Source organism: Solanum lycopersicum, chromosome 4 (assembly GCF_036512215.1).
Source record: "Solanum lycopersicum chromosome 4, SLM_r2.1".
NCBI lineage: Eukaryota > Viridiplantae > Streptophyta > Magnoliopsida > Solanales > Solanaceae > Solanum > Solanum lycopersicum.
The window spans coordinates 59,991,682-60,063,770 of record NC_090803.1 but is presented as its reverse complement, the minus strand read 5'-3'; the positions used below and the strand labels follow the sequence as shown (position 1 = coordinate 60,063,770).

Genomic DNA, 72,089 nt, shown 5'->3' with positions numbered 1-72,089 from the left:
AGCAAGAGAGGGCTGACAGTGGGAGAGGGGTGAATTAATATGTGTATTATACATATGCATTTGTATAAAAAAAAACAAGCGAGGTTGGGAGAGAGAGGAGAGAGGCGAGTGAGATTGAAAGAGCGAGAGAGAGGTGAATTGTGTGTGTCTATATATATATATATATATATATATATATATATATATATATATATATATATTAGACAATTGTATATTATACATATATATTTATATATTCCGTCGAATTATAATATAGATTGATGTGGCTGATTATACAAACTCAATGTCAGTCCACATAATTAATATATAATGTTAGTCGCGAGCGATAATTATAACAAACTATAATTATGATGAGTAATTAAGTAATATAAGTTTGCTTAACCGCATATTTTTTTGTCCTAAAAAATATATTTTTAAAAGGTGGGTTGGCTCGACAAGCCAGCCCTGGACCAATCATTTTTTAATCCACACCAAAAATAGATAATTATTTCAAATTACTTGTTCATTTTGATAAATCAAGAAAGAACAATTTTGTTTACTTATCATACTCTTAATTAATTGTTTTAAAAAAGATAAAACTTTTTTAAAATCTTAAAATTTTGATTTATTCACTTCATAATTAACTTATTATGTCAATAATTATTTTTTTAATAGGTGAGTCAATTAAAAAATGAATAAACATTAATTAAGAAAATATTATGCAAGAATTAATTTGTCTTTCAATAGTTAAATATTTATACAACTGTTATGGTTTTATTTTACATCTGTGATTTGGAAAATGTAAAACAAGTGAGCAGCAATAATAAAATTTGGATCTTTTGAACTAACTTGCAAAATTGTCCTCCCTAATGGTAATGTGATCCACATTGCTACTATTTATGCTAAGTGCGAAGACACTCTAAGAAAAGATCTCTGAAGTCAACTCTATCCTCAATAATCCAAGGTCCTTGGACAGCAGTTGGTGACTTTAATGTTATTGGTTCTGTTAATGAAAAAGAAGGCGGCATTCCTTATAGAAATTGGGAAAAGTTTTGACTTCCTCAACTGTATGATTGATTCGGGGATCCAGGATGCGGCTAAATTCACTTGGAGCAATAATAGAGGGGCTCCCAATACAGTTTGAAAAAGCTGGACAGGATGTTATACAATGCTTCTTGGTTTGGAAAAACATCAGTCACTCACTTGGCAAGGGTTTGCTCACATCATGTTCCACTTTTGATCAAACTTAATGACAAAGAAGACGAGCATAAGAAATATTTCAAATTTCTTAATGTCTGGACAAAACATGAGTTATTCCTGGACGTTGTCAAGGAAGCTTGCCTACTTGAGGTTCAAGGTAATCCAAAATGTGGAGCATACACCAAAAGCTCAAAACTACAGCCTCGAGGTTGAGCAACTGGTCTAGAGAAGTTTATGGTAATATCTATAACGAGACCAAAAAGCTTGAAAAGGACATTGTGGATCTTGAACAAGTCAATCTAGCGGGGACTAATGATACCAATAGAACCAATTTGAAAAAGGTTAAGTGTCACGGACTTAGAGTATTTGCTAAGACTCCGTGCGGCACTTGACAACTTACTCACGAATATTTCACGATCTTGTAAGCTCAAGTAAGACTTTAAGACTTAGATCATTAAGAGAATGTAAAGAATGACTTAGAAAGAACTTTGGAAGAAGACTTGTATTATACTTGGAAAACTTGCTTACAATTTTGTTTTGGTTGGATGCATTTACAAATGAGAGGCCCTTCTATTTATACTACCTCCTAAGGGTCTAAGTGTAAATAAAAATTACTCTACAAGTCCCTAAAATATTTACATTTTAGTCCATATTCTAGAGAATTCTACACTTTCTAGAATATGCTAATCTCTTTCAAAAGTATCTAAAGTATTCTAGAGAATTCTCTAGTCTTCTCCAGAAATCTAGAAGGTTCTAGAGTTCTCTGCAAACCTCTTCACAACTCTAGATCCTTCTGCTCATATTCGGACGCCAAATCAGGCTGGAATTGTGGCGGAACATCACATAAGGCTAATCACAGCAAGTATCTTAAAATTCAAGATTCTATCATGAGACAAAAGGCAAAAGTCAAGTAGTTTACTGAGGGTGACACCAACTCTTATTTTCATAATGTTTGAAAGACAAAAGAAGAAGACTTCAAATCAACAAGATCCAAGATGAACATTGGCAATGGGTAAAAGGAAACAAGGGGGTAGCTGAAGCAGCTGTGAAATACTTTCAAGGCATTTTTTGCCAGAATCCTGATAGGAATGATTTCTCATAACTGAATTTCATTGAAGCCTCTATTATAGATGACACCAATAGGTTGTCGACTGCGTTTCCTACTAACAAAGAGATCAAAGAAACCGTTTTCTCTTTGGATCCAGATAGCGCCCCAGGACCGGATGGATTCAGTGCTAAATTTTTTCCAAGTTGTTGGTCGATTATTGGCCCTGATATCACTCAAACCATGAATGCTTACTTTTGTGGATCTACCTTGCCTATAAGGTTCACTCACTCAAATATTGTTCTTATTCTCAAGGTGAGTTTTCCACAGCACCTCTCAGAGCTTAGACCTATCAGCCTCTGTAGAGCCGTCAATATGGGCTAGGACCGTTGGGCCGGCCTGACCCGAAATTTAGTAATGCTGGGCTAAGATTTTTGGAACCCATTTAAGAAAAAGGCTTTTTAGCCCGTCTTGAATAAGTCTGTTGATTTGAGAGGCTTGAGAAATATCGGTAGGGCCGGATCGTGGGCCAATAAAATTTAATTGAAAAATATAATAAAATTAAGGAAAAATTATATATAATAACAAACTAATAACCTAAAATAAATGGAGTAGCTAGGGTTTGATTTAATTGTGCTCCATAGCAAACGTTTGCAGAAAATTGTCATGGCCTCTCTCCCAAATATCTCTCGACATTCTCCTCCAATCTCCGCTCGCTTCCTCACTTTTTATACAAAACACAAGCGTATAAAAATTGTTTCTAATTGTATAAAGCAGAGAAAATTGTATAAATACATATATTTTTGTTCCCCTCTCTCCCCTCTTCTAGATCTCGGTCGCCACTCTCCCAAATCTCGCTCGCCACCCTCGCCTTTCTCACTTATACAAACAGAAGAGAAATGTATAAATTGCGTTTTCTGTTTGTATAAAGCGCGAGAAAATTGTATATACACATGCAAGTACATATATTTTCGTCCTATACACTTATAATTATACAATAAAATACTTCTCTGTCCAGTTTCTTTTGCTTGCTCTCTTTCTTGTTTTATACAATTTTCAAATTGTATCTAATTTCTCTCTTTCTTGTTTTATACAATTCGATTCAATTGTATATTCCTTGTCAAGTCTGTTTTGTCTTTCTCTCTTTCTCATTTTATACAAATTCAAATTGTATATAACTGTTCTATACACTTATGATAATACACTTTGTTTTTATACAGTTCTCTGCCAAAGTGTTCTTCTCTTTCTTGTTTTATACACTTCGTTTTATACAATTTGCTTCAACTGTATTTGTATAGCGAATTATACAATTTCTATGTTTGCTATGGAGCGCAATTATGCAAATTTTGCTATAACATACAAATATAAATTTTTTATTTGCTATATGTGAAAGTTGCCCTAAAATTAAAGAGAGTTTAAACTCAAAACAATTAGGTTAATATTTCTATATAACTATTCATACTTAAAAAAAACTTAATAAATTTTTTTAATGGGAAACTTTCACATATAGCCACTTAAAAAAATAATAATTTACTCTTCATAGTTATAATTTGATAATTACAATTTATAGATACATGTTATTTAGAGGAGAGAGGCGAGTGAGACTGGAAGAGAGAGGAGAGAGACGAGAGAGAGGGGGAAAAGAGTGGGAGAAAGGTTAATTATATATGTATATTTGTTAGATAATTGTATATTATACATATGTAATTGTATATATGGCAAGAGAGATTGCGAAAGGGAGGAGAGAGGCAAGCGTGACTAGGAGAGAGAGGAGAGAGGCAAGCGAGAGAGGGTAGAGTGTGGGAGAGCGGTGAATTATATATGTGTATAGACTAAAAACTTGTATATTATGCATATTTATTTGTATATTCTGAGAAATTATACATATACAAAAATGACTAATTATACAAATTCGAAGTTAGCCCACGTAATTAATGTATAATGTTAGTCGCGAGTGGTAATTATAGCAAACTATAGCTGTGATGAGTAATTAGATAATATAAGTTTGCTTATCCGTATAATTTTTCCCTTTTTAAAAGGGAAAAGGGTCTGATATACCCCTCAACTTTGTCATTTGGAGCTGATATACCCCTCATTATAAAAGTGGCTCATATATGCCCTTACCGTTATACAAACGGCTCACATATACCCCTGCCGTTACAAAATGGCTCACATATACCCTTCATTTAATGGAAGTTAAAAAATTAGTTTTAAATTTATATTTATTACTTCTAATTTTTTTAAAAAAATTATTTAGGGGTTTATATGATTCTTCTATCAAAGTTCAAGGTATATTTTAATTTTTTTCATATATAAATTATTTTTTGACTTCTTTTATTATAATTATTTGAATTTCTTATTCTTATTTTGTCTTTTTTCTTTCATTCCTTAGTTTAAAGAATAAAAAGTTAAACTATTTTTTTATGTGTGTATTGTAATTTAATTTTATATTCGAAGAAAAAATTTGGTCATCTACAATAAGTTTTAATTAGTGAAACATAAATAAATTTGATTATCAAAATAATAATTATAAATTAGTCACTGAAACAAAAAAAAGTCAAAAAAAAATATGTTTGACGAGGATTAAATTTACTCATATGGGATTATATTTTTTAGAAAAAAATAATAAAAATTTAGATTAAAATTATTATTTTTTTCATTTCCGTTAGAGGAAAAGGGTATATGAGAGCCATGTGTTTACAAGTAGGGGTATATATGAGTCACTTTCATAACAAGGGGTATATCAGCTCTAAATGACAAAGTTGAGGGGTATATCAGACCATTTTTCCCTTTTTAAAATGGTAACTTACCTTAACAAATATTTTTATAAAGACAATTTTATTCGTGAATTTGATTAAAAAGTAGTAACATTAACATCGTGTGATATTATTTTATTGATATTTATGATAATATTTTTAAATTATAATTTGTAATTTAGATTAAAATTAAAAAATATATAATTTTTTAAAAATAGTTTGGCCCATCCAGCCTAGCCCACATGTTTGTAGGTTGAACCGACTATTTTTAAGTCCACACCAAAAATGGACTAGCCCGACGTGACTCATAAAATATCAAGTATACATTACATAAATACCATAGTGTAAATTCTAAATTACTTTCTATCTCTGTTGCACTTATTAAGAGAAAAAAAGTATAAAATCAATTTATAATCTTATAGTATTGCACTTATTAAGAGAAAAAAAACATTAAAATCAATTTATAATCTTATAGTATCTATTTGTTCCACTAATTAAGGAGAAAAACTGAAAATTAAATTAAAATTTCACAAAATACGTTATTCCATTCAAAATTATTATCAAGAATTCAAAATCCTAGTGTAACAATCCAAAAAATTAAAATTCTTTCTTCTTGCTCATCGTTCTCTCTGTTTCATAAAAAATTTTGGGATGAGTTAAGATAGGCTCCCAACTGATGCTAGAGTAGCAAAAATGGGAATCACTATTAAAACTACTTGTTGCGGCAGCGTTACTCTTTGGAACGTCGTGATGCAAAACCAATGGCTACCAAAAGGTGCAGACAGAGAGTGATTCCAGTAATGCTTTTAGTTTTTTAAAATATCAATCATCGATTTTTTTTTTATTATTTCATATAAGGTTTGAGATAACCCGTAATTTAATAAATATTATTTACACCATTCAATATACAAAACATTTTTTTAATCATAATCAGTTTTTTCTCGTTGTCGTGTGCGCAAAATCTTCCTATGCTTTATGGAAGAGTAGTCAAATAACAAAATTATAATTTAAATATAATAATTATTGAATAAATTTTTTGTAATTTGCTCATTATATGTCAGATAAACTTGATTTCATTAGTTTATGAACTGTAAGACATTTAAAATCACTCGAACCCTATTTTAAAAATTCACATTAATTATACAAAACACAAGCAATTACAAATAATTAGTGGTTATGCAAATTTATACACCCACAAAGGGGATTGTATCTGTACTGAATATTTGAGAGAAATAAAACTGTAAAAGAGCCCTCAGATCTCATAGCTTCAAAATCACAGACAGCTAAATCGTGATGGAACTCATCAGAAGCCTTTCATACATCACCATAAACATCAGCGGCAAAAGTGCAAGTGTGCTTTAGTGTGTGATGTTGAAGGAGACAAGGAAAGGGAGAAAGAATGGCGGTTGCCGCTGATATTCAGGTGATGCATAAAGGCAACGGATGAATCTATAACCATCACAGCCGCTCAATATACATAGATTTTCCATCATTGGGCTTTCTCAAAACCAAAAATCGAAAAAAATAATAGAAATCAATAAAGTAGAAAACGAAAATCAAATCAAATCACAATTAGAGAAAAAAAAATCATAAAATTTACCAATCCGATAGAACTTAACAATCAATACTACACTCCGGCGTCGTTAGCTGCCCAGAATGAGGCGGAGAAAGTAAAATTAGGGTTTCATTTGAGGATATTAGTTGGGACTATCTTATATAGAGGCTATTAATGGGCTTTAAGCCCTGTTTCGTACTTATTGGGCTGCCATCGAACAAGTGATTTGAATTGAGGAATTTATATCCTAAAATATTTCAATGAACTTCAAAGTAGGATTATGCCAACCAAAATGTATTCTTTGAAATTCAAAAAAAAATCTCACATTCTCTCTCATCTAACTAACTTCCCAAGTTTATATGTTGTTTATTTATAGTATATTTGATATACCAATATTATGTATAAATAATTATATCATATATATTCAATTCTATATAATAATTAATATACTCAAATAAGTGCCCATGTAATTATATAAAATTGACATAAATAAATGTCCATCAAAATAATTGTCATCAAATACATATTTTTTCATATATATATATACCTTTAAAATTGATGTTAAATTTTATTTTAACAACGGATATTTGTTTGACCTATTTGTGTGCGTATTTGACTGATAAATGCAATTACTTTAGCCGATCGATTATGTGATTTGTCCTTACTATGCTAGTTTGTCAATATCTCAAGACTTTTGACCAAACTAATTCATTAAAATAATATGTTTTTAATTTTTTTTATAAAATTATTATAAATATATTTCTGAGTAACGTTTTAAGGTATTTTTATTTTAAAAATTTAACTGATAAAAACTAACGACGTTAAATAAAAAACATACTTTTGAATACATTTTATACCTAAAACATTACTCAGACGTTTTTAGGATAAATCGATACTCTTAATAAAAATCAATTATTTGTCATCTCTACTGAAATACAGAGTGTCATTTTTATCGATTGTGAGTTTCCAATTACCTTAAATTGTAATTTTTAATTTCAAAGCATTTGCCTAAAACCCTTCTGCAATTAGGGAAATTCCAAACCCTTCTTCCTGTGATTTAAGAGATCTAAAGTGAAATCTTCCGAAAGCACAAAGAGCAACCATAAGTCTTCTCATTATTGAACACAACACATCAACACCAGCTAGGACACATTTATAAGTAATAAGTCATGCCAGATGTAGGATACAACCAAATGCAGACAACAACTCCAATCAAAGGGTTCAAATGAGTTTGAAATTAAAATTCACAACTGATAAAAATTACAGTGGCGTGACAAAATAATTGATTTTTATTTAGAGCCCCAAAAATGTACTTTTGAGTAATGTTTTAGGTGTGAAATGTTACTCAAGAGTACGTTTATTCATTTAACGTCGTCGTCTCATCAGTTAAATTTTTAAAACAAAAGTACCCTAAAACGTTACTCAGAAATATTTTTATACTCGTTTTGTAAAAAAAATAAAAATGTATTATTTTGATGAACTAGTTTAAATAATAACTTAATTTGATTAAAAATTTCACTATCTCATTATACAATAGTACATAAATGTTAAAATTTTAAAACAACAGATTTTATGTAGGGCAACTTTCACATATAGCAAACAAAAAAATCATATTTGTATAATATAGCAAACTTTGCATAATTGCGCTCCATAGCAAACATAAAAACTGTATAATTCGCTATACATATAAAAGTGTATAATTCACTGGCCTAAATTGTATAATTCGCTGGCCTATTTCGCTGCAATTGTATAATTAGCTTTGCATACAGTTGAATCGAATTAAAATGTATGTATATTGCATAATTATAAGTGTATAGCAAGAAGATATATGTTTTTCTCGCTTTATACAAAAACAGAAACACAATATATACACTTCTGTTGTATAAAACTAAAAAAAATTGTATTTCACTGCAATTGTATAATTCTTTGGCCTTTTTCTCTGCAATATTTGAAGTAAAATGTTTGTAAATTATATAATTAAGTGTATAACACGAAGATATACATTTTTACATGTGTATATACAATTTTCTCTCGCTTTATACAAAACAGAAACAGAAATTATACACTTCTGTGTATAAAGCGAGAGAGGCGAGAATGGGAGAGTGGCGAGCGAGACTTCTGGGAGAGAGACGCCTGGCAAATTTTTGTCAACGTTTGCTATGGAGCACAATTAAATCAAACCCTAGCTATTCCATTTAATTTAGATTATTAGTTTGCTATTTTATACGATTTTCCCTTTTATGTATGCTTTATTTAGATAGTATATAAGATATAAATTATGTATGGTGTAACAGTTAACCTATTATAGTCGAAGGAGACTTTATAGGAAACGGTTAATTTTATTTGAAATGTAGTCAACTTGTTCAGGCTAATTTCGAGGCATTTAGAAATTTGTTAGGATATATGATTGATCGTGTTTAATTATAGATTTGTGGTCATTCCATTAAGCTTAAATTTAGGAATGATAAGAATTCCACTACTTAGTATTCTCATTTAATATAGGTTAAATAATTTTCCTATTAGATATTTTAAAGATGAATTTTTATTAATTATTTAGAACAGAATTAAGGCAAACAACACAAATTTCATTAGTTTATAATTTAATTACATATCTTCATGTGTGTTTTTGAAATTATTTTCGTATTAGATTAGATTTTGGTCTATTTTATCTATATGAGATCAAAATTAAGTGTAATTTGTAGCAAATACAATGTTTCTAAGTGAATTTACATGTACTTGACTCTTTGGTTTGCCTCCCTCCTATCTCGTTTGATCTCTATATATTATACACGATTATTCACACATATGTATCTAGAGTGATTCACATGTATATGAGATATATATACTCTTTCACCTCCCCTCTATCTTGCTCATCTCTCTCATTTTTCGTTTGTCTCTCTCTTTTTTACTCGTTCTCTCCCTATATATATATAGATATACGAATTTCAAAATGTATCTGATAGCAAATAACGTATTTTCTTCGTGAACTTAATCTCAAAATTTAAATTAACATAACCTACCTAATTCCTTTAACCAAAACTGCCTTAAAGTGATCTTCACGTGCGTAATAGTATTAGTTTGTGAATATTCCCATAATGTCAGCTTTTATCACCCTATTTCTTTTTAGTTTAGCCTATAGAAAAAAAAGAGTGTAGAAAATTAGAAAGTGGGGTTCTAGTGCATGCACAGAAAGTACCTAGAAAAAAAAAACTAGAAGTATTAGAAATTGAAAAAAATAAATAATAAGACACAATTTATCACATTAATTCCTTTTATCTTTAATTTATTACTATAATCATATTTCACAATATATAATATTTAAAATTGATATAATAAATTAATATTGAACAGGTAAAATTAAATATAAAAAAATATTTAAAATTATTCCACACTATAACCTTATCAGCCTCGAAAATTATTTAAGAAGGTGCAACTTTTTATATATATATATATATATATATATATATATATATATATAGTGCTTAGTAGCTTTTTACTCAAAAAACAAGAATGCTAATATCAAGAAGTAATTATTCCAAACTCTAATAACTAAAATGTAACTTTGCTACTAATAACTAATCTTTTGAGAAGATGTGTTGTCGATTTTTTACTTGTTAAGATATTAAATTAAACTTAGATTGAAGATGTACATAGTAGGCGTGGTTTAGAATTGGAATCCATTTTTACTAACAAAAAAATAAAAAAATTGGAATTCATTGAGCCTATAATTTGTTTCATGAAGTATTATTGTCCGTTTGCTTTTATTTATACATTTAATATTTTATATATTTTTTAAAAATAATGATTCATATGAATTCTTTATTATAATATTGATATTAATATTGTTTAATTTAAAAGACGCTACAAAAATCAGCCGACTTAAGCCGTAAGAAGGATGAAAAAATGACCTCGAAGAAAATGACATTTTCCAAATCTTGTGTGTTTATTTTTAGATTTTCTATTTATTTTAGAAACCACAAAACTTAAAATAAATTTGTGAAGTGTATATTGTATACCTAACTCTGAGGAAATAAGATTTGTTCCGCTCTTACAAATATTCAAGAAAATAATATTTTCAAATCCCTTGCATAAATATACAAATAAAAATTCGTGTATATAAAAAAGAAATTTTCTTGTAAAAAGAACATAAACTAAAATATTGTGTCCCATGCCTACTAATCAATTTTATAGAATAGAATGAGTACCCAATCAATCTCGTTGACAATGTCTTAAAGTAATGATTTATTAAGACTTTTATGGGCTAATTAATTATAATGAAAATACAATGAAGAACACAGACATTTAATATACTCATAATTCAATATTGAAATCTAAAAGCTAAATTTAAAATATGAGTTCATAATCTGAAACTTATTTATTACAAATAATTGGACCTGCATTTGTGCAACTAGTAGGGTCACATATGTCGATTGTTAACATTAATATCTCCAAATTAAAGCTAATTTGGCCTTAACGACACTGATATTTTGGGGAGGTTTACTACTTTTCATAAAATGAACGTGATCACATATTCACATATAATTTAATTCTAAATTAAACAATAACAAAAAGTAATCAAATTATATTACTTATGAAGTTCAATTACTATTTGACTTTTTTTTTTCTCGGGGGATGAAGTTGGGGGTAATTTCTTTTTGATACTCGAAATAATTTTTAGATCAGTTAATTTAATTTTTTATTAGAGAATATTGTTGGCCCTAATAATAAAAAAGTAAGGTATAAATGTATAATTTGTAGTATTCTTATGTATATAACCATGTCCCAATTTGTGATTTAGCAAATCGGATGGGAGTTAAATGTTTAGGTATTACTAATCAGGATTAAAAATGTTTTGATATATATTTTCTATTAGGAAATTAAAGTGATTGCCACTTTATTTAATTTATGTAGTTGGTTGTTGCTATTACGTATTTAATTTAATTTATCTTTACTTTTCTAGATTCCTTTCCGTCTCTAGCACTTGAGAGAAAAATTATCAAATATCCACTCAATTCTTGTTTTTTTCTATGCAGCTGGACCCTTAAAAAGTACGAGTGTGTTAGTTGACGGCGAAACTAAAATTTTCATTAAAAAATTTTAAAATATGAAGCTGAAGGAATTCAATAACATATATATTATGTGTATATAAATAATGTAATTTTTCTAACAAATAAAGTTGGATGAATTTTCTGAGCTCTTACTAGCTTCGCCCTGACATTAGTATATGGGCGGGATGAGATATCCTCATAGAATTCTGATTTTCTTTTTTTAATTAATTCTAGTTTTGCAACATTTATTAATATTAGAGTAATAACAACCTATTCAGTATAAGTTCACAAGATGGAGACCGAAGAAAACGAGCGTACACAAAATTTATTCTTACCTAAGGATGGATCTTACCTCTATTTTGTAAGAGTAAAGAGACTGACTGTTTGTAATAGAATCTCTGGCCACTTAATATTTGAGCAAAATATAATATATTTTAGGTAAGTGGTCAAGAGGATGATGATCTCAGCATATGATATTAAATTATTTAAGAGCTAGTCTAGGTATTTTTATCTCTATATAAACATGTTAGGCAAAACATTTAGCATATTCTTGGTTTGTCAAAGAAGGGAGAAAGCTATTTGGGAACTAAAGCAATGTTATTTGGATTACTACTCTGGGTGTTTGATACAGGTACAATATTGATACATATACATATATACAAGTACATAGTCTACACTTATTATTTGTATAATTTACCCGTAACGACATTCTTTTATAGTCATTAAAATGTGATTATCGATTATTTTTAAGATAATAAATTTGAAAAGCACGTAATTTTCCTCTTGGTTGTGTTCAAAATCTTTCCTTTTTTCTTTTAACTCTGTGCACAATCAATTTAAATGGTATCGTATAAATAAAACGAAAAGAATAGTATATTTATATATCAAACATCATGAAATTAAAAGTTGTAATATTTTGGTATTGCAGGTTAGAAATTCAGTCAAAGTGCTTAAAGGATAAAGTGCTCACTTCTCAGATATCTGTCAATATTCTTCATCAAAGGCTTTTTGGACTAAAAATTTAGAGGCCAGGAAGTATTAATTAATTTGTCAAAATTAAGTCTGTTTATACATGTTGTAAAACTTCATTATCAGTTACTAGTAGGTCCTTTTGTAGTGATTAATTAAGTGATCATTGAAAGCTATCTAGCTAGCTACTTTTTAAAAAAATATATTTCATATTTCAGCTCCATGTATTTATGATTGGTCTTTTTGCTAAAATGTAAAGATAATTTCGTATGATAAGTACTCTTTTATTTTTAATCAGAGGTCTTGAGTTTGAGACTTATTGAATACTATACAAAGTCGCATTCTGATATGAGACTTTACCTTGTAAAACTAAATTTAGTTAAATTCTAATAAAAATATTGAACACCGAATAGTTAAAATTAAAAATACTAACCAACCGAATCTCTATGCTTTTTCGGTTGACTTATTACCATCCAAATTACTTAATTGAATGTTTGTTTCACAAGAGTTCCAAGTTTAAAGTGCAAGATTATGAGTTTTGTGTTCTAAAGATGATAGTTAATTGCGCTCTAAATAAATTAATTATACATAATTAAGTAGATTTTCCAATACAAAATATAAAAATTTCACTTAATTAAGCTACTAAGTTTTGTTAAGCCAATAACTAGAAGTCTATGGCCGCCCCCAGAAAAATGCCAAAACCTAAACATAATGAACAAAAAATTGAAATAAAATTTAGGAAAAAGACGAAATTTTTTCATGTAGTTTAAGGAAATTAAATGACTATTCCTTGAACAACTTTCGAAAGGTCAAATAATAGATGATGAGTAGGGGTCACCCAAACAAAATCTTCAATTTTTAAAGCTAATTAAACTAGTGATAATGTTGAAATTATTCAAAAAATTGTATGTGAATAGGGGCAGCTCAATGCATTTAAAAATGAGACATCTTTCTTATTAAACTTTTATTAAAAAAAATATTATATCTTTTAATTTTAATTTTAACTTGCTTTAAAATATCAACTTTATTTTTAATTTTAAATCACTAATTAGTTTGAATCGCCACTATCCGTGAAAGAAATATTCTTGTGTGCACATATTAAACCAACTCAATTAGAGAGAAGATTTAAGAAATAATAAATCTCACCTTAAACAATAATTTTCCCCATGTCATAAAGGAAAATTTTTCTTTCATTTTCGTAGTAGTAGTTAGTGTACTACACGACTTGCTACGTCACACTTTGTATTTGATACTACATTGATGTGTTCCATTATAATTCATTTTATTAAAATAATACTATATAAGTAGAGAGTTGATTTGTTAAACTAACCTCTTGTTTGAGAAAAGTCAACTAAAAATTGTCATTATTATTTATTAGACCAAAACATATCTTCAAATGAGAATCATGTCATAGAGAATAATAATTCCGTTAGATTAACTAAATTAATTAATACTGTGTGGTACCGACATGTGAGTGATCAACTTCACCTTGATTAATCTACAGTTTATAATATGGATCAGTTTTCTAGTATTCAAAAATACTCGTAATATAGAGGTATTATTCTTTTCGCGTAAAGAAGATACAATTTTTTTAAAAAAAGACCTCATTTTATTTGAATAGTTGTTACAAATTGCTTCATAACGTATTATATCGTATTGTATTATTTTAATAAATATAGCATTTGAATATGCGATATTGTTTTGCATTATTACATAACGTCACATATCAACAATTAGAAGAATAAACTTTTAACATAATAGGATACGAGAAGAACTACTGACACTATCATAAAAAATTGATTTGCTACGCAAAATGAGACTTTTCGACTTTCATCATTGCATAACGATGAATTTAGCATGCGATATTGTAACGATCTGTTTAGTCGTTTTGAGCAGCAGATTTTATTTCTGGAAAAACAGGCTGAGATGACGGAACCCACGACGGAACGTCATGGGCATGACGGACCGTCGAGGGTGTCTCGTCCCAAAACACTTAGAAATTCTGAAATTTGGGTGCTGAAATCGACTCTCTGAACTCTGTGACGGACCTGCAGGACGGACCGTCACAGGCACGACGAACCGTCGTGATCCACCGTTTCAAAACACTTCAACTCTTGAGAATTTGGTACAGGGAACGATTCTCTGAACGTCGTGACGGAAGTGCAGGACGGACCGTCGTAGGTACGACGGGCCGTCACAGGCACGACGAACCGTCGTGATCCACCGTTTCAAAACACTTCAACTCTTGAGAATTTGGTACAAGGAACGATTCTCTGAACGTCGTGACGGAAGTGCAGGACGGACCGTCGTAGGTACGACGGGCCGTCACAAACTCCTTAAGGAAATCGAGTCTCTAACGAACCTGCATGACGGACCGTCGCAGGCGCGACGGGCCGTCACAGGTTGCGTAATTCCAGTTGAAGTCGGAATTCTGGTTATGTTTTAAAGGGGCGTTTTGGACTATTCCTGCTATAATTATATATTTCGTGGGTCTATATTAATAACTCAATTTCTTGGGGGATAAAAGAGGTAACCTTAAGTTAATTAGTGGGCTATTATTGTCATCTTTTATTCTTAATTATATACTAATTAGGGTAAAAGAAAGAGGGTTTGAATAAAGAAAATAGAAAGAACAAGAGAAAGAGAGAGAAGGGAATCGATAGAGAGAGAGATGATCGAGAAGGGGAAAAACACAAAGCTTTGGGAAAATTTACTTGCTTGATCACGAATCTTCGGTGGAGGTAGGTTATGGTTTCTCTTACGATATTCGTAGTAAACTCTTAATAGAGAATGATATGTATTGATAATATTATAAACCCTGCTATGTGCTTAATTGTATGCTTGCATGAATGTAATTATATAATTGTGATTATATAAGCATGATGAAGTTATTGAATCCCAAATCTTGCAAAATCCTAATCTCTTTGTTAATAATGAGGCCTTGGTATAAAAGAAGGCGTGATGAACTAAAATAATGGGATTGATGATGCCTTGGTAAGAAAGAAGGCTTGATGAATTGATGGAAGGAGATTAGGGGATCGGGTGTCACGAACCGACACGTAGAATTAGGGGATCGGGTGTCACGAACCGACACGTAGTATTAGGGGATCGGGTGTCACGAACCGACACGTAGAATTAGGGGATCGGGTGTCACGAACCGACACGTAGTATTAGAGGATCGGGTGTCACGAACCGACATGTAGTATTAGGGGATCGGGTGTCACGAACTGACACTTAGTATTAGGGGATCGGGTGTCACGAACCGACACGTAGATTTAGGGGATCGGGTGTCACGAACCGACACATAGATTTAGGGGATCGGGTGTCACGAACCGACACATAGATTTAGGGGATCGGAGTGTCACGTACCGACACAAGAGGATTAATGAATATTGAGGGAGCGGAGTGTCACGTACCGACACAAGAGAAATAAAGATAATGAATCTTGAAAGATGTTAATATACTCAATCTAATGAACATGATTCCCAAATGAGTATGGTATTGAGGCTTGAGTCCTTATGTGTGAACTTGACGGTAATTGTTAATGCTATAGTATTTGTTGTTGCTACATGTTGAGTATCATAGTTGATTTTATGATATTACTTGGTATATATTGATTTCTATTTTGAGTTGGCCGATGATATCTACTCAGTACCCGTGTTTTGTACTGACCCCTACTTTTATGTTTTCTTCTTGTTTATTTGTGGAGTGCAGCAAACGTGCCATCGTCTTCAACTCAACAGTAATTCAAGCCAGTCTTACTACATCGGAAATTCAGGGTGAGCTAATGCTTCTAGCTTGGACTGGATCTTCTTCTTCAAGTCTTGATGCCTTGAACTTCCGGCATGGACTAGCTTCTTATGTATTTTTAGCTTTTAGAATACTCTTAGATTTAGTAGTTTGAAGTAGATGTTCTTGTGGTGATGTCTTCCAGATTTTGGGAAATAATAGTTATTGAATTGGTTTTTATTAATGAGTTTAAGTCATCCGCATTACTTTCTGTTGATATTATATTGAAATGTTAAGGTTTAGATTGGTTGGTTCGCTCACATAGGAGGGTAAGTGTGGGTGCCAGTCGCGGCCCGGATTTGGGACGTGACAGTATATTAAAATTTAAATAACAATCAAGACATAATACAATACGTAACAACCATCCAAACAAGCTTAAGAATACTCAATGCCATATAAGCAGTACAATTTTTTTTCCAGCTGTCAATATGAAAATGTTCACATTATCAATATACTAATAAATTGTACCCTAAATAATAATCACCATTTTTGTCTCTCTAGAAACTGCAATTTTAGTCAGATAGTCACACTTTGTGGTGATTTTAGGGGTGTCAAAAATAAATTCAAACATAGATAGCTCGTCTAACTTGTCTAGAATTTAAAGGTAGCTTAAGATAATTTGGATTGGGTTATTTTAGCGTAACCTATTTTAGGAGAATTCTCAATTGAGTTCAATTCAATTTCCAATTTAAACCCGTTTTAAAACTCTTTACTAAGATATGTTCCTATATTAAAAGTATAAATTATATTATCTATTTAACATTTTTAAAGATGTATCTATCCATTTGTTACTTTTTTTAAAAAAAAATCTTGAGCTGAAATTCGAATTGAGATTATAAAAGTTAAATATCATTATTTTTGTTATAAACAATTTGTATTATATTGAATGTTTAATTATGTGGAGTCCTTTTAGGATATGGTTAAGGAATTATACTTGGGATCAAGTTAGGTTTCCCCTTTAAATAAAGGATTTTCCTTCATTGTAAATAAGATTTGTGAGAGATCCATCAATCCTGAATATACTTCAAGATGAATAAGAAGTCTTCTCTTCTCCCTACTTTATTCTTCTCATTATTTTATATAGTTTCATAACAATTTTAAAATTATTATATTAATCTGGTCAAATTGGACTGATCAAAGACCCAATCCGTTTTTAGCCCATTTGAACCCAACTCATTTGAGCCCAAAATAAATTTGAGCGGGTTAAGACAATCCAATTTTTATTTCAACTCATTTTAATATCTTCAGTTTGAATCCAACCCATCCATTTGACACTACTAGGTGACATCAATGAAAAACCACCCAATTGCCGGTAAACTTCGTATTTTATATATATATATATATATATATATATATATATATATATATATATATATATATATATATATATATATATATTTTAAACACAATATATTTATGATGTTAAAAATATTTTTCACTATATCATGTGTATAAAGTTATTTATAATCAATAAAACCAGGCGCTCTCCAATTAACTGAACAAATAAACTGTTTATTTTTGTCACGAGAGAAACTGTTTGAATCAATAAACTGAACCCTCCTAAAATTTGATTTTGAATTAATCAGCACGAATCGGCTAGACTTAAAGTATAGGTTATAATATAATTCATATAATTAACTCAAATCTATTCTTTTATAAGTTTATTTGGTCTTTTATAATTTTTTTAACTATCGAAAACCTAACAAGAGCTTTTTATTTTAGGAATATTTACCCTATATAACATTCTAACGAAGGTCACAAACTCACAATCACAATAATCAAAGCAGGGTAAATTATGCGCAATAACAAACATTTGGCCTATATTAGATAATATTTATATTTTTTTATAAAATATAATTTTACGGCTACAGCTTCATCAAGTCTTTCTCTTTGCCTGATTTGCATAATTGGTCTGGTTTGTATGATTCATTTGATTTGTATAAATTCAAAATTTATATAATTCGATTTTTGATCGTATAAATCCAGAATTTTGTATATGATTTATGAAAAATTCTTAATAAATTACCATATTTATATATTGGAAAGCGAAATATATATACAAACGAAGTTCTCAAGAGTTCTTAAATGTATAAATATAGAATTTGTATATATACTTACCCTATTTGTATATTCATAAGCAAAATATACAAACAGACAGAAATATACAAAAAACTGCAACCTCCATCGCAAATAGAAATATAGCTATGGAGGACAATTATCAAAACTATAGCTATAAAATCTTATTATGTCTTAATATGTAATATATTTGCTAATTTCAAAATTTTCTCATTAAAAACAAACAAACTCAAGTCTTCATCTTTTATTAGTATAAAAAACAAAATTTTAGCCCGTGTGCAATGTATAACCAAGGTGCATATAGTATAGTTATACAATCACAATACACTTGTTTATATACCTTTAAATTGAGTGATATAATTTGATTGAAGATAATTTTAGTGGAGATGGGGTTCATTTTTTTTTATAAATTATGATTTTCTAACCAAAAATATACCAAACTGAAAATGACAAATAATTGGACAGACAACACATATTCCTTCCAATCGTCTAATAATCATATGCATACCCTAATGTTGCCTAAAAAAAATTATTGAGACCAAAAAATCAATAGAAGTCAAATGAAAGTCTTTTAATAGTGACTTTACACTATAATAAGGCAAAATTAAAAGCATTTTTTCATTATAAAAAATAATTTGATAACCTTAGAACAGTAAAGTAAAAGCCAAGCGACATTGCCCAAATTTTTTGACTTAGTGTGTAACATGCATTATTTTTCATGTTCAATCTAATATATTAAGTAGACGTTTGGATATGTTTTTTCGTGATATGAAATTATAAAATGAAATTAGTGTTTCAGGACATACAATTTCATGTTGATTTAATCTCCAGAACAAATTCTTAAAAAAACATTGATTTGGATATTTCAAATCATGATTTGAATTTTTTTTAAGATACAAAAATTGACCTACAAGTTTATGTTTTATAAAAACAATCCTACATTTATATCTACTAATTATTTACTTCATATGTAAATATAAATTATAATTCATACCATTACTTTTGAAATTATTTATATCTCATATAAAGATTATACTCACCAACATAGAATTTATTATTATTTCAAATTAGTTCCCACTTTACAATTTATATTGACCAATTCATTATTGTTTATCAAATTTATTTACCAAACAAATTGATCAACAAATGATTCAAAGTAACAGTGTTGGTTTTTCTCCGTCATATGATCAAAAAATGCAAATTTAACGTGAGAAAATTGTTCGTACTATGTGAAAGAATTATATTATAGACTAGTACACTATAACTTTTTTTAAATATAAGTTGTTTTTTAATTGAATTAAAGTTTAAAATGTGTTATGCAATTCTATAAACTTTTTCTTATTTCGTAAGATTTATAATTGGGACAATTTTATTAGTTTACAACTTATATCAATAAAATCACTCAAGTTAGATATTAATATCAATAAAATCACTCAACTTAAATATATATTAATAAAATCACTCACCTAAATTTTTTATATGAGAAATAATTTCTTTTATGTTATATAAATATATAGAATCCACAAAAATACAAGAGATTCATACTTTTAAATTTCACTCGATTTTTACGTCTTGATCACAAATAAATACAATCGAATTTGTGTTTTTTTTGGCAGTATAGATTAATGTTTGGTTGGGCGGAGATTATATTCTGTTTAGTCAATTTTCTAATTTTTTGTTTATATTAATAACTTACGGTAGAGAAATATTGAATTATTTGGACAAAAACTTAAAAAGAAAATACTCTGTATTTTTAAACTTTTGTCAAACATATCATATTAACATCGACAACATTTTTTCAAAAAAAATAAAATAAAATTACTTGATCAAATATCATCCAATTTAAAAAAGAACTATCTAAAATAAGTAGATAAAGTTAATTTCATCAACAAATTAATATTAACTAATAGAGCATTAGTTGCAGTGAACAAAGTTGGCATAGTTTCAGTTAGAGTAAAATCGAGATTTAAAAAAAAAATTAATTATGAATTTGATTTTATTTATTTGTGGAGTGTACATTTATATGGGACAAAAAATTATTTGATATGTTGATATTTTTTAGAGAATAAATTTTATTGAGTGATTTTCTTGATATAAAAGTTTAAGTTGAGTGATTTTTGTGATACAAATTAAACTAATGCTTTTATTAGATAAATTTTTAAAGTTGAGTGACTTTTTAAGGTATTAACTCATTCATATAACATACTGCATACTCAAACAAACTTTAAAGGTCAAAGTCATCCGTGGCCCCTTAAAATTGTCCTCATTATTCATTTAGACACCTCAATTTAAATTTTACCTATTGACCACTTTTACTTATATAAATTTTTTCCTATTAGAAACATTTTGATAATCAACAAAAAAAAGTCAAGTGTGTGTGATGCACTTGCCATGACATGACAAACTAATTAATTAAAAGAAGTCATGCATCTCTAAAAAAAAAACAATCTGTCTTTTGTGCTCGAAAATAATTATAATTAAAAAAATAAAATCCTAAAGTATGTATGTTCCTGCTCCCCTCCCCCCCCCCCTCCCAACCCCAACTTCATCTTCTTCCTCCTTTTTTTTTTAAAAAAAAGCATTTAAATCGCCTAAGTTTTTCTACTTCTTTTTATCTAATTAATGTTCTATTTTTAAGCTTAGATTCAATTCATGTTTGAGTTGATTTGGCATAACGAAAAAGATGATTGGTGGCATTATTTTCTAATGAACAAATTAAAATTTGTGATTGATTGTTTGAAAAGCTAAAAAGAAAAAAAGATATTGACGATTATAAATTTGGAGAAAAATGAGGTGATATTCAATGGCTGATAAAAAAGGAGAAAGAAGATCATGGTCTGAAAAAAAAGGGAAAGAAGATTGACCAAAAAAATAAGGAAAAAAGCACTGTGGATATGGTGACGCATATTTAATTAAAAAACAAGGTGGCATAGAGAAGAATGATTGCAAACTCGAGAAAAAATGGAATGAACTTTAATGGTGGGACACCGGTGATTACGTCAAAGAAGAAGATGAAGAGATGTTAATTATATTTTTTTTTAAAAAAAAAGAAAATTATTATTTTTTGGTTATATGATGCCCTTTCATGCTTTTTCATGTGTGTACTACACACATGCTGTCATGTCAGCACAAAATATTTAATAGGTATAAAATCTCTTACAATATAAGTGTTTAAAAAATATACAGTTGAATTAAGGTGTCTAAATGAAATATGTGGACAAATTTAGAGGGTTGTGTATGACTTAGGCCAACTTTAAAAGTGCGTGCAACGTTTGCATAGAATATCATTTCAAGATATTTATTAGAAACTGTACAGAAATTCGACGGGGGAAAAATATCTGTCATGGCCTCCACACCAACATAAAGATCACTAGCCAGCATAATCCAAAGTTATAAAACAACACAACAATGTGGACTGGGATGATTACACAAATGGATGTCACAACTGGAAATCACACATGGTACAATGTTTATAACATTGTTCCTTTCACCAAGTTTAGTGAAAATTACAACAGAAGCAGCATCTTAAACTATGAATGAACGATGAAACGACCAAGGACGAAGAGGAGGTAAAAAAGAAAGAAGAGAATGGTAACTTTCAAATGAGCAAGAGTTTCCTGCATCTTCTTGATTATGATGAAGAGTAACACAATGACTGTGCAAAAGACTCAATCTTTTCAGCAACTCTAGGGAAGAGAAAACTAGTATCAACTAAATCTTCTATTTGTCCTTTCTATTCACATGCCAACTTAGTGTCAAAGCTGCTCAAACAGATGGCGAAAGCCTGAAATGCAGATAAAGGATATCGATAATCCATTGTAAACATATCTTTGCCAACCTTACCAAACTGCAAGATAATCTTGTCTTGATCTGATGATGACTGAGCCGGTTGTGCTGGTGTTGGAGCACTGGCTGCACGCTGTGTAGCAGCAATCAGCTGGAAATTCTTTACAGAAGCGACAGTTACCCTCCCTCTGAAATTCAGACACCAACACTGCAGCTGTTCATGCCACCTGGGTGCCTTGTTTCGAAGGACCAAAAGACTACTCTTACCTTCTTCATCTACTTCACTTGGACCCCCAATATCTGAAAACCGAGCACTATTGAATTCTGTTGAAGCATCAATTGATTTTGAAAAAGACATGCTCCTAAATGAGTCTTCAAGATTGGGAGGGAGAAGTTCAGGTTGGCCTGGGACAGTGCCCCCGGGTTCAAGGGACGAGACAGGGATTGAGTGCATGACACAATTCATCCTGCGAGGCCCCCTGGTTCCGAGTACATTCAGTTCGTAGCTAACCTGTGCAATGTTGTAGGTTCCTGTAGGGACTTTGGGAGAAACTTTCTTGGAGTAGAATCTCCGGCTTCCACCAGGTGGGGGAATACTAGAACTGTTGTATGGTGGCTGGGTATCATAAATTATGAACTTTGTGCCCAGAAAATTTGACCTGAAAAGAAGAAATGAAAACTGTTTAGAAGCCTTTTACAATTGGTCTGAATCGGAAACTTGCATCATAATTATTATGTCTATGACCCATTAAAATATTCAATTCCAGTTCAAGCTCACAGTTAACTCGTACTAACAAACTTCATCACATAATATTCTTCACGCGTTTAACAATTTATTCCCTTTTTTCAAGGCAAGGCATAAAGAATCAAATACATCAAGGAATATCACCAAATAGGTCATCATCAGGCCAGGTTCAATATCAATATTAGACACAACTGAGAAATTTGATATCCATTACCTATTACCTGTCAAATTCACACCATGAGAATCCACAGCATTGTAGAAAAATTTTATAAGCATTTTTTTGGGGTAAACATGTAGAAGAGCATACAATCTCAAATCATCAATGAGCTCATAATATTATTCTAAGACTCATTACACAACCAAAAGGGGTAGAATCCAAGTCGACGACTTGTTAGTTTCTTATGTAACTTCTTTTGTCAATAAGAAAGTTTATAAGCCTGATTTCCCTTTCAATACAGCCTGAAAGGACAGAATCCAAGAATAAGATTTTACTAGTTTCCTCCTTCCATTTAACTCTCGTCCTCAGATAGAACCTTGGAGATTCTATTCATCATCTCATGTTTGCTCTTTGTACATTTCTTGAGCCATTGAATCATGTGTGATATCAATCCTTTAAACAATCACGATGTTCTTTGAGAACAAAGCTAAGAAATGTAAAGATTTGAACTCTCTTAAAGCATGCTTACCTCAGTTTTCCAATGTAAGAGCTGTTTGACCTTGATATGTTATCTGCATTCATAGAGATGATGTACTCTGTACATGTGGTTCTCCGATTACGCTTAGCAGAAAGAAGAAACTTGCCATTTTCTACAAGCAAGGCTGATGGAAAACAGTAAAGGAAAAAAGAAAACATCAGGCTGCCAGGTTTTAATGAAAACAAGGTATTATTTGTATAAACAGTATGGAAATATCAAGAAGCTTCAGAAATGGTTCTGAACCATTAACTAAATATCCTTTTACACCATTGACAAAGCATGTTCAGTGACAATCTGGAAATCCTACATAACCATAATTAAAAAGAATACTGCTCAACAGTCTACAGAAGAAGGGGAAAAAAAAAGACATTCTTTTTGTAAATCGTCGTCTGAATTTTCCATCTAGTAGCTGTGAAGTTCTCCTAAACAGACAAACATATAGGCACTAAAATCACCCCCTTAACAAGAACTTCTTGAATTTCAGTTTCCACTCTGTGGAACAAGGGACTTTTCCACAATTGTGGTGGATTACTTGTAGAGAAATAATTCTTCTGTCAACCCACAGAAATAAATCGAACTTAGAAAAAATTCTTGTGTAAACCTAAAGGATCTAATGCAACAAATGAAGACATCAGATGACTTATGAAGCTTACAGATGAGGAAAACATCTACCCTAAATCTCATAGCAAATTAGATTACATGTCAGTCAGCATAAAGTCAGTAAGATGAACTTACCAGGGCTAAGGCAAAGGAAAAGTTGGTAAGTTAATTTAGATTTGTCCCTCCGGATGAAGCATTGGATGGTTCCATCCCGAAACCCAGGCTGCAAGAAGGAATTGGATAACAAACATCACAACAATTATATAGCTCTCATCTTCCACTCTAACCTTATAAAAACAATAGAGATATGATAGCAACAGATGCTCCACACAAGAAAGCAGGAAATTGAAAAAAGCAAATCACCTGCTTAAGAGAGATTGGAAAGGTCAATTTTCCAGAGAACTCCGGACGCTGAACAATTTCTTGGCACATCTCCCTCCATGAGCGGCAAACAGCTGCACATGCCACAACATGTTTACGAGCAGGCCACGTACTCTCACTTGCCTCCAATCTTTTAATTACATCACGAAGCAACTCTGGTGGGAGGCTTGCCCAACAACTGCTTTGAATGACGATAGCATGGTCATGCAACTCATGAACAGCACTCTGAGACTTCCCTCTGTTATGACTGGACAGCTTAACTTCAAAACTCCGCCTGGATAAGCTTCCAATACTATCCCTGATATCACGAGCTATACTGCGAAAAGACATTTACTGGACCAGAGCAACGTTTCACAGGCTACTTTCTATATGTGAATCTTTTGGAGTGACAGATTTGAATCCCCGACAACCGTGCACATTAAATATACCTGAAGAAGGAGTAGGGTATCAATTCAAACTATTCTGCATTCCTTAACCACAAAGAAAATGAAGAGTTGGCCGGAGGTACTTAAGGAAAAGTACAAAGCAAGAAAAGAAGATTCCTGCAAAAAGAAGCCACATAAAGCAGTCCAAAACTAGAGACTTTACTAGAAAACACTTTCCTGCTAGAAAACCACAATAACAAAGCAAAACTACAACACCATCTTCATCACTCATAACAATCTCACAAAAACTATATCCTGCGAGTAGACGAATCCAGGATTTGAAGTTTATGAGTTTCTACTCATCTCAAATTAAAAAATACAAAAAGGTTCTTTCTCTTCCACTAAAACAACAACACACACTGGTAGTGGGATCCCAAATACATTTTCTTATACATATACTAGATTTTTCAATACAAATACAAAATCCGAGATATACACTAAATCCTCCTCCTCCTCCCCCGCCCCAGGCCCAAAAAACACACAAATTTCCACTTAGGAAACCAAGGGGACAAAATGAGGGGCAAAAAACAATTCTTAACCTGAAAAATGGCCCCAAAAAGAGGAAAAATTCAATTTTTGATACCTGGTAAGAAACCATGACAAAAAAGCTTACAGATTTAATTTTTTTTCTTGCCTCATCAACAAGACAAAGTAGACAAAAACAACGAAAATTCCTAAATAGTTAACAAATCTCACACTTAAACTAATACCATCTTCCACAATACAAAATAATGCTTAACATTATACCTAAAGCAAAACCTATTAGTACCAACAAATTATAAAAAACACCCTAATTAACTTCAAGGTTTCTACGGAAAAAAAAAAGGAAAAAAATTCTAAAATCATGAAAATTTTCAACTAATAAAGGAAAATTAAACTAAGAAGAAACAAAGTATCAACACATACCGTAAAAATTAAATCTTGTTCTTTTTCTGAGTTTCTGTACAACTATGTTGTTGTTGTTTCTCTCTCTAAAAAAGTATAGTTGATTCTCTCTCTTAACTTGTTCCTATTCCTACCCAGCGGATACCAAAGACTTTATTAAATCCTCTTCACGAAACTTTTGCTTTTAATTAAGAAAAATAAAATAAAATGTGGAGTTGAATTAACTGCCATTTTGGTGGGGGCAGGGGAAGAGAGGTTTTCAACTTTCTTTTTAAATTACCTTTTTATCCCTTCCCCATTATTTTCATTTTTAAATTTGACCATGGAGCATTTTTTTTATTTTTTTTTAAAAAATTATTTGCTTTATTTAAATTAGTTTTAATTTGATATGAAGTTTACCAAAGACACTTTTAAATCCTATGATTCTAAATTAATATAAAACATACCTAAATGCTCTTTTTGTTTTATGATTTTAAAGAATTAAAAAGTTGTCAAATAAAAAATATTTTTGAAATAGATAAGTAAAATAAGACAGATAAATTGAAAAAAATATTAATGACATAATTACTTAACTATTTGTATTTTTATCTTTTTATTAAAAGTTCAATTTTTTACTTTTATAATCATCTTTTCTATTTTCGAATCAAAATTTTATAAGAAAAGAGACAATTAGGAATAATAAAAAGAAGAAAAAGGATTATATGTATATATATGTTGTTGTTTCCTCTTAAATGTTTTGATGCAAGTAGTTTGTTTTTTGTTATTACACTTTAAGCAAATTTGTGGACAAGACCGACAAGAAATAATAATAACAATTTGGATATGATTTTTAAAGATGAAGATGGGTAAAAATGATGTAAGAATGATAAGCTATGAATTTATTTTCTTATTCTTTTTTTAATAGAATTTGAAAAGAGAATGAAAACGAAGTTTAATATTTTATGGGAGAATATGTGACATTTTGATTTGATTGTGGCGTTGAAAATATTAATAAATAATTCCTCAATTTTTTAAAAAACAAAAATAAAAATAAATAACTTGGAGCGCAAAACGATGAAATTGTATTTTATCAGGAATACACATTTCTCTACAAAGGAGTTGACATTAGTATCAATAAAGTTGAGGAAAGAAAATAAGAATTTAAATATAAATTTATTTTTATTAAAAAATATTTTTTTAATATAAATATTTTGATATAAATTCAAATTTAATCAAATTTTAATATAAATATAAAATAGTGGAAAAAAGAGTTGACATTAGATTTAAGGTTAATGTTGACTTATATATTTTCACAAAGTTTGCTCCATATTCATTACATAATATTACTTTTAGAGAAGATTTGGTTGTTTGTTTCACGAAAATTAATTAAATGAAAAAGGGTCTGATATACTCTTTAACTTTGTCATTTAGAGCTGATATACCCCTCGTTATAAAAGTGACTTATATATGCCCTTACCGTTATACAAACGGCTCACATATACCTCTGCCGTTACAAAATGGCTCACATATATCATTCATTTAACGGAAATTAAAAAATTAGTTTTAAATTTATATTTGTTACTTCTAATTTTTTTAAAAAAATATTTAGGGGTATATATGATTCTTTTATCAAAGTTAAAGGTATATTTTAATTTTTTTTCATACATAAATTATTTTTTGACTTCTTTTATTATAATTATTTGAGTTTCTTATTCTTATTTTGTTTTTTCTTTCATTCCTTAGTTTAAAGAAAAAAATTTAAACTATTTTTTTTGTGTGTATTGTAATTTAATTTCGTATTTGAAGAAAAAATTTGGTCATCTATAATAAGTTTTACAAGAATATTAATGAAACATAAATAAATTTGATTATCAAAATAATAATTATAAATTAGTCATTAAAACAAAAAAAAAGTCAAAAAAATATATTTGACAAGGATTAAATTTACTCACGTGGGATTATATTTTTTAGAAAAAAATAATAAAATTTTAGGTTAAAATATTTTTTTTTATTTCCGTTAGAGAAAAAAGGGTATATGTGGGCCATTTGTTTACAAGTAGGGATATATATGAGCCACTTTTATAACGAGAGGTATATCAGCTCTAAATGACAAAGTTGAGGGGTATATCAGACCCTTTTCCCTTAATTAAATTGAATGGTTTTGCTAGTTCTTATATATTATGGGTAAATCAGATTTTATATTTATTTATTGTTACAAAACTACATTTAAAGAGAAAAATTATTTAGAAATGCTTTACAGAGTATAATCAAACATAATTTTATCTTTCGATCAAATTACATATATCTCAAATAAAATGAATTTTTTTTAATTTATGACCAAACCCTACTTGAGTGTTTTACTTAATGAACAATTATTTACAAAAAATTGTTTGACCTTTGAGTGGTATTTACAGAAGAATATAATTTTCAATTCTATTTAGCATCATCGTAAAGATTGGATACAAGCATATTCAACAACAAGAAAATAAATTCGATTTCATAGATGCAAAACCTCCTTTAAACAATTTAAGGCAATAATTTAAAAAATATTTGTACATATATATTTTTTATAACTATATCAAAATTAAATATTATTAATTGAATTTGTGAAATAACGCACATTTATTTAGAGAAAATTTTCACGGACATAACTTAAAATATTTTTTTCAATATTGAGTTTTGTAAAAATTTATCTCCTAGAAAATATCAAACTTTATTAAAGGAAAGATCAAATATGAAAATACTTCAAACAATCATCTTGAACTTTGAACAATCAATTATTCAGAAAAATAGAAAAAAGCTCCGAAAATTCAATTAATGTGGAATAGTGAGAGCATAATTGATAATGTCACAAAAGTTAAATTAGTTTCTTAGGATAATGCTAAATGATCAGAAAATTTGGTTAAAATTTGGCCAACAATTTAAAAAGACTATAATATTTTTTTATTTTAAAATAAATTGATCTTTTATTTTAAATTAAAAGATATTAATATTAAAAGGATAAAGAATATTTTAAAAAATAAAATAACATAATATAAAATATATTATTTTACCATTCTTGCCAAAGTTTTTGGGCCAAAAGAATTATAAAACTCTAATTATTGGTACCTACGAGTGAGCAATTTAACATATAAGAATGTTCTTCTAATGATGGAAAAATCTCAACTCTTTCACCAGAGATCAAGGGTACGTTCGGAAGGAAGATTTTATTCAAATATAAGGTTTTTAACATTTTTTTTGTATTTGTTACGTAATCAAATATATATATATATATATTCCTAAATAAGGATCATAATTGAATGTGCACACTATAACAAATAAATTGAGCTGGTGTAGTTGTTCAACATTGTTTGTTGTGCTTTTTGCAACTCGTGTGTCTGCGAGATTGATTCTTTATGCTGAATAACTATGTTACATTTCAATCAAGTTATATATACTTTTCATTTTATAATTGTTTAACAATTTTTTTGGATAAAATATTGTTATTTTGACTAATATGTATCCGTTTTTAATTAGTAGTGTCTCGTTATTTTCAAATTTTAAATTCACCTTTGATAAGAGAAAAACTCTGTACCGAACGTCCAAAAGAAAACTAGAAAACCATAGCTTACTTCTTTTCCTAATAAATTACAACAATAAAGTTATTTGTACAAAAATGACTAAAATACTAGTAATTTATAGATTAAGGAAACATAAGCCAATTGAACTAATAAAAACTAGTAGTTTAGAGGATGAAAAACCATGGAGATTGGACTTTAAAGCCTCTGAAATTTTGGGGAAATTAAAAATGTTAAACTTCATAATTGACTAGTTTATATTGTCAACTTGCGACAATCTATTTCATTTAACCAAAGTTTAAAATTAATAATGCGAAGCTAGATTAAACAAAGTTGAAATACTGTTATCTCATACATATTTATGTCAAAATTTTTTGCTATAAGTGGCCATGGTGCTCTGGAACAAACCAATCAAATCACTTATTTATTCTAAAGTTCTTAACTAATAAATGCAATCTTAATTTGCTACATTAATTAACTAGGTGTAGGGGTGGTGACCTAAATTCATTTAACCTGCTCTAGTTTTAATGAATATGAGCTAGAGAATTTCTGAAAGTAAGACTGCCGTTTGGCCATGCGATATGATATTATGATATGAAATCATGAGATGAAATTAAAGTTTTGTTTGAACATGTTAAATTTTGGTGTTGTATATTTTCTCATAAATATAAAAATCTCATAAGTTCTAAAATTATTAAAATAGTCCCAATTGTTTATTCAATCTTATCAAATAAACATAAAAATATAAAATCGCATAATAAATTATCAAAAAGCTATTTGCTCTCCACTTACCTAATTATTTTATCAATATATTTGAATAAAAATAAAACACCTTTCACGGGCTCTTCAAAAATTTTCGCAACCCCCCCTCCTCCGGCGACACAGAGGAACCAACCTCCACAGTGGACTCAAGATCATTTGGACCTCAACATCGGACTCGAGATTGTCCTGAGCAAGAAACCTAACCTTCACACACACACCCTCTCCAATCCAACCTTAACATCGGACTCGGATCATTTAGGTCATGAAAACCTGACCGAGGACACAGACTCGGGACTCGATCCTAATACTAGACTCAAGATTCGATTCTAACATTTGGTACTTTAACCATTATAATTTAATATATTTAAAAATGGATAAATCAAACCATTAAAATATGAATATTCAATTGAACTTGTGTAGAGTATTATCTAAACACGACAATTACGTAAATGCCACAAGGTTTGTTCAAATGTCAATTTTATTCCCCATAAATTAGCATAACGACAAGTGTTAACATAAAATGGGGAGTGGGGGCCTGTTTTTGGTATGGCATTGAAGAAACCGAATTATACTTTGTTTTCACAAAACAGGTGAAACACATGATTGCTAAATCATTTTTGTTTTCTTTCTTTTTCTTCATGCAAAATGGAATAAAACGACTACTATCAAATTTCACATGGTAGTATATACGTAGATTTTATCTTTGCTTCATATTAATTAAATTAAATTGACTAAAAATAACCTAGGTTGAAATTTTAGATTTAGAATAATAAAAGACATAAAAATATCATCAAAGTTATTCCATATTTGTGTAAAGACACCTTTACCTTCACAGTATCCTGTCATCCCACAGAACTATTTAATTTTTTTGTAAATGGACCATTTTGACTCATTCTCAAGTCTTTATTTGTAAAATACGGAATATGTGATGTATATGACATAATAAAGTGCTTCATTTCTAAAATACTACAATGATTTATTTATTTCTATCAGTATTATCGAACTTTATATTTTGATAATTCCGCTTGAATCATGATCTTTAATGCCAAATTTATTAGTAACAATCTTCAAAGACGTACTCAATTTGGAAAATTATGAGAACTATAATTTTTAAATTTCCTATCACAATTCACACATCCTATATATATTGCAACTATTTGGTGATCGAATGAGAAGTGCAGTTTACTTTTATTTAGTGAACTGCTATGTTTTGCTTAATTTTGGTGAACTATTTCGTGATAAGACAATACACTATGTAATAAATTAGTAAATCATTTATCGTTCACATATGGCTCATTTTGATACACAATTAAATTACATGTCTAGCTTAAATAGTATCATCTTTATTAGTGTCATAACTCATAACGTCACGTATTCTATTTCCATCCACTTTTATTTTTCATGTTGCATTTTTCGAAAGTCAATTTGATTAATTTTTAAATTTAAATTAGATTACATTAATTCGACATTTTCAACAAGAAATTTAGATATTCAAAAACTATATGAAAAGTACTATAAATTATAATTTTTTACATATCTATATGATAAAAAAATATATCTTAAAATGTTAGTTTCAACTCGAAGTTTCAAATGCACATTTCTTAGAGTTGGTCACTTTTAATTAATTTGTTAAATAAACAAACAAAAAAAACAGTTTTTTACTGTTCAAATGCATTGTATTTCTATTAAACTCTGGATTACTTTGAATTCCTCTCTTATAAGGTCTAAGGAGAAATGCGTCATGTTAATTATTTTTTTACATTTTAAACCTGAATTATTTAATTAAATAAATATTTAAAAAATTCAGAATTAATACCGGGCAAGGGTTATACCTTTTTTGTTACAAAAGTTTCTGGTCTTTTTCTTTGTTTTTTCACCAAATCTCAGTGGCATTAGCTGACCAGATTATAATATATGCCCCACCACTAATTTAAAATTAAACCAACGTTTGCATGATTGATCTTCTTTCGTATATATGGTTAAAAAATATGTCCAAATGAACTTTTTTTCTATGCCATATGGTAAATAATTAATAATGACATCACAAGATTTGGTGCTGAATCTTTTGGTACACCATGTTTACAAGAAAATACAGTATTAGGAAAAATAATAATTGGGGATTTAAATCTTATATTCAGTTTGGATAACGATTTTATTGGGTTTTTATTCAATATATGGTACATTCATTGAAGCAAACTAATTTAAATTTATGTTCTATAAGATCTATTTAAGACAAATATATTTCATAATAAGATTTATTTATTTAAGATCAATAGCTTGAAATTGACAGGATAAAGAATTTATTCATTTTGGAGTGAATGATCAAAAATATTGTTTTTCGCGAATTTTATATCTTAACTATCATATTTCATTTTCATTTTTAGTAGCATGATTGAAGATAATTTTGTACATTGTTGATGATTCAAATCTTACTCAATTCTCTTAAATTCTTTTTCCTTTTTATGAGTTGTTTTTCTTTTTTTTATCTTTTCCAAAAGATAAATCAGGTGGAGAATATTTTGCTTCAAGCATAAATCAAACATGACTTTGTTGTAGCTAGTTTATAGATAGGACAAACATACAAGTTAACTAAACATGATTACCAACTTCAAAAGATTAAAAGAAATCAATAAAGTGCTAAATAATCCACAATATTAGCATCATTAAATCAACTATGGTCGATGATGTTAGGTTGGAGATTCATATTAGTGATCCCTTCAAGAAAAAGAATCACTTTTAATTTATCTTTAATTTACCCTTACAAAAAAATTACTTTTTCATTGGGTGTCAATATTTTTTTTATTTTTAGAGCTCATGATTAAAATACTTTGATTATATTGAACTACCATTAATATAGACATTTGCAAAGAAAGAATCTCTTCTTTTCATTAATTAGTATACTTAATTATATTATGATTCGGCTGTTTAAGTGATGATTAGGGTTGTTCTCTTACTCATTTCATTTTGTTATTTTTTAATTGGAAGTTATTGTTTGATTTGGTTACGCTTGATTAATTTTTATATAGAATTTAGGAGGTTTTAGCCAAACTAAGTCATTATATAAAACAATTCACCAAAATAATATGTTTTTCTAAAATTTTACAAAATTAGTATAAACGTATTTCACAGTAACGTTTTAGGATATATTTTATTTTTTAAAAGTTGATGGCGTCAGATTGATATACGTTACTCACAGTAACGTTTTACTCCTAAAACGTTACTTACAATAACGTTTTAGGAGTAAAACGCTACTGAAAATAACGTTTTAAAAGTAAAACGTTACTTACAATAACGTATATCAACCTAATGCTGTTAAGTTTTTTAAAAATAGAATATACCCTAAAACGTTACCGTGAACTACGTTTATATTAGTTTTGTAAAATTTTAGAAAAATGTATTACTTTGGTAAATTATTTTATATAATGACTTAATTTGGTTAAAAATTCAGAATTTAGCTCGGTTCCATTTATAAAATTTTATTCTATCCCCCACCCCACCCCCCCCACCCCCCCACACACACACGATTCATTAGTGATTACTACTTTTTCTTAATTAGTACCATTAGGTTAATTTGGAGATTTGGAAGATCTATTAATTAATTAAAAACAAAATCCAGGCATGGGTCATGGGTACACAACATACGTGGCCTTATAAAGACACTCCACTTGTAATTTTATATAGAGTCAAATGCTGAGCAAATCCATGCCATATGGATAATTTTGATAGGTTGTTTAAGAATAATGTAGAACATATAGTGTATTAATAATATTGATATTAATTATGTTTATGTTAAGTATACCTATATTTTTACAAATACTTTCTATTTAGATATAAAAACTTTTCAAATATACATTTTGAAATAACAATCCTCTTCATAGATGCAACTTGTATTTGTTTTTCACTAAATAACATTATAGTATGTGTACGAATCTGCAAGATAATCCAATAACAATGTCATCACAAATATTACAATATTATCTAATATTAATACTTGCAAATAAAAATAAATAAACATCAATTTAGTTGTTTGAATTCATAATATTATACTATGGTCATCAATTAATAATTCTGGTCGTCAACTTGTGATGTGGTGTTTTTAATTTGTTACCCTTGAACTACCTAACTTTAGTTTAAATTTTGTTTCCTGTGGTTATTAAATAAACTTATGGCCTCGCAAGTTGATTTAATGATTTTTAAAAAAAAATTATTTCTCCATGTGTGATTAAATATTTAGTTGTGAAACTGATAATAATAGTTTAAAAGCACACTAATTGATCTCTTCAATCCATTTTATTAAAAGATGCTCAACACCAAGTTGATAACTAGGGATGTTGATGGTTCTTTTTGTCATAAATAAAATCAAACTAATTAATTTAATTTTTTGAGGGTTGAAAATCAAACAAAACCAATTGAGTTTATTTTTTATTGCTTTGATTTTTGTAGGTTTTGTTAGATTTGTTTTTACTATATACTTCCCATTATTACATATTGGGTTAAGAATATTCTAGAATAACATTTACCAAATCAGTTGGTACTTTTTATGAAAAGATGAACCACATTTTGATCAACAAATTGTACCCAAGAAAAAATTAATATCATAACAAATGTTTTTAAAAATATTAAAAATAAACTTGAGGTTTGTTTACCTTACCCCACTCATCAAACAAATCAAAATGTCACACTGGATCTGTTTTATGAGTATCTTTATTTTTTATTTCAGGTACACACTTAATGTATTAATTAAAAATTATAATCTCAGTTGACCTGGTTTCTATAAATTGTAATTAGCTATACCTTATCCTCTAGTAGTACCAAATATAACAACAAAACTAAAAGATTGCCTCAAAACATAAATCAAAAGTCAACTTGATCCATTCAAATGGCTAGAAGCCTACAACTCATTCAATAAAGGCATCATTTTCCCACTTATTCTCCCTTCAATATACTAGGAGGCTGTCTCTTCCATTAAATCTACATATCTTTACGACTTATTAAAATATATGGAGTCACGGGAATTCCAATAGTTCAGTTGGTTGGCTATTCTGAATTGAATCTATCAATGCTCCTCTAAAGTTGACAACAATTTTTATTTAGACACGATCAACTAGACTTTATTCATTTTAGATACCCTATGTCAAGTCCTACTATGTCATTTTGACACTTTTTTTTACACATATGAGATGTTAATTAAAATGAACAAACTTTAATTTAGATGTCTAAATAAAAATTGATGAAGCTTTAGGGAGTCACAAGGGTTCAACCTTTTATGAAAGTTGTTATCCAATATCGTAATCTCCTTTCACATTTATTTTAAAGTAGATTTCTCCAACGTGCTCTTTTTTCTTTTTTATTTTGTATCAATTGAAAACTAGAGATAATCAGATAATCACTTATGGTATATCAGTGTATCTCACTACAAATATGGTGCGTGCAAAATTCTTAAATAGTGTGATAATAGATCATTATTTAAAAATATAAATAAAATTAATATATATATGGTTTGAGTGTATGTTTAACTAGGTAATTCTTGCTTAGATCTAATCATGCTTAGTTATTATATTTTTTATAAAAAACATATCAAACAATACAACTGAAAAAAAAAAAGGAAAAGAGAAAACAATGCAAGTTTTTACCTAATGATTGCTGCACCAGTGCTCTGATAAAAAAAAGAAAAGAAAGAGAAAATAAATGTAAAAGGCCCATACATTTTGTGGTCAACCCAATTAGCCCAATCAATTGGACTGACCTAATTTGATCCATTAAGAAATATATTCTCAACAAGGTCTTATACGCTGACTACATAGATTACTCATAATTTTAAGTGATTAACTTATTTACACGATAGAATTTGAAAATACATGCATATATATTTTTTTCTAACAAATATGAGTCTAATTTTGTATGGTATATAGAGATGATTCCCTGCTCCGATATAAGGCAATTGGGTTGGTCCTTAGAAAACAATGCAAATGTTTTTATTGACCCAAATAGAAATCAAATTCAAAATTCCCACTTCCAATTTATTTTTTTTAGTTCATTTTATTTACATTTTGTGATTCTTTTTCTTTAGTTTATCCCAAAGTGTATTATGCATGTATAGTTTTAGGGGAAATTTTTCAAAAATATACCTTCTAACATAAAATATTACACCATGTAGTTTAATATAGTATATTATACCATACGAGTATACTATTATGACATATTAACTTGTATAAAAATATATATTACTAGATATAAAGATTTAATCCACCTCGTGAATTACTGAAAAATTTGTATTTTTTCATTTATTTTCTAACAAATTTACTAGAAAATGCATGATGGAAAACATATGCAATGAAGTATTGAGAAATTTCTAATTTTTCATATAAAATATTTGAGAAGTTTCTAATTTTTTCATATAAAATATTTATTATACTATTTTATTATTTCACGCCAATTCAATCAAAATATAGCAATTGAACATTTTTCAATGGCAATTGAAGGGGAAAGCAGTAATTTTTTAGTAGCGATAAGAGGTGCTTAGGTACAATAAAATATGGACTAAACTAGATATAAAATTGTATACTATTTTATATTAGATTACTAAATGTAAATATCTTCTCTCGATATATCGCAAGCATAATTCCATTATATTAATTTTATTGAAGTGTTGAATAAAAATTTTTATGTCGTCTTATTCTATTATTCACCAATAATAGAACTTCTAACAATTCATGTATTAGATTATGAGTAATATAAAAAATAAAAATTTTAAACCAAAACTATTTACTCAATAGAACTCAAAAACCAACAACTCATACATTAACCAAACGAAAACTTAAGTTAACTTCTTATCCCTAAAAATATGACACATAATATGACTCAACAATTACCACTCATTTAAACTGAGAAAAAAAAAAAGAACACAAAAGAGAACTTTAATTTATTATCTTAATAATATGCATATCCATTCATTTCCCTTTGCTATATGTTGGTAATTTCTCCATTGTATTGACTTGTCTCTTTGCATTTTGCTTCTTTTTGTTTACCCCACAAAACACCATAAAGTCCTATCACTAGCAATATTGCTCCACAAACACTGTCAATATTAGCAAACCATTAGCTAATTACCCACTTCATAATTAAATAATAATAATAGTGCTACTTATAGTATAGGGGATAAAATATTGTTAATTTTTAGAGTAGCTATTTCTTTCCCAAAATGTGAATTCTCTTATAATGATGACTTAAATAGAGGAATTCATCAATTTTTCTATAACTCAATAATAACATTTGTCTAAAGAAAGCAGGACAAAAAATGTGAATTCTGGATCTTTCTAACACTCCTAAAAGAAATAGGAATTTACGATAAGATTAATTTTGTAGTTAAACAGTAAAAGACGTAAATAATACCTTCCCACATGAGGAGTCTCCTTCCAAAAGATAGATGAAAAGAAGGCAGTAAATATTAGAGATACTGGAGTAAATATAGCAATAAAAACTGGTCCTTTTATGTCAATTACCCATGCTATTAGCCAATATGACACCCCAGTGACCATCACACCCTGTCAATTTTTAATAATAAAATTGAGTAAAAATCACATGAAAAAATATTATTTGTTTTTTTTTTAAAAAAAAATTGGAATTAAATTAAATGTTCTTACACAATAAGCCACAGAGAGAAGATTGAAATTGAAACCTAATTTCCATGCAGCAATGTCCCTCTTTACTGAAATAGCCCAAATTGCTGATTGAATACAGCTAAAGAAGCATTGCAGAGTTGTAAGCCTTAATTTTGCTGGATATTCTTTCATAATTGGACCCTGTTACAAAATAAATTGAGCTATATTTTAATTTAAAAAATAATAAGCCTTTAGTTTTTAGCATAAGGTGCCACAATTAATATATGGCACATTCTTCATACTAGCTAGTTTTAAGTTCTATGAATTGATTATAGTTTTATTATTACATAACCAAAGTCTCTTAAACTTGTTAGGATAGTTTTATTTTATTTACACACTCGAATTATGATTGGTTTCACTAGAACGCTTCAACTCTAATTAGATACTTTTTATTATTTTTTTTGTGTGTGTTTTCTCTTTTGTCTATTAAGTAGCTAAGTTAATGGAAAAACTACATAAATATGTCATTTTCTTTTGTTATATTTAAAACCAAAATTTTCTACAAAGTCATAGCACATAAACATGTACTTTAAATTTGATCCAAATGTACACGCTCCAATTTTAGACGTGTACTAGAAAAACAAGTAAACACACATGTTATGTGACAATTCTTGTGGGACACCAGATAGGGTGCGTGTGTGTCAATCAACTTGTTCAATTTTATACAAGTTTAAGTGTTTACTTATGCACATTTAAAGTTAAAAGACATAGAATCATAGATGTTAATTGAGGTCAAATTAAAGAATACGTTTATGGTCCCAATTTATGTGTTTAATTGTTCACTTTGTCTCAATTTATGTATATTGATATTTGATCAGATATAAAGTTTAAAAAAGAAAAAAGAACTTTTAAAATTTATGGTCCAAAAACAAGATATTTATGTCGGCTAAAAAGCAACTTAAATACTTTACATAAATTATCCTTATTTAGGAACTTTCTCTTGGGTGGTAGATAAGTGTAGGAAAAAAACCTGGAGAATAAGCCACAATGACCACATTGTGTTGGCTAAAAACATGATGAGAGAACCTTTAATCCATTCCCCTTTAGAGGTGCCAATTGAAGTTTGATAATCTACTTTTTTGTGGCTTTCTAGATATATAGGAGGTCCATTTACAAAAGCATACATTGAAGCCCCACCAACACACACAATTGCACCCATAATCTTAGCTATTCCATGCCTTTGCTTGTAACAAATGCTCTCCATCCTTAAATATCATACAAAAAAAAAATAATAGTACACAATTAATATTTCATAACAACAACAACAAAAACTCTCAAATTGAAGTCAGTCATATGAATCCTCACTGTTTAGGTCGATCTATTTTCTAAAAAATTACGTACGTACCCGAAGCATAAAGCCAAAATGAAGGTAATAACAGGGATTGTGTTTGTGCTTGCAGATGCAAATGTTGCCGATATGTAACTTAATGAAATATAGCATAGATTCAAGCTCAAGGTAATCCTGAAAATTAATTTCACATAATTAATCATAACACAACTTGGTCAACAAACAGTCTAGTCCCAACAACCATATTATAAAGTTTTAATACTATTAGTGCACGTATTATAACTTCTATATGTAGAACACTTAGAGAAGAATATACGTACATCTGATCCTTCTGATCCTGTGAGTTCAACTGAATTCATTACTTTCAACATGAACTATATATATAAAGAATATTTGAAATATATACATATAAAAGATAACGTTCATTCTGAATCAACTCATAACTTAATTTTACACAACTCTTGTGTATGCTACACATTTTACTTCATATTTATACCTCATCATGCATGCGCGCGCGCACATATATATATATAGACAATAAGAAAAGGGATGGATCCATACCCAAATAAGGATGTAAAGAATATCTTCACTAGTAAAGTGAATGAAAGAGTTGTCTTGCTACTGCAAATCAAAGAACATAACAAACATATTAGCGTAATATTCAAGTGTATATATATATAAATAAGCTACATATATACATATAATATATACATATAGAAGATGAAAATTTGAAGACCTTTCGAGGAAAATCGCGAAGGGAGCCAGGGATAGGGTTGCAAATGCTTGTCGATAAACAACAAATATGTAAGGGTTCATGCCATTGGAGATAGAAGCTTTAGAGAACAAAGCCATGCCTGCATATAATATTTGTACAAAAAGCATTGCCAAGTAGGGTTGATATTTCTTCAAAACCATTGTGTTTTTTTTTTTGCCTAATATAATTAATTAACTCTTGTTGATAATACAATTCTTGTCAATATTTTTTATGCTTCTAATCTCCATTTATTATAAAAATATGTACAAGTGAGTGGTTCACACACATATTCTCTTTCAAGATTGGACATTTCTCAATAACATGATGACTAAAGTTTTCTTTAACTTTGTTGTGGATATAGTACGGTCGAGAACCTTTTATGATATCTATCTTAGTAGAAGAATGCTAGACATAAAATTGTTCAACCTCTTACAAAAGTTAGAATTTTTTGGGTAAAAAATGTAATCATATTGCAAGGTACACTAATTTATCACTAACTTCTATCATTTTGGCATTACATGAAAAAACCCTATTAAAAAAAGTTCAAAAATATGTTTAAAGGAAAATAAGATGTGCATTTGAACTCTTAGACATTTTTTATGAACTAATTTTTAGTATTAAAGTTATGTCTAAGTATCATACTTTACTATATGTAAAGCACAATATAATATCACTGGTGTCCTTTTAGTATTGTTCTTTTATATTTAAATGCTATATTAGAGCCGAGGAATTATATAAATTAGAAAACATCCTGTTTAGTATTTACTTTCAGGTTTACGTGATTCATGCGCTTTTTAGATTTGATAATTTTTTGAAGATTAACAAATTTTGCACGAGAAAAATGAAGAATTTTATATAATATAACTCAAGTTTACATTATTCATGCGTTTTGAGGCTCAATATAACATAGTCCGAAAGATAAATTTGTGTGAGCTTACAACCAAATCAGACATTATAATGTTATACCTATATGAACTTTAGTCGTCTACATGGTTAAGTAAATAACATTATATGTCAAGATATCTCGTCTCTTTATAACTTGGAATGAAAGAATATAATTTTTTACATCTTGTATGTATAGATATAAAAATTAAAGATTTCTTGTAATAAAGCCATAAAACCTTTTTTTAAAAAAATATAAAAAAGCTAGAAAATCATTTCTCCCTGACCATAATACTTCTGTTGAAATATATATACTTAATACATGAGTGAAGTCATCATAAAAGCTAGCAATGTGTACTGATTCAACATGTTGAGAGTGCATCGCACTAACGCTGCAACTATTAAGTTGTTAAATATATTTTTTTAGAGCAATTAATAATGATAATTAAATTTTAAAATTCTTTATAAATATTAAAGCTTATAATAATATTAAATTTAATCACAATTATAAACTAATACTAGTAATGCATAAATGTTTGAACATTCTGTATTAATATACATATTTATTGTCGCTAATAATATCTACATCAAAGTGTTTATAACATATCAAAATATATATATATATATATATATATATATATATATATATATATATATATATATATATATATATATATATATATATTAAATGTGCAAATATTATACAATAACATTACTCTCTCTCTATATATTTTATTTTTATTTTTTCGCTACAACACGTCAACTCAAACAAACACGTTTCTAGGAGGGGGCCATTTTTATTAAAGTTAATAAATAATGGTATCGATGATTTTTTAAAACGAAAATGATAAAAGTGGACTTTTTTTCTTAATTCGATGATATATTTGAGTCTGTGTCCTAATATATGTATATTATTCATCTATAATTTAAAAACTAGATAAACTTGCTTGCTTGTAATTTTTTTTTATCTCAAAATAAAAGGTTCTATGGAACTTTACAAGGCTTTATAAGTACAATCTCTTGAACGATGGAGTATTTAATTTACTAAGAGGGTGTTTGAATTGACTTAATAGTAGATTTAGTTAGATTTTTAATTTCTGAAAGTGTTTAAAAAATATAAAAAATAATTTAAAAAAATAAATCAAAATTACCTTAAAATAAGTTAGGAAGTTAAAAACTAAGTATAGGTCACCCCTATTTTTTATTTTTGACTTGAAAATTATTTAAATTTAACGTTTTAGTTCTGACTTGAAGCTTTTTTTTTTTAAAAAAAAAAAATTAAGTGAATCAAATGGGCCATAAGTAACTAGTTGCTAGTCTAGTATGCCACATTGGATAACAACTATACTAACCTTCTTCCAATAGATTTACTAAAATATATGTTAAACACTTTAAAGGACAAATATAAAAGAAAGTATGGACGTCTTATTCACTTTATTTTCATGTCGAAATCAGTAAGCATAATAACATATATCACTACTAAGAAAATCACTAGTTTTCCACTAAAATTTCTCTCTGAAAAATGCTTAAATATGGTAATTTTCACAGATATTTTAATTAAAATGGTGATTAAATAATAATACTTTCATACGAAAAAAATTAAAAAATATTTCACTATTTTAGTAAGAATTTATTGTGTTGAAAAAATATTTACTTCTCTCTATATATGTACATCCTTCTATATCTATTGAGTTCAGATATAAAAGGTAACCCCATTGGTGCAATTTTATACTTGGACAAAAATGGGTATTTTTAAGATATGACAAAAATGTAATTTTTTTTTTTGATACATTGGAAAATGTTAAGATTTCACAAATTAACCAATTTCATTTTATATCTTTTTATAAAATCAACATCAGCATAATGGTTTGCCTCTTTCCAAATATGTTTAATAGAACATATATTTACAATCTTTAATAACGAGTCGAAGAGAATGAGAGTGAAGAGAACATGTCTTAACATTCGAAGCAAATTTAGATTCTTGATTCTTAGCAATTTTTCTGTCAATGTTCTTGGTGATTTAGTTAGTTATTAATGTAGTAATTGAAGTGAAATACATAAATAGGATTCTTTGCCACATGGAAATTAGTGGCATGGATTTAGTGACTACATATCTTAATTAGTTGTAAAGTTGATTTCATATAAGTCTAGTTTGGAGACAAACTTTTTGGTATGGATATGATTCTTTTAGGTATTCAAAGGCCCTAATATCTTGTCGAGACACTGAATATGCTTTGATTTTTTTTTTCTTCTTAATTTCAGACAAGTACTACTTTTATTAAAGTGAAAAAATATAAACATATATACATACAGGTGGTGTTGATTAATATGAATGACATTAGACATCCACACCACATAGAAATTTCATTCTAACTAGTATTATGTTTGGTAGCATTAATGTATAAAATTTAGTACACCAAATATGTAAACTAAAATCTTGCAAAACTAATACATATATATATATATATTACGAAGCAATCTATGCTATTTTACATAGGGAAGAAGACAACATAACTAAATCTACACAAATGGCTGGCCATGTAGCTGTTATACTTGAACAAAGAATACACTAGCATGACATTTCAGTAGCTACTATTTTCAACCTTGAAGCTGCTTGCAATTATAAGTGTTTGCTGTATTGATACCGAATAAGGGTGCTGCGCTAGCACAAGGACCGAAGGAACGAGCAATGCACCTATTGAAATGTTGAAGAGAGCAAAATGAACCCCATCTTCTCACCTGGTAAAACACCACCAAGAGCACCGGTGCCATCTTAGTGACCGACTGTACAGACAACACTCATTGTTGCACCTGTAGGATACGTTTTACGTTCATGACAATTCACAATACAGTGAAGCTATCAAAACATAGTTTGAATAGATCTCAAGACTCATCTACGAAGATAATTTCTTTCTCAGATTGTAGGTATTAGTTCTTGAGAATTCTCAATGCTACTGAGACAAGGTGGCTTGGCAGCTCCATAGTAGAAGAACGCCATCATTTTGGACAGCTCATCTGCTGTTCGGCTCACTGCTCGAGGATAGCAGTGAATAAAGTTAGATATAGAATGAGGATTTGACATCAAGCCACAAAAGTCAAAAGCAATGTTCCATTAGACAGACTATAACCTTTCTCACGGTACAAGATTTTCCCTGCTTTAGTGAAGATGAGCTCGGGAAAAACAGAGACTTTCAAAGCAGACACCAAGTCAACTTCAACAACAGCATCAATTGCTACACACTAAAGGGAAAAACACTATCAATAGTGTGTTTAGAATATATAATTGGCTAAAGTTGAATGGTTTAACTAACCCTTGGCGATGGTAGCCTGCAATTCCAGATGATGTGGATAGCCTTCTCCAATTCATCCCGTGCCATTTCATTTTCCTTAGGCCTGCATGTAACACACGGCTTTCATAAGATAACTGCAACCATTCATATAATCTTTCTCGAAAACTTACTTTAGGCCTCTGTTTTAAGGCTCAGCCAGTAACCAATTTTATGATAGGAAAATTCCTTCAAAGAAAGGAAAAGAGTTGTTTTTTGTCAAATGAACACGATCTCAATTCTCAAGGAAGAGAAAGGAGTACACAGGAAAGCTTTTACCATCATGAAAAACGTATGGTTGTTTTGTGAACCTAGTTATGCTGCTCTCTACAAAAAATGTTGTTTCTAGAATCCCAAGTCTTTCAATAATTTGAGGAAAAACTCTAAAAAAATTAATTTTTACCAGGTCACTTCCACAAAATAATTGATATAGCCTAATATTAGAGCGAAAGCAGAAAAAATAGTGAACTTAGTGTCATTCTCCGCTAAGCTTTTAAGGACTGTTTGAGCACTCTAAATTTAACAGAACTCACCAATTAAATTTAGTTTATTGCAGATATGACCTTTTCCTGGCTTAATTGTGAATCGGTGGAGAGATTTCTAAAAGGTATATATTAGTACTGAGAAGACTAAAGAAACCTAGTGAATGATGGGCATATATACAAACTGCCATTTAGTATAAGAATTTGACACATAAATGCAGCCAGCAAACTTAGACTCTCAAAGAAGCAAGTAGATTCTAACTTTCACGCACATGGACAAGAAATAAAACAGAAACATGACAAAAATAACAGCGAAAGCACGTGCCCCTAACTAACAACTGATAGAACTGCATTTATATCTAAGTCAAAGGCTATATCATTAATGAGAGATGTAAAGGGGTGGCAAGATCACCTTTTGTAGCGATTATGAACAAGAACAATAAGGGGACTGATGTCCTTATAGACAGTCTCCTCCCACTCTGCAGTGGTCAAGTCTTTAACTGGACGAATATAATCATCATCTTGCCATACTAATTCATTGTCGTCATCATTTTCATCGTCATCTTTCTTAACATTCTTGATACTGATCTTATTGAAGAATTGATCCAAGTTAAAACCTCGCCCATCAGCATCTTCTGGCCAATCAGGGTCTTCCTCATCAACAACAAGAGGGTAATCAGCCAAAAGCTTTTGCATCTTTTGTCTTCTCTCAACAGGATCTACCTCTTCCTCAACATCAGGAGACATTTTAATGACATCTCTTATCTTCCTCCTCCATTCCCGCCTTTCATCCTCATCCATATGAAAGTAATCGTCCCTCTTATGACCTCCATCAGAATCAGATTCAGATTCATCTCCATCATCTTCCTCTCCATTGCCAAATTTGAGCAACTCTTCTAGCTTCGAAGCTTTTGATCCCTTTAGTCTGAGACCCTGAACCTGTTTCAATAGTCCATTGTCATAAACAGGGATTTGAAGAATATGAACATGTAATACAGATTAACAGCAATGGTGATGTTCAGACAATAAGAATAGAAGTGGAGAAATGTGCATACCGTCAATTGGGACCTCCAAAAGTTTGGTACTGATGGACCAAAATTATTCAATTTCAAGGAACAGAGATTAAAACTTCTCAGTCTGTTTTTCCTTTGTGGGAAAATTCCAAACACTGAAGGGAAGCTTCTCAAGCATTTCTCTTGTGAAGGTGGGGCCAAAAGCTGCAGTCTTAGGCTGTGTTGTAATTCCATTGTTCTAAAAGATCAAAAGCATCGTAAAAACTCCATGTAATAGCTAGACAAGATAATGCAGAAAAAATATAGTGATGGCATGAAATTATCCCATTTTCCAAATTTAATACTGGGACATCAGCTCTTCTATTTCTTCCCCACTTTTGTCTGACTTCTTTATCAGTGTACTCATCAAGTACCCTATGAAGGACAAATAACATTTGGTTTCGAGGTCAAACATAAGAAAATATATTTCTAGAATGAGGCTTGGAATGATTATGCATTTTCTTTGATTTCCTTGTCATTCCTCAGGTATTAGTATATGAGAAACAATTGACTTGATTTCCTCAACAAGAACAACTCCAAATGCAAATAGCATCTCTAAGATCACAAATAATACCTAAAGGGAAAGAAGTGCAGTGTCAAATAGTTGGTACAACCGAAGAATAGGCCGAATAGCTGCCACGCAATAGCAAAATGCACCCGTGTTTCAAATTGAGATGTGTCTCAACTGTATCAGAAATGGGAACTTCATTTTTATCAACAATTGAGTTTTTTCTCAACATCACAAAAGAACATATTCCCTATGAAGTCTTTCACTAGTCTGTCCATCATGATTTGTACATGGTATGCCACATGACATGTCTCCGGCAAAGACCTCCATTCCTGGTTCTCCTATAGTTGGATCCTCTAGAACCACAAGAATACTTAGTCAAAATGGGAGACCAACTTAGCACCTTTTGAGTGAGGTTTTAGGAAGAGTTGTTTCTCCTCCTACTAGGGAAAAGATGCCACCGAAGCGGCTAATCCCATGCATATTGGATTGACATCTAGTCGTACAAAATTGCACAGTATCATAGATATCACCCAGCACCAGATTGATACATGTTATAGATGACAAAATAATTTTCTTTATATGTCCGCCACTTTATCTTCTTTTGGGTCTTTCTTGAACGAAACATTTCTATGGAAAAATAGAACGTCTTGTAGAAGTCTTACCAACTTTTAAGAACCTATCTTACAACTCCTAGATATTAAAACAAGCATCTTAAGAATCTTCTTAATCTATTTGCAAAATGACTGGATTCCACATCGTAGACAAGGAAATAGCATTGGATCTGTTTGTTAGTATCTGAACCTGATTAAGCCAACTAGAGACGGCCCAAGGACATATCCCGATGCAGCACTCAGCCGCGTAAAGGACTTATACCTAGCATTTGCTGACCGGAACCTATCCTAGTATTACTCGCAAATCCTGCCCACATGAGCCTACTGACGTAACTTAACTACACCTATTATATAACATTAAGCAACATCAACAACCATAGAAAACAATAATGAATTTACATACTTGATAATCAACCATTCCTCAATAAGTTGCTTTGAGTCCAAAAGAGGAGCAAAATCCGTATTTGAAGTGGTAATATTTCAATCTTAATGAGGGTACAACAATAAGCCCTAACATATGAGGAAATCCACTAATTTACTATTACTAACTAAATAAACAAATCTAAGGTTATTGCTCTCATCCATTTCCAGTTACACTCATCAATTACTCGCCTATAGTTTTCGATGAAAACAATACAACACCAACTTGTCACCCTTGGACTACATTAACTTTAACTTTGTTTCCACAGTAACCATTTCATCATTCTTATCTCCATACTTGGAGATTTTAGAAACCGAATGCAGTAGTTTTAGGCATAGCTGAATATAAAATGAAAAAGATTGAGAGTTTAAAGCACATAAATTCAGTAGCTAAAGAATTCTTACTTGTTCAGATTAGTGTTGTCTCACTTCTCCACAGGTCAGTGTTGGAGTGAGAGTTTTCCCCCAATTTTGTTAGAGATAATGAATATTGGATAAAATATTGACAGAATATGGCTAAGTATACAATGATTACCAAGTTCCATCCCAATTTCTTAAATTGTAAGTTGAAACCTAATTTATATTAGCAAAAAGGGTGAATTGTAGCGGTTGAATTTCATTATATTTTGGTAAAGTGCTTCGTAACAAGGGTTATTTTATACTCAATAGAACTTGAATGGAAGTATTTATCACTTCACCACAATCTTTGTTGACACTTTTACTCAATCTTCATTATTTATTGCAAATTTTCAATATATTTTTGTTTAAATTTCAATCATATATAATTGAAGTTCAGTTATCATGTCATATTTTAATCATTTTTTATCAAACTTCTATCTATCATATATAGATAAATTTTAGTCATTTCGTATGAATAGTCATACATACTTAAAATTCACCAATATGTATGTATACATTTTAAAGAGAAATCCGATTAAAATGACTAAATTTCAATACTACATAATTTCATAGTTGATTTTCTCAAGCTTAAAGTAGGTATATGTATGCTAAAAATTTAAACAATTGGATACAAATTAAATAATTTTGTTAAAACCGGCTGCCCGTGAAATTCTTACCCTTTTATAGCCACATGGGCTCGGACTAGGATTTAGGCCCATTATTGGATTAGGATTTGGCCGAATATAGACTCTTTATTCTTCGGCCTAATCTAATAGTGATCATCTAACTTCACGTTAAATTTTCACTTAGACATTTTATAAGTTTTGTTCATTTTAAATAAGGAAAAATTACATAAATTAATACATTTTAAAAAATAATTACTGATTTTAGCGATACTTTTTGTTTATTACCATTTATAGCAATACTTTGTTAAATTTGTAATATGAATTAAAAGTGAATTATGTATGCAATATATATGAATTATAATTGTTTTTTGAAATATATCATGTTTGTTTGGTAAAAATTGTCACATTGTACTATAAATGTATTAAAATGTGTGATAAATGTATTATTCATCATTAAAATTTGTATTATATGTGAATAATAAATTATTCTTTGTAATATGTATTAAACTTATATTATAAATGAATTAAAAGTGATCAAGTGAGATAAAAATATTATTACTATAAATGGTAAATATTTTTTTATTATAGTATATTTACGTAAGTTTCCCTTTAAATAACTTATGTCAAAGCTTAAAATTGACATTTATACATTTTATAAGCTTTGTTCATTTTAGATAAAAGCCTATTACGTCATTCTAATACTTTCTTCACAATTTCCTATTCACTCTGTGCGTGCTGAACAAACGTGTCCAGCTGGATTAAATAGTCAATTATATGATGCTCACTCATTTTAAAACCATATCATTATACACACAAATAAATTAAAATAAATTGAAGCGATATTCTGAGTTAAAAGAAAAATAATTTCCTTCCCGGTCATCTTCTCCATCAAATTTCTCCATTTTCATCGTCTCTACTATCGTAGTTATCTTTTATTTTTAAAATTAATTTTTTGTGTGTGTCCCTTCCACACACACAAAAAATAATTCCCGTCCACCACTCTCATTCTACACGTTTATCTTGTTCGTTCCTTCATTTTCATGGTCGTTGTCATAATACTCACTCCGTTTTCATCGTCTTCTTCGCCTGTACCCATTTCTTGATTTTATTTGTTGTTTAAAAGTGTAAACATGAAATTTGAATAAGGCAAAGTAAGATATTTCCTTTCTTTCTTTTTACTTAATTTTAATTTCATTCTTTAAAAAAAGAAGTTAATATTTAGCTTCGAACATTGATATATAATTATATTTTTAACTTTCAAATGAATAATCTTCTTTCAATTGAACTATTGCAACTAAAGAAAAAATTTAAATACAAAATCTTGACGTCCATTGAATCATTTTTTAAGTTTTGGGGAAATGAAGAAAGAGATGTAAAGGCTGAAAAATGGGGAAGAATTAGAGGCGGGCATAAAAACCGGAAAATCGAAACACCGAATCGAATCGAAATTTTTCAGAATTTTGATTTCGGTATTTCGGTATTCGGTTTAATTTTTTGTATTTTCGGTATTTCGGTTCGGTTTTCGGTACATATTACTTTGGAATTCGGTATTTCGGTTTAAACCGAAATATTATATTATAATTTATAAATTATATTATATTTAATAATTATTAATATTAAATAATTTTTTTTAAAAAATAAGAAACCCTAAGTTGAAATATCAAAGCCCATTAACTTGAAATATCAAAGCCCATTAAGTTGAAAAATCAAACAAAAAATTGAAAAAATTGTTAAGTTTAAAATTTTAAAAAGCCCACTAAACAGGCCCATTAAAAAACCGAAATAAAAACCGAACCGAATTAATAAAAACCGAACCGAATTAACAAAAACCGAATCGAATCGAAATATTTCGGTTCGGTATTCGGTACACAATTTACAAAAACCGAAAAACAAAAAAAAATTCCGAACCGAACCGAAATACCGAATGCCCACCCCTAGAAAGAATATAGAAAAAAATAAACAAAATACGCTAAATAAGCCTCTCACGTGTTATTAACGAGAATGTGTTATATTTGGATCATTGTTATCCGTTATATTGTATTGTATCGTTATTATACCTATAATGTTTGTTTTGATTGTTAATTAAAATGTATTGTACTGTTTTGATTGTTACTTTAAATTTATTTTAAATTTCTTTGTTACTTAACAATGAAAACCCTTATTTTATGGAACAACCAATTTGGTGTGTTCCTATTGTTACTTAATTTTTTTTTCCAATTATATCTTTATCTAATATTTCAAAATATTATTTTACCCTTTACCTTAATTATTTGAACCTAGTCAAACCTCCTACCTTAGAATAATTAAGGATATTTAAGTAAATTTATAAATTACAATACAATACGATACAATCAAACCAAACAATTAAAATGTTAGTAAACAACAACAAATAATACAATCTAGTCAAACATTGTATCTACCATATAATACAGTACAATACATTATGAAACAATGGGTAACAATGATCCAAACAAAATGTTACTTTGTCAAATTAGTAAAAAAGTGTTCAAATGACATAGTATAACCTGATATAATAGGTCTGAAATGAACAAAATCTACTTAATGTGTCTACGTAAAAGTTTGTGTCAACTTTAGGTGGCAGCTGATGGTTCAACCTTATTCTTTAGTGCTCTTTTTTTCATGATTATCCCAAGTGTAAATTGGAATTTATCCATTAAAAAAAAGATTCATTTCTTTAAAAATTAGACCATAATATTCGTTGATATTAATCTAATTTAATTAGAATATATGATATTTTGTAGTTGTCCATAGACCAAATATTAGAAAAAGAATAATGATCGAATTAAGATAGTCATCGATCAAGCTAACTAAAGAATTAAGCATAAGAATTTCTTTTAGTCTCAAAGATAAATTACATTTTGATTGAGTTATTGAAATATAGAAAAGAAAGTAAGGTAACAAAGTAAAAGGAGTATTGATTTTTTTTTCTGTAATTCACAAGTATCACTGATGAAAAATTTCTTGAAATGTTAATAGTAATCCATTTAAAAAATTAAATGGTGCTATTCACAACAATAAAAATAGTTAAATCACATTGTTAATTATTATTATTATAATACTATACAACACGTAAACTATATCTATATAAGCTACACACATGCTAAGTATTTTGTAAATATTTTTTTTTATTTAAATAAATATAAAGTTTAATATTTTTTTAATGCATAGAGGATAAGGAAGGGGGCAAGAAATCAGGCTTATTGTGTAGGATATGTACTTTGGCCGATAACATCGAATTAAAAGTCTTAGATGTTAAAGTTGATAAAGAAATTTATAAATTAATTTTATTAATCTATAGGATAAATGAAATTAGATTACCACTTTAAATGAAATGAAAGATAAGAATAAGGTACAAAAAAAAAGAAAAAGAAGAAAGAATCGGAATTAGAATTTTGACAAACAACGTTGAATGGGAACTTAGCAATCATTAATCTCAAGTTCGATGCTCCCAACTTCTTTCATGTCAGAGTTTATCACTCGATCGATAGTTGTTAATTTACTGTTTCAAAAAATAATTTTTTTATTCAAATAAATTAAAATAAAAAAAAACATATTGATTGAACGACTATCTAACTTAAACATGAAGGTTACTCTTAGAATATTTTTAGTGTACGTGGAACTAAACTATATGTCATATTGGAATTTCAATTTCCACTTTTACCGGCCACTTTGCATAATTCTTTTATTGCGATGGATTCATAGTTAGCGTTTATTTGAAGGTGAATACTAGATTTTGACCTCTGCATATATATGCTATATATTTAGTATTCTATTATTCTAGAGCCTAGTTGGTAACATGTCCCTACCTACCATAAAAATTATTTGATTGATGTTTTGGGTAATATTTGAGATCTTATGGCAAAAATTGATGACACAATAATGTTGATGATGGAAGTTATGTGGCCTTTTATAAGATACTCGTGATTTATCAAATTGTTAGTCAATACAAAATGACACAATAATGTTGATGATGGAAGTTATGTGGCCTTTTATAAGATACTCGTGATTTATCAAATTGTTAGTTAATACAAAAATCAAATTGATTCCATTAATTAGGTAGTATGGTGTATTATTGTCAATTTTTTATATAATGAAATCATAAATGATATTTTAATACAAATAAATGTGTCAAAAATTTCATATATATTATTTCTTAATACAATTTTCTTTTTCAAATTCAAGTACAACTTCCGGAATGTCCATTATTATAGAACATTCTGAAATATATTTTTTCTACTTCAAATATATAGAGCTTTCACATCGCAATACTTATAGCGTCAACTTGATCTTTCACAAGTGGATATTTTTGGTGTTTATTGTTGGGGTGATATAGTTGGGCTGGTTAGGAGTAATCACTGAACATAGTTTGTTTGATAGATTTGATTATGTAATAAAATATGCCTTTATTACAAGTCAGTTATAACTTTTGATATGTGATGTTAACTTAAGTGCACTATGGCACTAAATATTGATATTAAGAGAGAATGCTAAAGTTTTTATCGGTATTAGTTAAGTGTCATAAGAACCAATGTCGTTAAAGGCTTTAGGGACATATACAAAAAGTGTCAATTGTTACTAAAAATATTGTCACGACCCAAAATAGGCGTGATGACACTCGTCTTATCCCACCAAGACAAGTTAGCCTAAAACTCAATCATTACAATAAAGTGCGGAAATAAAAGATAAGTAACTTAATAAAACCCCCAAAACCTGGTAGTCACGTGTACAAGCCTCTAAAGTATTACAATTGATTCAAAAGAAAAACTCAAGTCTCAAATGAACTTGTTTCTAGAATAGAACAAGATCATAATTAAGGAGAAGAAAGTCTGTTGCGATGGAAACAGCTACTTGACAAATCTCCAAGAAGCCTTGGAAAAGAAGAGAATGACAAGTACAACAAAAATCCAGGCTCATAACCTACAAAAATTTGTAGAAGCAAGGGGTGAGTACCAAACCACACGGTACTCAGCAAGTAAACCTCTAAACACAAGCTAAGGGGATGAAATACGGGTACTCCTACCACCCCCAACCGAACCTCCACAACTACAACCTGCATAAACATCAGCCCAACCTAACAGCTCATAGTTTACATAGAACGTAACTCAACAAAAACATTTAGACAAATTACATATCCTCCACAATAACACTTTAACAAATTACATATCCTCCACAACAACACTTAAACAAATTAGATATCCTCAATAGCAACACTTCCAAAAATTTACATATCCTCAATAACACACTTCAACAAATTACATATCCTCAACAACAACACTTCAGCAAATTATATATCCTCAATAACAAGCTCAGTATTCAACAATCACAAGTTCCGCAAAAAGGCAATCACTAGATCAGCAAAACACAATATCAAGTTCACTAATGATAAGTATGTGCAATGGAATGGAATGCAATGTCAAGTATAATGATGCATGTCTGACCTAGTGATACACACCCGCTGTCTCTCAGTCCGGGACCCATGGGGGACATATCTGTCCATGCATCTGTAACGCCGCACGATACGACCCTCGATAATAGTAACCATCGCGGCGCGCGATATGTCCTGTCGAAATATAGTATCCATCGCGGCGCACGATACGTCCCTCGAAATGGTACATCCTCTTTAAGTTACGCGCGATACGTCCCTCGAAATGGTACATCCTCTTTAACTTATCATTCTTTCTCAATGCACATAACACTTTCACAACCATGTCTCAGAATAATGCAAATGACATGTTCACACAAATAATGAGGAGATGACCATTTTCATAACATTGCACAGTTCACAACCACACAAACATGAAATCACATCAACAATTATTCAACAAGCCATCAAACCTTTCTCAACACATCACACATAAACAATTAATCACATTGCCTTTTGTTATCCTTTTTTTTTCATCATTAGAATTAATCAATGTGGACAAGTCAACCCATCACCAATCCCATCACTTCCAAACATATACCACAAGGAAATACACGCATTCCATACACTTAACAAGAGTTTAGAAATCCACTTGCCTGAATCCAATAAGAATTTACTTTGTGACTTGAGCCTTTCCCATTTGTTGAACTTCCAACTCAAACCAATCTAGTCAAATAATTAACCACAATAAGATTTCAAAACTAAAAACACCCATATTACTATGTGTCTAGTCAATAGCTCGCCCCGAATTTATAATCATGTTCCTAATCTTGATGTCAATTAATATTTCAAATCTCATATTTCTCAAACTCAAACCTAGAGTTAAGTCGTAATTCCTTTGAATAAATAAAATTTTAATTTAAACACTCTACATCTAAAACCCTAATTTATCAATAGTATTTTGATAATTAATCTGCACAGGAAATTTGACCCAAAAATAAGTAGAAACAAAAATGTTAGTTGTCAAATTGTTTTACAATCACAAATCAACACTATATCATTATTACACAATAATTAAATAACATTATATTATACTTTATCATAGAAACTACTGTATCAATTCTTATTATTTTATTATAAAAATCTATTGTATCAATTTACTTTATTAATTCTAACTAATACGACTATTGTAATCAAATTTACATGCAATTATGAGAAACTCCACTACCCTTTTTTTTTATATATATATAACAACTATACTACATGTTCTATTCCCTGCCATTTCGACTTTAGAAAGACAAAGATTTGGCATTACCTGATTGTGCAATTTTTCAATTCTCGCATTCGTCCGCCTTAAGCCATCGCCCTTTTCTTCTTTTCCCTTTTTTTTTTTCTGAATTGATTATGTTTAAGTGATGAATTTTAACCACTTATTTTATTAAATATAAGTAAAAGGGTATAAGGTCTTAAATAAATTATCACTTTAGCCCATTAACTATTGATTAAGTCATTTATCTATAATTACCCATCAATTAATTAACTCTAGTTAAATGAATATTTAAAATTTCTAAAATGACCTTCCGGATTAGTACAAATATATATTTAATTACAATTATAAATTAATTACCGTTAATAATATTTTTGTTATAATAATAACTTGATCTGAACAAATAACATAAAAGTCAATATTACAATTTAAACTTCCATGACATATTGCATTTGGTAGGTGTTTAGACTGAAAGGATATTGTTAGATAATGCTAACATCCTCTTTTATGTTCGTAAATTTTAAAGAATAACAAATGTCAACTTGCAAGCAATATTCCAGTTTGTATGTATAGAGACATCAAACATATAGACATTTCCTCAGTTAATTACCCACTTGTATTTGTTTGACTTGTTGTCTCACTTGTACTCACAATTTTAAGGATCGAATCAAATTATTTACAAAAAAAATGCAAATATCTGACAAGTCATACACCGTCTTTTTTCTTTATCTTTAACCATATCCGAATATTTACATAATCTTATAGGAATCACAGATTCCTTTTTACTTTTTAATTTTAGTGTCCGATATCTATATTGAAGATTTACTAAATTATCTCTATTGATGACCCATTTTTTGGAGTACCACTTCTAACGTAATTTATATGTTATCTTTACTAAAAATAGATAAACCTTAATATTTGTTATTTCATAAAATCAATACATAAATAATATTATTTTTTTCTATTACTCCTAAGAATTATTAGTTTTGAAAATATAAATTTAATCAATATTGAAAAACTAATTGATTATTTCATGTTCATTGATCAGTTTAATTAATCAAAATAAACTAATTTTTGTTCATTTGGTGAAAACTTGACTTCAAGAGAATATATACCAAATAAATAAGTAAACTTACATAGTTTATTAAGGGATATGAAATCTAAAAGGCATAATACATATATATGCTCTTTAACTTGAACTCATTTCACATTTATATCCTCAAACTTTGGGTATGCACAAACAAACACTTAAACTTGTATAAAATTAAAGAAATAGACATATTAGTCCTATGTGGCACGATACACATAGGACTCCACGTAGGACGCAATTTATCATGTAGGATGTCACATAGGACGTGTGTGTCTATTTTTTCAATTTTATACAAGTTTAAGTGTCTACTTGTACATACAAAAAGTTGGAGGACATAAATATAAAATAAGACAAAGTTAAAGGGCATATTTTTGTATTATGTCAAATTTAAAATGGTGACATATAAGTAGAAACAACGAGAGTAACCTTTGTTTTCATTTTCTCAAGAATATGATCCAAAACTTTTGATTAATGACAAAAGAATCTTAATCATCCCACCACAGTCATACATGAATATCGCGAGTTGGACCATATATAAAAAAGGGTAAATAATGGCATAGGAAGATTTTTAAAAGTTATTCCTTTAAATATATGGCTATATAAAGAGGACTTTACAATTAATCTATGAACCCATGTGCAATAAGTACAATATATAGAGAGCAATTTAAGTATATTTTATCATCAATCAATGGAAGAGCTTGGAAAGATAGGGAAAATTCTTGGATTTTCCATTCTAGAAGGAAGAAATAATAAGGTTAGACAGTCTACAAATGAGGGACAAAATCAAGTTTGTGTTTATAGATATTATCCACATTCTGATCTTGTTCAGCTTATTCCACCTTCTGCTACTACTGAAGCTAGAGTTGTTTTTACTCAATTACCAGACAGAAAAGCACCAACTGTGGCTTTCTAGGACCTAATTAAGTTGTTCGGGATTCTCCATAAATATTATTATAATCGTGTCAAATCCTTCAAAAATATCTACTTTTGAAGGATATGACACACGCACTTGATGACTGATGACATTTTTGAAGAGTCTGAACAATATAGACCAGGACTAGTTTATGTTATCGTAATATTAGATATGTATGTAGTATGTTACACTAGGAAATTAAAGTACTTATTTACTGTACCTACTTGTACACACTTCCACTTTTAAGTTTTTAGTGTGGAAGTTTGTGTCACTGTTAGTTTTTTATCCTCAGTGTCCATATTAGTGATTAGTTTGGTCTTCAAATACTCCTTCAAATCTATTTCTATGTGATAAATAGATCATATACCGCACAGAGAAGATATACTAAAATAACTATTTATATTAAATATAATTTTAGGGAGAACAATATCTTCAGACTTCATTACTCGTAAGATTATATTAAGTAAGTTTTACGTTGTTGTCTTTTTTATCCGTTAGTTGTTAGTGATTTTACGTAAATATATATATATATGTTATATTGATTTTACTTTTGATGACTTTATTACCTCAAATATGGAATAACAATATAATTTTACAGAACATATGAATAATTAAAAGATGAAATGATTAACGAATGAAAATTTATGATTAGTAGCTAATAAATGGATCAAGATTGCACAATTCAAAATAGTTAAAGGTTAAATGTGCTTAAATCCAATATCCCATTGACTAAACTTAGAATTTATCAGTAACCATGAGATCAAAAATGCTATTAACCCATAATTTAATTGTAAACCTTCCCTCACATCTTCTATATTTATAAATAAATCTCACAACATATTTAAAATATTTATAATAGCACAAGTTTTTTTTTCCTTCATAAACACGGTGCTCAATGTGCCACAAGTTAAAACGTAGAATAACATTCACTAACATTTTGAGATAAATAACATTATTTTCGTTCATTATTATTGTTATTATTTTCTTTTTAGAGTTAAACGATAATATTTTGACTAACATTTTATGATGTATCTTTTTATCATATTGATGTTTAAACAATTGCAATTTATAGTACTTTTGTATAGTTTTTTAATATTAAATTTTTTTATTTAAAATATTAAATTAATATAATTTAATTTCATTTTAAAAATTAGTCAAATTGACTTTCAAAACATAAAATGACTAATAAATTGAACAGGAGGAATAGTAAGTAATAACTAACCAAAAATAAATAAAGCTCATCAAATTTGACCATCAAAAGACTGAAAATGTCAAACATAATATATCAAGAGAAAACGTTTTACTTTTTGGCACCCTAGTGACACTATTAATGTAGTTTTAAGTGGTCGTTAACTCAACTGTTTAACAAGATAGTATGAATATCGTAGACATTGAAGTTTCGTAGGACTTTATAAGATGCGTTTAATTTGAGTTGGGACTCAGATAAGGATTCTTGGAGGTCACTAAACCCTAAACCCTAAACCCTAGTTTATGCCTATATAAAAGGTATTAAATTCCCTTAAAAGGCATCTCGGAAATTCTATAAAGAGATCAAGATCTGAAATACTCTACAAATTGATGGATTATTCACATAGAAAGGTCAAATCTCAATCATCCTAGTTCGAGAAATACACCACTAACGGTCCTCGAATCATGGATAAATCCTAAGAGAGTAGAATTAAGGGATCAACAGAATTGTACCCGCTATCTTAATCAATAAAATTATGTTTCTTCATATTTTATTTGTATGATTTGTTTATTTTTCATATGTTTAAAATTTGTTGCAAACAATTTTTGGGACTTAATTAAGGAAGAATTTGTGTTTTATTAAAGGGACAATGCATAAGTATTCTCTTAACTTATGCCTGAAATCCTAGAGACACACTTATACTATATTAAGGTCTTATTACACCCCTGAACTTATTTTATTAATAATTTTCTACCCCTTTTCGGCTTACGTGGCACTATCTTGTTTGCCCAACGATGATTGACTTTTTCTTTCAAGTTAGTATCACGTATGCCAAAAAGAGGTAGAAAATTACTTATAAAGTAAGAGTTTAGGGGTAATAGAACCTTAGTATAGTATAAGTGTGTGTCTAAGATTTTGGGTTGAGAGGATACTTATGCATTTTCTCTTTATTGAATACTAAAAGTGTCATGTCAATCTTAAATTCTCAAATAAAGTGAAATATCCTAAAATTAAATTTATCTTATATTTAATTATGAACAAATTCATATTTAGCAATTAAACACATATTTTATTCTCGATTATAAATCCTTGACATTCCATCTCATTCCTTATAACTTTATATTATATTCTCTCATCTTTAAATAAAATGAATTAATTTAAAAAAAAATTTATCTACTAACCAAACCACTTACCTTTATTATCCACTTCGATTACATTTCCAACGCTACCCAATAAGATAGTGAAGCAAGGATTTCAAATTAAATTATTGCTTGACTTTGGTAAAAAATAGACCTTTTGATGATTTGTCTATTTTTTGTTGGATTCCGATACAGGTGGTCATATTGTTAAGAATCTTTTATTCTATTAGCCCACGTATGAAGCTTATTTATTTTAATTTTTGATGAGGCAAAAGCATATCTAGTAATATCCATAATCTGAAAAATCAATCATGCAAAAAAGTGAAGTATACTGATGAATTGGATTTCTACTTTGTTCCTAAAAAACAAAACTTTTTGAAGAATTGATTCTTTATGTTATGTTCCTTTTATCCAGCAGCTCACAAACATTTAATTCACCAACCTCCTACCTAGCTCAGAACATCTTTAATCTTTTAACATATTGGCAAGTTGGGAATAAGTTCACTTGGGGAATTTGAAAATTCACGTGACACTTAATTTATTTATTTTTAAACAAATAAAAGAAGGAATGCTAGTCTAATTGGCTGAAATAGCTTAGTGATAAAGCATAGCTTTATTAAAGCTGATATCAAGGGTTAATGACATTTTTTTTATATTCAGTAAAAGTTTAACCTTGTTATAAAGTAAAGACTATATAATAAAATAAAATGACAAGAAGAGAGAATAGTAGTAACTAACTTCATTTTGACCTTGTGTTCATGTCTTTCTCAATACATTGAAGTGGCTATTTATAAGCCAATTACTTGGTTATTACTATTGCTATAGTAGGACAACTTGGGGCACCAGGATTAGTAACCTGGGCAAGGGAATTTGCTATAGTAAGTGGGTCCCGTTTGTCACATTCCAAGCCTACATCCTAGACGGGATTAACACTCGAAGATCATTGCTGACCTCGAGCTGACTCTTGGTCTGACTTACTTACTCAATGGAAGACTTAAACACAAGAAATAACTCATGATAATAACTTACAAGTAATAACTTAGCCAAAATGACAACTCATGTCTTAAATGTGTACAACTGAAATGAACAAGACTAAAGAACTAATACTATTTGTTTATGAAGCTTCTAAAACAAAGAGGGATGTTGGGACAGGACACCCAATCATCCTAACAAATGAAAACTAGAAAGCAAGAGATAAAAGATGTCCTCCGAAATGTTAGGAGGCTTATCAACTGACTCTGAGCTGCTCATTGAATCGATGGTGCATCAGATGCCTGGCCTCGTTACTTGTGTCTACATCATAAGACAATATAGACCAACTAGCATCAACACATGAATGTATGTGTATGCGAGTTGGAATGCTAAATACAACTTAAGCTTGAAAAGATTTGAAGGGAACGCTTATCTTGACTCTCCTCAACTCAATGAATAACTTAACTCAATATAAAGCAACAAGACACATGCCAATATGACTTTTGTGTTAATTAAATTAAAACCAAAACAAGTAAGGTTAGAATTACACAAATCGCAAATAAGCAAATAAATATAAGTCAATTAACTAAAGAAATAATTGACTTGAGCCCAAGTTTAGTTGTTGTCTTCAGCCCAAATTAAGCCCTCAACAACTGTTACACCTTGGGCTTCGGCGTATTTTTGTTGTGTATATTCAATATATATGCTTGACGTATATTAGTGTATATTAGCCTTGTATCAGCACCTTCCACTTATATTTTTTTGCTTCCTAAACCTGTATCTCAATTTTAGGCCTTGTGTTTACTGCATTGATTTATATATATCCCTTATATAGAAGTCGGAGTTGAGTTGTACGAACATAGCTCCAAAAAGTTGTATCAAAAGCATTTCAAATTATACTATTAAGGCCTCATAATTTTTGGCCCTATTTGATTGGCTCTTGTACACGTGGAAGGATAATAATTTTGGAATTTATTATATAAGCCAACAAGCAGTTGTACGAACACTGCATGATTAATTGTACCATTAAAGTAAGTTGAATAAGGATGTATTAGGAAGTCAACATTGTATGTAGTCTTGCATGGTTCTTTTGTGTGTCCTCATTAAGATTTGATTTCATTGCATGTCGATAATCTCTCTCTGTTTTTGTTCTCTCAAATTTTCTGTCTTTTTGTCCATCACACTTTTTCTGTTTTAGTAGCTTCAGATTTTATGGTGGTTTATTCTAAGGTACTTTTAGTTTGTTGAATGGATGGTGGTGATTCTTGTAGGTATACCCAAAATATAATGATTTATATTCATGCCTCTTACTCTGGTTCCATTTAGGATTGGAATAATTTCAGAGAAATTGAATGCCCTTAAATTTTTGATGTTTGCATGACATGTAGATCTTCTTTTGATAGGACGTGGAGTGCAAATGTGGATGTTGACCGCATGGTAAGATGAAGGCTTGAACAATTTTTGATGATCTTAGTCTAACATTTGATTATAAAATGTTCATGTCACTTTTCAATCAATAAATTCAACCCAAACTCTATAAATTATTATTGTCAGGTGTGGCCAAACTTGTGAAAGTGTATGCTACTGATGCTTCTTAAATTTGCTGGTAAGTTTATTATATGTGGATATATTTCAATTGTAAAAACTTTTCGGTTTATATTGACCTAAGGAATGTTATGGTTCTCCTCTATGAAGAAGAGTTAAAGGAGTAATTTTGTGTTTATGCTTAGAAAACTATTTCACTGGAAGATATTCTCTTCTAAAAAAAACTTACAAATTCTAAAGAATATTTAAATTTAATGTCTGAACATTGCGATTTACCATAGTGAAAACCTGCTAATACCATTGTTTATAATTTTATATCTTTATAATGTATTTCTCTCGAGAAATAAAGATAATTTCGAGATAATTTTTCAGTGTAGCTTCTGTTGGTGTAAAATATCGCAAATAAAAATGTACAAAAATTGAATAAATTATCATTTAGGCTAAGGTGCGGATATTTCATGTTTAAATCAAGTTGGAGATGAAACTTATTACATAAATAACATATAATTATCTAATGACTTCATTTGCAACTCTTTCTCCCCTACATTTCAGTGTTATAGTAGAAACATCCCCTAAACTATTTGATGTTGGAAGTTAGGGGTTTTAAAATTTAAAAAAAATGGGAATATATTGAGATTTTCGACGCAGTTGAGTTTCCTTTAGTTTCTTCTGCTTATGTCTTTAAAAAATTTAGAGCCATTTAGACTATTTTTTATTTTACTAATATGCACTTTTATAGTTTTATTACACGGAAAAAGTAGCAAAAAATATGATTTGAGAAGTAAATACAAGAATTTACATGTCAATCTCTTCAAAAGTAAAGTTGATAACTTGTAGTTAAGACATGAGACACCGGAGCTGATCTTCAACGGATGAATCAAGGTTAGATTAATTAGTTAGTTGTTCAAATTATATCCAATAATATCATCATTCAACTTATTTCTTCTCGTTAGAAATTTAGAGACTATGATTATATTATTGAATGGATTAATAATCTCTATAATACTATCCATTGGTTCTTCTCTGTAGAGCCTATATTAGATTATTGAACAAATTGAATATTCTCTATAATACTATTGATAACCAAACTTTTTCCCTAATGACTTCAGTACTTGAAATCGAATTGTGTGATGCATCACATGATAAATTTGTTGCCAATGATACATGAGGTTTATTTGTTGAGGTTGACAAGATGTTAGATATGAAGTTCAGAATTTGTCATTTAGCCCTCTATTAAGTTTTTCCTTCTCATTAACTCCCATCACACGCAAGATCTATTCTTTTAAGTGAATCTTTTTATTCCATTGCTAAATGCTATCGCATATATGGTATATGGCATGAATATTCTGTCATGTATTAGCCTTTTGATTTCTACACTAGATTATGATTATCAGTGTCTTTATATCTACCTTTTCTCTGACCTAAAATTATAACTTGTGTTGTGTTTTAAGAAAAGGCTAAATCAGACTTCATAATCTTTTTTTCCCCGAGAAATCATTTTGTGTGTTATTCCAGATAATGAAGAATATAACTATGTTGCATTTCAATTTTGGGAGCCTCTTTGAATCTGGTCAGGTTATATTGTATGTATCAATAATGAAAAAATAGTTTCCATATTGATAATTTATAGGTTTTACTTTCTAAAATGTGCAAATGCTGCTCCAAACAAGCTATTTGTTGGTGTTGGTGACTCAAATGCTGATCACAAGTGTTTGTAAAGGCATGAAGATATGGACACTGTTCGTAGTGTCTATTATGTGTCTCCCAGCAATCCTAGTTCTGATGTTGCTGAAGAAATGGTTGTTGCTTTAGCTGTTGCCTCATTATTTTTCTGGTCTGTTGATCAAGCTTATTCGAAAAAGATATTCGAAAATGCAGTTAAAGTTTTTACGTTTGCAGTTCAATACAGAAGGTCTTATAGTGATTCAGTAAGCTCTACACCCTTGGTAGCCATATGGACGGAGGTAGTATGATGCAGTAACCATTGGATTGAACTTGGTGAAGGTTTTTAGAAGACTAATTACTCAGATAAATTACAAATTGAAATGATGTGCCAAATCTTTAGCAAACTTTGATATTTAGTTTTAAGCGATATTTGTGCACTTTCTTTTAGTAGTCACTCATTTACACGTGTTTTGTTCTTGCAGGGAGCCAATCTTGATGATTCCTTTGAGAATTCACAAATTGAAAGATCAATATTGAGAAATTATTGGCTTTTGTTATCGTTGTTGATTTTGTCTGACTGTCCAAAGAATCCAGGTAAAGTGAATTTGTTGCTTCCATATAATATGGTGTGAAATGTCATGAATATGAGTTATTTTTCACTATAAATTTTCTCAACTACGATACTGGATAGGCTATAGCCTATATGCTAGGCAAGTTTCTAAGTAATTGAGTCTATTCTCCTGATTTGGGGCCCTTTCGAGGATGTGGAGTAGGCCGGGGAAGATGTAGCAACATTATATATGGAAGATCTTATAGGTGAAAATTAGATATTTTGTAAGCTTAGTTTCTTTAATCATCTCACAAATACATTTGCCTTATCAGTGTACTTCATATTTTCTATTTTTTGAGCAGTTAAAGTTCCTTTTATTATGAATAATGATTTGTGAAGTTTCTACAGAAGAGAATAATGTTCTCTGTTTTTTTTTTATTGTTAGGACATACTCAATTCGAATAATTTCGCAAGCAAATGGATCTGTGGTTATGAATTCTGTGAAATGCATCTGCACTATTTATTTGATGAGACATTTATCGAGTCTTCTTCATATTAGTATTTGATTTGAGTAATGTGTATACAAAATTTAGGAAGATGATAAGTTCATACTGTTCAACAATTAAGGTTTGCTTAATTTTGCTTCAGGTTTTTAGCTTGTGACAGCAATGCAGGGAGAACTTTTGATGGATGGGTTTTTCTTTGCATCAACTATAGATTTATTTAGTTCTTCTTTATTTTACCGGAACTATAGTAATTACAAAATTCTTTTTTTATATGATGTAATGATAATTAAAATGCTTTTGATTCAAGTGTAGATGAACAATGACGCGGTAGACAAATCAAAATTCAAGTCATTTTCTCAACTGCACACAAATATACGTGTTGGGCCCGTGCTGGCATGGGTTTGCCCATCTAGTGTAAGTATATACGACAGTGTACATCGGCATATGTATATAGCCCATTTTCACCTCTCGGACACTTGTTTTTTTGAATTTCCAGCTTCAACACATGTTCCGATGACTTGGTTGACTTAATGAAGGATAATATTGAGCCTCCAGGGCTCACCTCGAAGTTAAGTCCACCATGGACTCGGAAAGGGTTCATATAACAAATGAGATAAGACATTGCATTTGGAATAAAGAAATAAATGATACATAACTTAGTTGACATAAGAGTGATTTAATTATTTCAAGATCCTCCTGAAATGAGACAAAACTCACTAATTTAAATAAGAGTGAGTGAACTTGAACCCCTTGTTAAAGATGTAAGTTCAAATGACTATATTTTAATCAAGAAAAGACACACTTCATGCTTGAAGTACTAATTCACTAACTCCGCAAAAATGGAAAGGCTTCAACCAGATTGTAGGTTGGAATTATGCTATCTTGCAATGAATATAATGAGCAAGAGCAAATTGAAATAAGATACGTACTTGTTGATGTTGATAACATTAATATCAATATGTATACTCGATCAACAAAAAGAAATTAAAATCGAGCACAAATTTAAATTATAGATTAATATACAGATCGTTGACATAACTTAGACAAAAACTGAAAAGGTAAATCGCAATAGGCATTGTTGAAGGAAGCTTAACCACTGATGGAGCACAGGCTGACGAGTTAGAGTTGAAGTCATATTAGGACTAGAAGCTATTAGAACAAAGTATTTGATTTGTAATACAATACTGCTCATGTAATTAGTAACTCAACATTATAATTATCAATACATCCTTGATTTCTCCGTATCGTAGTAATATTTTTACAGGTATTGTTGGTGAGTTCAAAATGTGGGTTTTAATTTTGGAGTTTCGAAAAGGAAATCAAATTGAATCAAGAAAATAAGCAGATGAATAACAATTTTAACTAAATTGGTGCAATTGGTTAACTTCGACCCAAAATTAAATAAGATGAATTGTTCTCAATTAATTAATAAGTTTCATAAAAATCTTAATAAAATAAAATAATTAAATTAAATTATTTCAAAATATAAACTTTTAATTTACACAAAAATTAATAAAATAAAATATTTAAGTAAAGGATGAGTTTGAATATTCATAAAATATTCTCTTTTGTATACATAATTATATAAAAATGTATGTGAAATTTAATAAATAATTTTTTTTTAAAAAATAACTTTAAAAATAATATTTTGAACTTTATAAGAACTAATTATTCAAGATTATTTGAAATTTTAGAAGGCCGGTGATTAATTTATATTGTGGAGGGTCAAAATTGGGTGTCAACAACTGTTCCTCGTTTGACTTGGATTGATGAAATAAATTCGAGGCTATATGAGAATTCAGATCATTTGTAGTTCAATATGCTTGATTTGATGTACGAGTGTCAAAGAATTCAAAGCTATCCCAATATCAAATTATGAAGAAATATTAATGCTTGAGAATAAGATTTAAGAGAGAATGTCGGCATTACTCAAATTTCACGATTTTTTTTATATTATCAGCCCGTGGCTCTCAACGAAAAAAAAATTCTGCCATGACAAGAATGGTAGTAGTATATTCAGGGAAGTGCTCAAAAAATTTATATCTTGTACTTGTCATGATAATATTCCAAGAAAACAATAGACATGTATAATAGATCATATAATTCTACCAAAAGTTAATCATACTGAGAGTGGAGCTTTGTATCAGGCCCAAATGCTGGATCATGTCCAAATATATTACTTTATTCATTTCACATAATTAAGATTATAATTTAGAGTCAAATTTCTTTATTTCAACTATTCATTTGGATATACAATCTTTAAAGTTTCTGATAAATAAAAGTACTATAAGCCATATGAATTAACAATTTAAAATATTCGAAGAATATACAAATAACAATAGAGAATTTTTTATTTAATTTTTGAAATTCTAACTTTGTCATTTAAATGTGACATGGAGTATACAATATTGTCCTGTTAAATTACTTTAATTCCATCTTTCACTATTGATTTATTTCCCTCTCTGCTTCTCTATTCTTTCCCCATAGGACCAAGTAAAGCCCACCAACTAGCAATATTCCTCCACATACACTGCCAAAAACAAAAAACAAAAAATTGAGTATTTGAAGTTTTAATTATAAAAGAATTGAACCATTAAGTTGAATATTAGCAAAAACGTTACGTATATCTAGTATAGATCATATTCATTCTAATAGCAAAAATGTCATGTATATGTAGGGGCATGCAAAATTCAAATCGATTGATAAATCAAATCGAAAAAAATATTATTAAATTTTTTAAATAAAATTATTGAGTTATTGGTTTGATATCGATTTTTATTATTGCGTTATTACGAATTACTCAAAATCTAATGAGTAAAGTAAGGGGTTCACAATTGTAGCTATTTGATTTTAGTTTTAGTCTTGTTGGACTATTTTATTTTAGTTTTAGTTTGTATAAGTTGTAGCATTTGTAAGTTTGTAAAGGTCCGTAATTGATTAACATAAAAAAAAATTCATACTATGTTTTAGTGGTAACATGTAATTTAGCCTTCGTACTATATTTTCTCTTATTGATGCAATTTCTCATTATCTTTCTTGTTTCATTATATCAAAGCATTTGGATAAGTGAGAAGACATATAATATTTTACAGACATTTTCTTATTAGATAAACTGAAATCGAGCCGATAATGATCAAACATTAATAAATCAAAAATCGATAAAAAAAATATCTTATTAATTTATTACCGAATTGACATATTTAATAATCAAAAACCAATAAACCAAATCAATAATATATGAAACAAATTTGAACCTACCTATGAAGCACTCTTACGTATATGAACTAATTTGATGATTTGAAATGGCGGTGTTACCTTCCCACGTAAAGTGTTTCCTTCCATAAAAAAGCTGAGACAATGGCAGTTATGATGAGTGATAGTGGAGTGAACATAGATACAAATACTGGCCCTTTTTTCTCTACAGTCCAAAGTTGTATCCAATATGTCAAGCCTGTAACAATATAACCCTGCAATGTTTGTGGTGAATAATTATATTACACAGTAAAAGTAAAAACCCCAATGATTTATGCCATAAACAACAAAAAAGGTGAATTTCATACATGTTCATCTAATTTTCAACCCACTTAGAGAGGGAAAAGAAAAAAAAAGATCCACATGGCAAAAAATATTTTACTTTATTGAGATGAAAAGTAAAAATATTTTAATTTTTATTTTAAGTTAATATACGTTGAGAATATAATTAAATCATAAAAGTATTTTTCTCTAACAACTAAGCTTTTATGGTCATACATTTCAACATGATATCAGAATAAGTTGAGTTACTGATATCAAATCTCACTCACATCCAAAATTAAAAAGAATTTTCACATGATTGATATATGAAAAAAATCAAGCTCACACATGACAATTCATCAATAAAAAGTGTCAAAAAGATATAACGGGGGTTGAAGATTATGTTATATTTCCAAGGATTAATTAAATTAAATTGAAACAAAAATCATGTTTCTGAAATAGCATAGGAGAAAACATACACAATAAGCTACTGAAAAAAGATTAATGTCCCATTTTAGCTTCCATGCTGATATATTCCTTTCCATCACCATGGCACAAATTGAAGATTGTATCCAGCTAAACAAGCAATATAGAGTGGCAAGACGAAGTTTTGCTGGATATTGTTTCACAATACGAACCTAAAAAAAATAAAAATAATCAGAGTTCCTTTTTAAATCTCGTGATCTTAAGTTTGTCAGATATTCTTTACTATATATAGAAAGAGACATTCTTTATGATAAGTAAAACACTTAAATTGACACGTGACTCAGATGTAATTAAATATACCTGTAAAATGAGCCATAGAGACCATGTGAAGTTAGCTAAAACCATGACTAGTGAACCTTTTAACCACTCTTCCTTCAAACTATAATTCAAATTTGAGCTATGAGTTCCCCTTGTGTTCCCTTTCATGAAATTCAATTGTGGACCTTTAACTAAGGCAAATACCAAAGCTCCTGTAACACCAATTGAAGAACCCAACAGTTTTGCCATTCCATGTGATTTCTTTATTGCAAGAGCCTCCACTCTGTATATTTTATTTAAAAAAAAAACAAAACAAAAAAAACAGAACATTAAGTACAATTATGGTTTCTAAATATTTCTCTCTCTTCATTTTTACTTGTCACATTTCATTTCTAGGGAGTTAAACTGTATAGACTATGAACAATTTTATAACATGTGATTTTTCATATAATATAGTTTTCAAATGTCTAAATTTAAAATAGTGAATAGGTTAGCTTCGAAAATTAATTTAAGTTAACATACTCTCATAAAATGAAACGTGACAAATAAAAGTGAACCGCAGCTCAGCTTAGGTATATGTAAAGTGTACCTTAAAATTACTGCCATAAAAAAAGTGATGGCTGGAATTAAGTTAGTGGAGGCTGCAGCAAATGTTGCTGTGGTGTAATGTATGGAAAAATAGTATAGATCCAAACTTAGAGTGCTGAAAAAAGAAAATGTAACAAAATTAATCAAGTGAGGCTAATGATTAACATACAATAAATTAAATAATTAATAGTGAACTTTACCTAAGTAATGACATCAGGAAGATCTTCAGCATGATGTTGTAGGATAAAGGAACATCAGATTTTCTGTTTTAGTTAAAACAAAAAGTTGAAAATTGCATATATACAATATAGTAGTTAAGCTTGTACATACACTACTAAAAAATCGCGAATTTATTATATTAACCTTTCAAAGAAGGCAGCGAGGGGGGCTAACGCAATGATAGCAAATGCTTGGCGATAAGTAACGAAAACATAAGGGTTCATCCCTTGAGATATTGCAGCTTTAGAAAACAAAGCCATGCCTGCAAAAATAGCTTGTGTGAGGAGCATGGCAATGTAGTGTTTTTGTTTTTCCATTGACATGGCACAACTAATTACTAAGTGCTTCATTTTCTCCTCAATTTGGTTTTCTTGTCATGTTAGTGCATCAAAGAACTCTTCAATTTATAGACAAATCATAGACTTGGTACAATTCTGATTTTTTCTAGTCTGTTTGGTCAAACTTTCAAACTCTGAATAATATTTTTTTGGTCAAAAGTGTTTTTTCGAAAAGTAACAAGTTGTGCACTTTTGCAAATATTAGAGTAGCAATTTTCACATGCTCGAGTTTTTAAAAAAGTATTTTTAGGGGAAACACTATTTTATAAAGCTTTTTCGATAACAATTTATGTTGCATTACTCAAACAAACTTATTATTTGTTTTCTAAAAGCTTATTATTATTTTTTTTAAACCTCCTTTACTACTTGATGATAGATATTTTCAACCACTTAAACACGTCTCACTTATAAAATACCTTCTCTAAAATAAATATCGTTTTTACAATATATACATTTAGCTATCACTTAAGTGGGGTCAAGGTTCATTTTACCTTTCTTTTTGACTAACAAGTCCTATTCAAAAGGCCAATGTTTCATAGTCAATTGTGCATATTAAAACTTTATATTGTTAGACACCTAAGTTTGTATACATGCAGACAGAAAAACAGCTCTTGGGGTCATATTAATAAGATGCACGTTTATTATTTCTTTTTTAAAAAAAGTGAATATGATATGTTATGTGAAATATGTTTTTTATAATTCGGAGTTAAAAGATAATAGTTATTGATTTTGTTATTCTAAAAAAGTTTAACTTTAATAAGATATTTATAAAAGTTGCATGATTTTATTATCCTAAAAAAAAAAGTAACATCGATGAGATATGTAATAATTTTAATAAATAAGATACAATATAAGATCTGTGTATTTTATCGCAGCAAATTAAATCAGAAAATATTGTTCCAAATCATTTCTTTGAATCACTAGAAAATAAAGACGATGTGCTAAATAATTTTTGATGTTTTTGTTAAGAGAAGAAAAAAAATCTTTTTTTTAAACGTTCCACCACTTTTTAAGGAAGAAACACTCCCTTCTTAAAAGGGAGTGCAATTGTTAAAAATAAATGTTCCCTCCAATCTTTTGAGAAAGAAATAATTATTTTTTCTTATCTTCTTATTTTCAGAGAAAATAAAAATAAATTGAAATTAAATCAATTAACATACGTGATTCATGATGACCCGTGAAATTTGATCCAAAATATAAGAAAGATATTCTCATAAGTGGAGTCTATGGAGATCTAGTAAGCCGAATGGATGTGCATTACTGAGATATTTAGGCAAGAATTACAAGCTTGACTTCCAAATGGAGGGTGGTCCTTGGTATTATTATCTTGAAGATTATAATCATCTCCACTTTTGTAGTACTAATTAAGTGGAACAAAATGTTAGATATGTAGCAAAAATTAATGGGAAACGGAGACAAAGAGAAAAATTTAAAAAGTTGGAAACTTGAGAAGTCCTTTTATGTTTTAGGTATAAAGATATTTGTCCCTCATCGGTAGTGAAAAAGAAAAATAGAAGAATTTAAATATAGAAACACTCTTATTAATTCTTAAAAGGATTGGAAAGAGGGACTCCCCTCGTGCCGTCGTCGGCTTTGGCTTTGGAAAATGATCGAGATATTATTTTTTGGACAAAGTTTGTTTTAATTATTTAATTCATTAAATTAAATAGTCATACCAGTTTCAATTAATTAGTTGTCCGACCCGACTCGAATACGTGCGACCCGTTTCATTTAATTTTTTTCCGGTTTTATTTGAATTTCTCACCGTTTGGAAATGTATGTTCTGAAAGGTTGCAACTTTCAAGAACAGCCAGGACCGTTTGAAATGTTGCAAACTTTCATTAATGGTTGTGTGGATTCTGAAAGGATTGCAATCTTTTGGAATCTGTTCCTCTTGCCTATAAATACTAATTATTGCTCAGAATTTTTCATTACGAATTTTTCTGATTTATTTTTCTTCTTATGCACAAAAATTTCTTCGTGTACTTTACTGTTGTTGAGTGGTTCGCTGACACCAGAGTTTTTGGTATCTACACACTGGTGATTGAGATCATTTTATCCTGGAAGGACATATTCCAAATCAAACCTCGAATACTAGAGGGGAATAATTTTCTTAAGGAGACACTGTGAATTCAGTGAACTTAATCTTTTTCCTGTTCAACTTTTTCTTTTTCAGATTTTAATACGTTACAGATTTTAGTTTTTCTTAATTAATTTATGTTCA

At 29.4% G+C, this 72,089-nt stretch overlaps 4 protein-coding genes and 1 long non-coding RNA gene across 6 annotated transcripts; 1 reads left to right on the top strand and 4 right to left on the bottom strand.

Moving 5' to 3' along the window:
* The first annotated feature begins 12,096 nt into the window (after positions 1–12,096).
* On the top strand, positions 12,097–12,846 carry LOC101268388 (uncharacterized). The gene is made up of 2 exons (XR_182678.5): positions 12,097–12,214; positions 12,512–12,846. It is a non-coding gene; the product is annotated as an uncharacterized lncRNA (long non-coding RNA).
* An 8,961-nt stretch (positions 12,847–21,807) lies between these two features.
* Positions 21,808–26,165, bottom strand: LOC101268096 (tubby-like F-box protein 8). Its single transcript, XM_004237744.5, has 5 exons — positions 25,956–26,165; positions 24,607–25,052; positions 24,379–24,466; positions 23,635–23,767; positions 21,808–22,862 (listed from the first exon to the last, which is right to left on the bottom strand). Exons 2-5 carry the CDS (start codon positions 24,952–24,954, stop codon positions 22,151–22,153), a joined length of 1,281 nt encoding a protein of 426 aa, XP_004237792.1. The 5' UTR covers positions 24,955–25,052; positions 25,956–26,165; the 3' UTR covers positions 21,808–22,150.
* A 10,815-nt stretch (positions 26,166–36,980) lies between these two features.
* Positions 36,981–40,190, bottom strand: LOC101252079 (WAT1-related protein At1g43650). Its single transcript, XM_010321785.3, has 7 exons — positions 39,918–40,190; positions 39,743–39,802; positions 39,239–39,355; positions 38,864–39,098; positions 37,876–38,034; positions 37,625–37,776; positions 36,981–37,310 (listed from the first exon to the last, which is right to left on the bottom strand). The coding sequence occupies exons 1-7, from the start codon at positions 40,094–40,096 to the stop codon at positions 37,196–37,198; spliced, it is 1,017 nt and encodes a 338-aa protein (XP_010320087.1). The 5' UTR covers positions 40,097–40,190; the 3' UTR covers positions 36,981–37,195.
* A 2,989-nt stretch (positions 40,191–43,179) lies between these two features.
* LOC101267802 (thioredoxin-like fold domain-containing protein MRL7L, chloroplastic) lies at positions 43,180–47,847 on the bottom strand. The gene is made up of 6 exons (XM_004237743.5): positions 47,625–47,847; positions 45,681–45,876; positions 45,038–45,564; positions 44,129–44,210; positions 43,946–44,057; positions 43,180–43,847 (listed from the first exon to the last, which is right to left on the bottom strand). The coding sequence occupies exons 2-6, from the start codon at positions 45,870–45,872 to the stop codon at positions 43,732–43,734; spliced, it is 1,029 nt and encodes a 342-aa protein (XP_004237791.1). The 5' UTR covers positions 45,873–45,876; positions 47,625–47,847; the 3' UTR covers positions 43,180–43,731.
* Positions 47,848–66,759: 18,912 nt separating this feature from the next.
* On the bottom strand, positions 66,760–69,936 carry LOC101267517 (WAT1-related protein At1g43650-like). 2 transcript variants are annotated; one of them, XR_002027658.3, is made up of 7 exons: positions 69,672–69,936; positions 69,509–69,571; positions 69,310–69,423; positions 68,763–69,003; positions 68,456–68,614; positions 67,722–67,930; positions 66,760–66,993 (listed from the first exon to the last, which is right to left on the bottom strand). XR_002027658.3 is itself a non-coding variant. In XM_004237742.5 (7 exons), exons 1-7 carry the CDS (start codon positions 69,875–69,877, stop codon positions 66,906–66,908), a joined length of 1,023 nt encoding a protein of 340 aa, XP_004237790.1. In that variant the 5' UTR covers positions 69,878–69,932; the 3' UTR covers positions 66,760–66,905. The 2 variants fall into 2 exon arrangements, 1 of the variants encoding a protein (XP_004237790.1); XM_004237742.5 differs by having other exon boundaries at positions 67,779–67,930; positions 69,672–69,932.
* Between the last annotated feature and the right edge of the window lie 2,153 nt (positions 69,937–72,089).

Bases quoted from the DNA above. Each gene is read 5' to 3' on its own strand.
- LOC101267802 (XM_004237743.5), bottom strand. From the start codon at position 45,872: ATGGAATTACAACACAGCCTAAGACTGCAGCTTTTGGCCCCACCTTCA. The intron at 44,058-44,128 runs GTTAGTTAAACC...TTTTCCCTTTAG, and splicing joins GCAGGCTACCATCGCCAAGG to TGTGTAGCAATTGATGCTGT. The intron at 43,848-43,945 runs GTTATAGTCTGT...ATCCTCGAGCAG, and splicing joins AATCTTGTACCGTGAGAAAG to TGAGCCGAACAGCAGATGAG.
- LOC101268096 (XM_004237744.5), bottom strand. From the start codon at position 24,954: ATGTCTTTTCGCAGTATAGCTCGTGATATCAGGGATAGTATTGGAAGC. The intron at 24,467-24,606 runs GTGATTTGCTTT...TCCTTCTTGCAG, and splicing joins TTCCAATCTCTCTTAAGCAG to CCTGGGTTTCGGGATGGAAC. The intron at 22,863-23,634 runs GTAAGCATGCTT...TCTTCTTTTCAG, and splicing joins TCTTACATTGGAAAACTGAG to GTCAAATTTTCTGGGCACAA.
- LOC101267517 (XM_004237742.5), bottom strand. From the start codon at position 69,877: ATGAAGCACTTAGTAATTAGTTGTGCCATGTCAATGGAAAAACAAAAA. The intron at 69,004-69,309 runs GTACACTTTACA...TAAAATATACAG, and splicing joins TTTATGGCAGTAATTTTAAG to AGTGGAGGCTCTTGCAATAA. The intron at 67,931-68,455 runs GTATGTTTTCTC...CAAACATTGCAG, and splicing joins TTTTTTCAGTAGCTTATTGT to GGTTATATTGTTACAGGCTT.
- LOC101252079 (XM_010321785.3), bottom strand. From the start codon at position 40,096: ATGGTTTTGAAGAAATATCAACCCTACTTGGCAATGCTTTTTGTACAA. The intron at 39,803-39,917 runs GTCTTCAAATTT...TTTGATTTGCAG, and splicing joins TTCGCGATTTTCCTCGAAAG to TAGCAAGACAACTCTTTCAT. The intron at 37,311-37,624 runs GTATTATTTACG...TAATATTGACAG, and splicing joins GAGACTCCTCATGTGGGAAG to TGTTTGTGGAGCAATATTGC.